General features: G+C 33.2%; 1 long non-coding RNA gene across 1 annotated transcript; it reads right to left on the bottom strand.

Annotated features, from left to right (window-relative positions):
• Nucleotides 1-45,247: 45,247 nt before the first annotated feature.
• On the bottom strand, nucleotides 45,248-55,404 carry LOC104851295. Its single transcript, XR_777169.2, has 3 exons — nucleotides 55,340-55,404; nucleotides 46,019-46,114; nucleotides 45,248-45,441 (listed from the first exon to the last, which is right to left on the bottom strand). It is a non-coding gene; the product is annotated as an uncharacterized LOC104851295 (long non-coding RNA).
• Nucleotides 55,405-72,089: the final 16,685 nt, after the last annotated feature.

The raw sequence follows: 72,089 nt of genomic DNA on the forward strand, positions 1-72,089 counted from the left end.
TATACACAAACATATATACATATATATGCATACACACATATAAATGGTAAAGAAAGTCTTCATAAATAATCAATGTTTTACCATTATAATATTGTATAACTTTTCCTGATAATGAGGGCTGAACCCAGGAACTTTGCACTGAGTTATATATCCACCTCCTTTGTCTTTTTTTTGTTGTTGTTTATTTGTTTTGTTTTTTTCCATTACAGGTTTTTAACTAAGTCAGTAATTTGCCCAGACCAGACTTGAACTTGTGATTCTCCTGCCTCAGCCTCCCAGAGTTCTGGAATTACAGAAATGTGGCACCACTCATGGCTCTTGTCATATATTATCACTCAAACCTTACTTATTTCCATTAAATCTGAAAGCAAGACAAAGATCGAGAATGTCTGCTCTCACCAAAATCGTTAGCATTTTCCTAGCATCCTCAGGTAATGTAGGTTAAGAATACATTCATAGTCTCCCACCTTTCTCCTTCAAATATTCAATAAAGGGCCGGGGATTTAGCTCAGCGGTTTGGAGGCCTGCCTTGCGTGCGCAAGGACCCGAGTTCAATCCCTGGTAAAAAAAAAAAAAATCAATAAATATATAAAAGTACCTTTATAACTGTGCATATACAAATTATTTCTATTCAGGGACAGAGATATAGCTCAGTGGTTCAGTGCCTGCCTAGCAAGCATAAAGTCCTGAGTTTCAATTCCAATACCAAAAAATAAAGCAAACGATATATTGTACAAATATATCATTACCAGTAACAAGGATATTTGGAAAATTCACTTGATGAGAGATTGACCCACAGATGTCAAATTAATCTTCAAATGTTGCAACAAAAAATTAGAAATGAAATTTTTAACTTACAAGTAGATACAAATGATAATAAGTAAAATATGAGGAAAATGTGTAATAATTCTCAATCAAAAAGAGAAAATATTAGGTAAGTTAACAATAACCTCCATTAATGAATAATACATCAGGTACAAGAATTTGGAAGACTCAGTACAGTCCAGATGCCAATGTTCTGTAAATTCCTCTCTCTATTTAATATAATCAGAGTTAAAAAGTCTTCAAATCTATTAAAGAATACAGGGTGCAGGTAAAGAGAATTAGTAGATTGAAGCAATATTGTCTAGAAATTTATTATATACCTCTAAACTTCATATAAAAATTCAAAGGACCTTGGTAATTCATGAAAATCTCAGAGAAAAATAACAAATGTGGATGTCTTACATTAGTAATTTCAAAATGTACTATAACATGGGACTGTGTTATAGCAACAACAGCAGACAAGAATGCCAATAAATCAGTACAAAGTCCCTGAAGAGAAATACGAGTGTAAAACTTGACCCATGAAAATCTCATCACTACAATTCCATGGGAAATAATGAATTCGATTTATTCTTTAATTTTGCCAAATCAACTGATTTTCCTGATTGCAAAACAACAAAACAAAGCAGCTTGAGCCTCTATACCAAAAACCACATAATACATTTTTATCTTTTCAACACAAAAGCTGTAAGAATAAAGCCTAAAATGGATATGGTAGTCCAAGCCTATAATCCCAGCACTCTAGAGGCTGAGGCAGGAGGAACATCAGGAGTTCCAGGCCGGCTTGGGTTGCTACATAGTGAGTGCAAGGCAGCCTGAACTGCATAGTAAGATCCTGTCCCAAACAAAAACAAAACAAACAAAAGAAAGAGGGAGGGAGGGAGAGAGAGAGGAAGAGAGAGAATGAGTATGTTGGAAAACGATCTTTGTGACATTAAGGTAAAGGAAAAAGCTTAATGAAATAGCATTATGGAAAAATAAAGCCTTCAGATTGGATGCTGGTCTCTGGTAATAGACCCTATATATAGGTCTGGATATTCATGGGCCCTCGGGCTTGGACCTCCTGGTGGTATGTTGGATGCTGGCAGAACATTTAGAATATACTTGGGGAGTCTGAGATTTCCCTCTGCAGGTCCCTGTAGGACGCAATCCCTTCCTCACAGTTTGTTCTCGTTTATGATATAAGTGTTCTTGTGCACCACGTGCTTATTCCATGGAGGCATGCCTCGTCACAGGCCAGCGATGACCGCCTCATCAACTAAGCGATTAGGAGCCTCGGTAATAACCTGATCTGGTATTACGGTAACACAGTGCAACTAGAACTACCAAAACCTTCAGCCAAAATGAACCTTTCATCTACATGTTCATCTCCCTAGGTAGTTCATTAAAGTGACAGAAAGCTGCCTAATAAAGAAGGCAGGAAATGAAAGATAAATTCCCACCCAATGCACACTGTATTGGACCCAAGCTCTAAGCACAGAGTACTGTGCTTCCAAAGTGCTAGTAGGAAGAGAAAACAATCATCCTAATCGTACTTTTATTCTATGGCAAAGTCACTTTACCCCAAAGGAACAGGAGAGAAAGAAAGATTTTCTTTGAGGAAGTGACAAATCCAACTCCCCAGATTGATATCTTTTTTTGTTCTATACACTAAGCAGTGAGATGATGATGTTAAAGCTTTACTCTTGATAGGGCTTTTACAGTAAGGTGAAAGTAATTGGATTCTCATTTCTACCTCTGTGCTTACAATAAGATATTCATAATGACACATAACTTTTGGAATTTGGGCGATTTATTTCCAAAATCTTGTATACTCTAAGTTGTTTATAAAACAGATGCCATGTGTTATTGGACTTAATAGTTTCTTTATAATCAAACAGAATGATTAGCAAATCAGAGTAATTATTAAATAAAAGTAGAAATTAAAATTTGACATGTTATCCAAAGTGATAGTATGAGAAAAACTTTGTGGAGTTCATTTTTTGAATAAATTAATAATTTTTCTCCAGTCAACGAATTTAAGAAGACAAATGATGCAAAAATACTATAAAGTTTTCTAGTGCATACAACAACATTTTTTATGTTATTGAGTAGAAGCTTATTTCCTGAGACAGGAAAAGCAAATAACTTTGATAATTGTTTCTTCAGTGCTCAGAGATTTAAGTAACAAAAATGTTTTTAAATCACAGATTTAAAATAATCTCCACAATTTAAATATAATATAAAATATAAAAATATACATCTTTTTTGAAATTTTCCTTCTCTGAATTATCTAATAATTATTTTCTCTTTTGAAAATTTTTGTATTTTGGGTGGGCATATATCTCTTTGATATTTAAAATTCAGTCTCTTCAGAAAAATAATAGCAATCAATCTCTGATTTTAAAAAAGCAATATCTATTTGCAGAAACTGTGCCCTAATCAACTGAGAAGTTTTGCTTCTAAAAATCATAAATGGAAAAAGACTGTTAACAACATTGCTTGCACTTATTAACAATATCAAGACTTTCGTAAACATAAGGGAAAGAAATACAGTCGCTTGTCTGTAAACCTTAGTGTTAAACAGTGCAAGTGTGTCATTCATCAACCGATTTATCCTCTTCGTCCAGCATGTATCTCATTGTACCCTCACAACAGTGGTGCTGGTGCTTCAATAAAGACACTGTGGGCACGATAAACAGGAAGTGGTAAAGAGGTGTAAAAACAAACACAGCAATGTCATTTTCAGTACTCTTTTTCTTCATAGTTATTTCCTTTTGGTGTTTGCAAGCTTGATAACAAAGTGCTCAGGCAGAGAAACACTGTTTTGAGATATCTATTGCAAAATTACTGTTTTAATATAAGGGGAACACCTGCTTTTCGGATGTTGAAGCTTGACTCTGGGAATCAGCATAAGAAAATGCCTAACAGCTTGCATATAATATTGAAATTGCCTTTCAATGTCTTCTGAAGGTCAGCCCTGATATTTATGAGATTCTTAAGCAAGTGATATTAAATTATGAAAACCAGGAGAAAAGGACTGCGTGTACCATGGTTATGATGGTTTTCAAGTACCTGGAATGGTGCCTGGGACAGAAATATTCAATAAATATTTGCTGAATAAAGGAAAGCATGAATGAATGAAGATATTAAGGAATCTGACTTAAGTCTAAGATTGTTAAATATTATATTTACTTGAAGTATACATCTAAATCTAAAGGCAAAAGTATTTTCTGAAGCTAATGAATAGTACAGTAATAAGAAAGAGTGTGAGTATGAAATTGTTACGCCTGGTCTCTCAACATTGTATAGCACATTAAAATTAAAATTAAATAAGCTAACATTCTACTCATTGAAAAAAGAAGAGGAAACAATTTTGCTCTTGTTGAAATAGGAGAAGCATTTATTTAAATGGCCACCTAGCATAAAGATCCCGGGTCAACAAAGGTTTATCAATTAATTTGTTTCTCCAGGAAAGAACAATATCTCTGGGCAGCTATTTTGTTTAAGTATCGGAGGAGATCTCAAGAGGAATATTCTGAAGAAAGATGTGAAATATTTGGAGCTCACAGAACCATAGGGTTACACAAATCTTACCAGTCCATTTTAGCAACCAATCTCATTGGAGAGCAGTTTCTGTTATTTACTATCATTAATAAAGCCCTAAATTGTTACCTCAATGTTCGCTTCTTCTCCTGAGGACCATCCTGTCTATTACAGTGAATCAAAGACCATGCTTTACAGACTAAACTCGATTTTTTTTTCAGTATGAAGAAATCATTTCAGATATGAGGCCAGTTCCAGATCCATGTGTGCCTAAACTTGGAAGCAAATTCTGAAACCTCAAAAAGGATGTAAAATAGGTTTTAGGATGTAGGTATTTCTCTTGTTCACAAACTGTTTAAAGTATGGCTATAATTTTGAAATTTTCCCAATGTAATAAGTTTAACAAATATACCAATCATCTTGATATAATTTCCTCATTATGTTTGAGAAATGTACATAACAGAACAGTTTTCAGACTGAACTACAAACTTCGCCTTGCCATTCCAAGTTTAGATGCATATTCTAGCAAAGGCACAGTACACCTCGCCTAAAATCCAACTGTTCTTTTCTCTAATACATATCTAATAATGTGATGGCTTAGTTTTGATGGGAACTGAAAATATTTACGCAGGTACACCTATCCTCACCTTATCTCATGCCTTCCATGCTGAGGCCTTACCTTCTGCCCTAGGAATTTGTTGTTCGGAACCATTTAGAATCCACTTTGATTCCCAAGCATATGTTGCATGCAATGCACACCATTCTTCTTTCACTACTTACCCGGCAAAGATTATGTAGATTGCATCCGTAGACAAAGAATGATTTATCAGCAAATACGCGAGAAAACAATGGAAAATGGAACGCTTTACAAATAAGAGATTTCAGATAACTTATAAATTGTTGCATACATTAGCAAGAGGAGGTTTGTAAAATCATGACTGATTCTAGACTGAATATTACAAGAAGTAGGGGCAATTTCAAAAATTTTATATTTTATGTTATTTTGTTTTTGTGTTCAGTGCGGGAGGAATAAAACAGAGCAGAGCTAGGCTCACCATGACAGACTAAACTAGAAGAATATTTATTGTAGTTTAAATACATGAGTCCCCCAAAGACTCAATGTATTGAAGGTTTGATCCCCATTGTACCCATAATTACAGGTAATGCCTAGAGCTGTGGCTGCATTGTGAGGATAATTACTGCATCCGTGGATGAAGTCTCTGTCTAAATTGTCTGTGTAGCATGAGGGTGTGGGCCACAGGGCCTGCCTTTGAAGAGTGCATGCGGTCCCCAGCCCCTTCCTGTCTGTCTTTCCCCCTTACTCTGCTTCCTGGCAGATAAGACATGAGCTACTTTCCTCCTCCGTGCCCTTCTGCCATGGTGTCTCTGCCTTGGAGCCTGCTGACCTTAGACTGAAACACCTAAGACCAGGGGTCAAAATACAATGTTCCATTCTGTAAGTTTTTTTTTTCAGGAATTTGGTCACAGAGAGAGTGATGACTAACTAACCCGGTCTTTTTTTTGTTCTTAGGAAACATATTTGCTTTTATCACTCTTTAGACATTCATTAGAATGATCTTTTGGTCTTCTAGTTTCATTAGGGAGAATACTTATCTGAAATTGATGTTGGAGAACAAAATATGTTCAACAAGCAAGAGCCATGAATTGTTTAGGGAAACTGGCCATCAGATGGTATGGCTAGTTTTTTGTTTGTTTGTTTTTTTGTTTGTTTTTTCTTTTGCTTTTTAAATTGGCTTTTGTAAATCAATGAGACACATGATGAAATAAATTTTTTTTTTCACTACCGGAGATTAAATTCTGTATTTACCAGGCAGGATCAGGGCTACTGAGCCTAATCCCCAGCCCTAAACCCATTTTTAAAGGGGTTCATTGCGAGACAAGGTTATTGTTGCTTCTTTTTTTCAGACAATTTGAAAGAGTCAATCATTCCCAATTGCAAGTGATCCTCTTGATAATCTTTTATTTATTTGTGCTAGATCCTGCTCTTACATTTTTCACCAGCAATCATTGGCTAAGGGTTCCATCAGTCTCTACGCTTTCTGATGGAGAAAAAATCATGAACAGGAAATGTTCCAGATGGGATTTGGGGCCTACATTACTCTAAGATCTGAGAAATGTAAGAAATATTCACTCCTCACAAGGAAGGTTGCTATGGCTGCTAAGTACAAGACATCATAAGCACTGAGTTTTGATCTGTAATTAATTGGGATGAAGGGTAGTGGATCAGAAAAAAACAGAATATGCCTCAATTTTCTTGGTTAATTAGAAAGATGGCAATAATAATTATAGCAGTTCTGGAGTTCTTTGGATGTTATTAAATTTATTTGAGTTTTGCAATGAAAAGACAATTGTTTCTGAGAACGCAACTGTTACCTTATGGCAAACTGTGAACCCACAGGGCCTTTATGGCAGATCTTAAGGAGAATCAAATCTCCTGCAGTTACTGTACATCAAACTTACAACCTAAAGCAATGATACCAATGGTTCTAAGTACAGTTTCTGCCTTACAGATTTCCTATGTCAAAGAGAAGGAAAGACTGGGCAGGTAAAACTCAAGATGAGGAGATTTCTTTGGGGTCGAACTCATGCCCTTGCACTTGCAGGGCAGATGGTGGAACCTCTGAGCCAAATCTCTGGGGCTAAGATGTGGAGATTTCTATAGATGAGCCTCAGGATTCATAATGCTCAGATTTTCTGACTCCTCCAAGGTGGGAAAGACAGTTTTCTCTTACCTTCCTGGAAAGATGCATCAATTCTTTCCTGAAGGCTCTTAAAAGAACTCATGCAGAGCAGCATTTTTGGTTTTTTGAGGATGTTTCTTGCTGGTTTCAAAATACTCACCTGAAATCTTCATGTCTCTACATTAAAAATAAAGGCCAGGTCTTATCACAACAAGATGTTATAGCTCTTTCTCCTGGAAGTCATAAGTTATACATTGCAAGAGTTAAGGTAACACAGTGGAGTCTATTGTGTTAGTGTGCTCTGTGTTGCTATGATAAAATAGCTGCAAAAAACAATTTCAAGGAGGAAAGATTTATTCTGGGTCACTGTTTCAGAGGTTTCAATCTATGGTTGGCTGTCTCCATTGTTTGTAGACCAATGGTAAGGCAGAAAGGTCAAAGCAGAAGGAGGTAGGAAGCAGACTCCTCACTTCGGAGTGGCCGGGAAGAAGAGTTATAGGGAAGGAGAAGAGACAAAGGACATGGGTTCCAGATACAGTGCCCAAGATTCACTCCTTTCAGCTAGGTTCCATCTTGAGTTTCTGTCACCTTCCAACAATAGAGTCAAATTTTGACCTCGTCAGTGAATAAAATCATTGATGGAAATATAGCTCAAAAGAGCCAATCATTTTCCCAAATCCACCATCTGAAAACCAAACCTTCAGTTTAGGAGTTTGGGGGAACATTTCAAACCTAAAATCTACCTGGCAGTATTATTCAAGTATTAGTATCTATCCATAGGTAAGAAGGTAATGATGTTGTTGAAATACTATTTGGATAGGAAATATATAAAGAGGATGAATAAAATATCTTTTGACATGAGGGCACTTAACACTGTCTTCAGATACAATTTTTGAAGGACATCTATAGACAATGCTGTTATTTTTCTGGGATAGTTTCTTGAAGTCTGATTCAAAGATTATGGTATACTGTATACCTAAAATGTACCAATAAACTCAATTAAAAAAACAAAGATTATGGTAAATGTTACAGAGATCATGCTTTTTTTGGAATGGCAAGTAAGATCTATGAAACTCAAGCAAATGTGGATATTAAACCTGAATTATTTTGTGTATCCTGAAAATTCATCATATATATTTCTTCAATTAGACAATGGATTATGAGCCCAAGGCATATTCGTCTTTATGGGAAAACAAAGTAATAAGGAATTGGATGCTGCTTGGGATATTCCTGAGAACTGAACTGTATCTCACACAAGTTATACACTGAGGATCTAACCCCTAATGTGACTGTCTAGAGACAGGGCTTTTGGGAGACAATTAATAAATTGTTAGTGTAAGCAGTAATCCAATAGGAAAGGGTCCTTATAGGAAAAGGAAAAAACAGCGGACGTCTCTGTCTCTCTTTCTGTGTCGCTGTCTCTGTCCCAACTCTGTCTCTGTCTGTGTCCCTGTTTCTATCTCTACATATGCACAGAAAAAAGTCACTTGACTTCAGAAAGACAAGGCAGCTTTCTAAAAGCTGGGGGGGCAGAAACCAATAATAATATAGAAGCTATAGCTTCTAGAAATGCGAACAAACGCATCTTTTGATTAAGTAACCCAATCAGTGTTATGTTGTCATGACAACCCTCGTTGACTATTATACCTACATAGATGAGAGCTAACTCTAAGAGGAAGACGTAGAGCTTGCTAATTTGGAATCATAACAGAAGTCTGGCAATGTTCCTCAGGAACAAGAAACAAGCTCTGAACAAACACGATGCCTTGGCCCACAGGATGAGTAATTTCAGCTAACTTTAGTCTCTCTGAGGCAAGATGAATAGGTTGCTAAATGTAAGCCAAATAGATGAATAGCAATAGAAGTAGAACTAATCACATCTTTAAATACTTGGTGTTCATAAGGCTTGCATAAGCTTCTGTAGGAAAAGTCACAATCCTTGGACTAGTTCTACTTTTAGGTCAGTTTATAGCATAAGAGACTAATCAAGGAGAGAAAGGAGGAAGGGACTGTGAAATTTAAATGTAATGTAAATGTTTTGAATCAATTCAGGACACTGAGGCAGCACCAACAGCACAAGTAAGACATTCACAGAGGAAAACTTCCAGAATTGCTTTCCAGCACAGCAAGAATAATGGGATAAGTGTGTTTCAAGCAAGGAAGGGCAGTATTTGAAGGAAATTAACTTTAAGGGAATTACTAGCAATGTTTCTTTAAGTCTAATAAATTACTCAAAATTTAGACATCTATTGCATCAATATATATATGTATATATATACAATTCCTCTGCAAGTAATCACATAGTGATGAAATGGGAAAATGTAATGCCATTTAACATATTTGATAGAACAATCTACATGCAAGTAAGTTTAGTTTCACTATGTTTTGCTTGTATGTGTGTTTAAAATTACACATTATATATACTATTTTCATGGAAAGTGTCAGTGGGCATTTTCTTGTCTTAAATTTCTTTAGTAGTATGTTTTAAAAACAAAAACAGTGGCCAAGCACGGTGGCGCATACCTGTAATCCCAGATTTTTCAGTTGAGCACAGTGAATAATAGCAAGTAACGTCACTTCATGACAATTATGGTTGTTAAAGGTGAACCTATCACATTTTGCTTAACATGCTTTACTTGCCGGAGAAGTTTTAGGTTTACAGCAATATTGAACATGATACTGAGACTTTTCTTTATTTCCTGCCTACTGTATCAGCATTTGTTCCCATTTCTGAACATCTCCCACCACAGTAGGATGTGTGTTACAACTCTGTACCTTCATTACCCATCATCATTACTTAGTCTTTCACCTAAAATAGAGAAGATTCTTGGTGTCGTATATTATTTGGATTTGAGTAAATGTACTTTGATGTGTGTTGTCATTTTCATAGTGTCCAGTGGCCAAAAAAGTCCTCTGTATTCTAACTATCCATCCCTCCTGATGCTTGAACCCTTGTTGCCTTCTTGTTCCAATTTAAAAGTTCACATATTTTGGATAATAGATCTTTATGAGATACGTCTCAAACTAATTTAATCAGTTTATATAGTGTTTTTTAATTCTCTAGGCAGTAGCATTCCTCTATCAGAGGCTTTTAATGTTAATTAAGCCCTGTTTATCCACTCTTCCTTTCATGAATCATGAATTTGGTTCCATATCTAAAAAGTCATCGCCAAACCCAAGGCTGTGTAGTTTTCCCGCATGTTATAGTAGGAGTTTTGGTATTTTAGGTGATTTATGTTAAAGTTATACTGTCGGTTCATTGATTGTTTTTTTCTTTAATGTTTGATGTCCAGTTCTTGCAGCCCCATTCATTACAAAACACTTTGGTCTGTTGCATGGCTATTGCTTCTTCATCAAAGAACAATTGACTATAATTATGTAGATCTGTTTCACAGCTCTTCTACTCATAAATTTGCCTCTTATTTCACCAATGTCACCTGGTCATGTTTATGTCATTGCAGAGTATGTGTTAAAGTCAGGTCGTTCCATTTCCCCAGCTTTGCTCTTCTCTGATATTGTTTTATTAGTGGTGTAGGAAGCTGATGGATACAGACACTTTCTTCATCAAGTTTAGGCAGTTTCAACATTAATTTTGTAATTATGTCGTCCATAGCCACAGAAGAAATTGCTAGATTTTAATGGAGTTTCATTCATTTTATAGATCATTTTGGAAATAAATGACTTATTGAAAATATTCTTATCCATGACCATGAACAGATATTCAGTTTTTTAGATATTCAGTTGTCTCAACAGATATTGTTTTTTAGCTCTCTTTTTCAAAACTGTGTACTTTTCTAATATAGATTGTAGTTCATATTTTGTCACACATTTACACATAAGTATATTATTTTTGAGGTGCTAATATGATATTGTCTTTTTAATTTCAACTGTCATTTGTTTGTTGCTATTATATAGAAAAGTAAATGGCTTTTGTTTATTAACTTCATATGATGAAGCTTACATTATCATAATTTCTAATTAATCCCAGCAGTTTCCATGTAGATCCTCTGGGATTATATCCATAGATGATTACTTTCTCATTGCTTTATCATCACTGGGACAAAATAACCAGCACCCTCAGCATAAAGGAAGAAAGGTTCACTTTAGCTCACATTTAGCTTCACAGTGGCTGGCTCTAAGAGAGAAATGGGCTTCATGCAGAGAATGAGGAAGAAAATGGTGCTCTCCTAAGGCATTCAGGAAGCAGAAAGAAAAAGGAAGACGTCTGAACAATATACCTTTCCAAGCTGGGCATGGCGGCAGATACCTATAATCCCAGCACTCAGGAGGCTGAGTCAGGAGGATTGCTGGGAGTTTCAGGCTAGTCTGTGCTACACAGTGAGCTCAAGGCCGGCCTGAATTACATAGAGAGACTCCGTCTCAACCTGTATCCCCAAAAACAATAGAAATAAACTTTAGTAAAGAGAGAGGAGGAAGGATTGAAGGGAAGGGAGAGGAATGAGGAAAAGAAGAATAAAGATATGTTATGTCCTCCCTGTGATGAATGTGGTCAGTGTGAATGTCAAAGAGTATCAGTAAAATTATTTTTTTTAAAGGCATACACTTTGTTTTTGTTTGTTTGTTTGGTTTTTGTACTGGGCATCAAACTCAGGAATTTGCACTTATGAGGCAGGCTGTGGCACCACTGAGCTAAATCTCTGGCTCTTTGTTCTTAATCTTAGAGGGAAACCTAATAGGTTTTCACAATTAGGCCTGATGAAATCTGTGGGTATTGTGTGGATATTCTCCATCAAATTTAAGGAGTTTCCTTTCATACCTAATTATCTGAGCATGATTTTCAAGTTACTAATTTTATGCAAATATTTTAACAGGTTGTAGTGGTTACCATGGTTATTACTTTCATTTAGCATCCTTGGAGTTTTTTCATGTAATACTAATGATTCATTATTCTATGCGTTTTAAAATAAAAAATTCTAAATTCAAATAATATACCTTAGATAAATACTACTAAAATTTTAATGGGAAAATAAATATGAAAGTAATTAATACTGTTGGAATTATAAATCTTAGATGAATGTGTATCATGTGACATTTATTTAGTTATCTTTTAATAGAGATGTGACATTGGCTCAAAAATATTTTGATCGTATTTTTATTCTAGGTATTAAGTTAATGTTGGCTGCTATACCAGATAAATCTCAAATTTTCAACGTTTTAGAATGATTAATTCATTTCTTGCTCATGGCAAAGTCTAGCATGAATGTTTTTTCTAAGGCGGCTCTTCTGAGTGACTCCGATACAAGCACTAATAAAGAACCAGAGCCATTGCATTTTGGCAGATTCCGATTAGGAATCTTCTTCAGCGCTTGCTTTTGTGGGGTTGGGATTTACATGTGTTGTGCCTAGGAAAAGGAAAACGAAATACAACACAAAAAGGTTCATTGGAGATACATTTGCACTCTCTCAATGTGACTGGTAGTTTCCTGTTATTAATTTGAAATCAGTTACCTAGGGTTGCCAAACTACAAAGGAAGAGATAACGTAATTAGCTTTAGTGATTAGAGAGAAGGTGACATGAATGATCAACTAGTATGCTCTACCGAACAAGATCAGCGGTGATTTATCTGGGTAAACTTGTTAGCTCACTATTCCAGTATGTTTTTATCAATAGTTATATAGTAAGACAATGAAAATGCTCTCCTTCATTTGCAATGCTTGCTCATTTTATTTGTTCTTATTTTATTTTGTCAACTCCAACATCATGTTTCAAGTTGTAACATATCGCAGCTATTCAGTCTCTTTTCTTTCTAAATTAAAATGCATAAAAGTTCTCAATGATGTTTCTTTGCATGTTTTGAACAGATTTAATTTATGAACATTTATTTTTCACTAGTATTTGAGGAATTCTCATTAAAATGTATTTCAAAAACAAGAAAATATGTTTCTTCAATATCAATTATAACAATTTTTTCTAGTGGAATTACACTGGTATTAAGTGAAGCTGCCCAGACTTGGAGCATTTAATAAAGAACGCTACGCTCTGGTTCATTCCACAAGTTTTTTATTAAGGTTGCATGGAGCCCAAATTCCTGTCAGGGAAATGAGAATGAAAACTCTACCCTTAGCCTGCCTAGGTTGATAGTGAGGGGCTTTTTATCCCATTACATAATTTTTTCCTTCAGGCAAACTATCAGATCACCCTTATTATCTCCAATGTTTTAAAATATATGACACAATTGCTGCTCTGCGTTTATCTACTCAGACAGATATATAACATCAGGCCTAAGAATGTACTGAACGTCTGCCTATTATCGTGATCAAATTGTAAACTGCTCCTTGTCTACGCAACTGTATAGTTGTCTCTAGTTTGATTGACTCCAATATTAAAAATCCTCACATTGCTAAACTGAATCTAGCCAATTTGGATATAATACAATGGCATGATACCATAGTAATTATTAAAAGTAAAGATTGATGAAATTAAATCACTTCTTGATTGAAAAATCAGGACACAAACCCAGAAGTCTATTTTATTCTACTCATTTTCTAATTTGCCCTAGTTAATATCACAGTATAGCAGATCTTTGTGATAAAAGTACTGATCAATAATTTCATTTTTTCTTAAATAAAGAAAACCAGGCAATTCATCAGTTTCACTATGAGTATACGGCAGTGAGTTATTCTCAAGAAAAATATATTTAAATTTATTTTTTACATCCATATTAACAGCAGTCCATTATGTCTGTTGATTTTCATTTTTCTAGGATTATGGGCATTAAAATGCATTTAAACAAGATGAAAAAATTTTATAATTTTATAGATTCTGGAAATTGTAAATGATGCTAAGCATAATGATAGTATAAATTTGAAATCTGCCATTTGGTAATATTTTCCACTTTTTGTTTCAATTTTTCTTAACCCCACATTTTTTAAGATCTGTGCTGAGCATTATTGTATTGAATACAGTAGTGATGGTAGCAAAAAAAATTAAGGAAAAATTGGCATATAATCTCAACATTGTCCTTTAAGTTTGAAGTACTTAATGTTGCTGTAAATGGAGTTTTGTATGTGTTTATATGTGTGTGTGTGTGTGTGTGTGTGTGTGAGTGAACAAAATGTTTTTGTTGTATAGGCTAAATTTCTCCTGATGATATTGAAGAATCTTGATAGTTTTCAATTCTGTATGTCCTCCAGTTGTCAGAATATAGCATGATGTTAGAATGTAACATGACACTGTAACTCATTGTTGATATACACATATGCTTTTTTGCTGACATGATAATGAAACCATGGCTTCATTGTGCTAGGTATTCACTATAACACTGAGCAAAATCCTCAGCACCATTAATATACTTTTTAAAGGTTTTTACATAGATCATTTCTACATCTATTCAATTTGTGAAAGTTAGAGCTGTGTTATAGTTTTACTATATGGTCTAATCATTCATAATGTGATGATTGTAGTATAATTGACATTATGCCACTGGAGACAGCCTTCTTTAAATCACAACAGGAAAGTCTTACGTTTTGGTAATACTGATATTCACTCCAACACTACTTGAATATGGTATCCAGTTATTTGACAAAATTATAGAATACTTTTTTATTATCCCCATAATACAAACCAGGGTGGGATTTTCTTGCCTTAGCATAGATTTTAATTTAAAAAATTCTAACAGATTACTTTTGCCTTCCATGAAGAGACATTGCAAGCTGAGAAAACAAATGATTATAAATATACCTTTTAATCTCTACTCATACTTTGATTGTATTGACCGTCAAATATATTGTCTAACTCTATAGAGTCTGAATGTAGGTTACAGGAAATTGATCTTTGATTTTGCAGAATTAAATGAAACATAGTTGAATGAAAGCAGCCAATGTCCACTAAGCCTGTCATAATGTGTTTGTTAAATGAATAGACCACAAATACAGATAAAATTTTATTGCAAATAAATACAAATGATACTTCTAGACAAGCAGAGATCACTCTTTTGTAATAGTACTTCCTTTACAAATCTTTCAACGTGGGAGTCTAAAACAATACAGGTAATTTTCATGGCTAACTCATCTCTGCTGTATACTCAGGTCTTTTAATTTACTTTTTTATTAGTTCACATTTTCAGCACATAATGTTGCCACTCCTTGTATACAGTTGGTACATATACATAGCCTATCTTAACTCCTTTTTCAAATTCCTTTCCTGCCTTTTTCTCCACCCTCCATCTCTTGATCCCCTCTCCCTTTGAGAAACATCTATTTCTCCACTTCCTACTATCCTGCTTTTCATTTTGCTATTTATAATGTGGATTACAAGAGTAAATAAGACTTTACTTCTCAGGAGGAGCCCTCAAAACCTGTCCATATTCGGGACTCTTACTGTGGTGTACAGGAAGAAAAGACAGAGTTCACTCTAGACAAGGAGTGCAAGGAGCAGATGGAAAAGCTCTGCAAGTGAAGAGAAATTGTACATGCGTAAAAGAGAAATAATAGAGATACGTGTGTTTTAATCTTCACGTAAAATTGTCACCTTTGCAAGATGTTGAAGCACTAAAGTATAGATTAAGGGGGCATCCAGGATATACCAGTCACTGTGGCTTTGAGAAAGAAAATTGAGATACTACTTACAATACATACCATCAAAATTATTTTTTTCAACAAAATAAGTCACACATGTGTAAATACTGAATAGTTTCTCTGGTGTGAAAAACTATAATAGTACATAAGATCCTAATGAGATAATTGACCATATGAAATAGGAATAAAAGGGCTAAAGGTGTAGCGAAAATGGGAAGGGTAGGGGAAGTGTAATAAGGGAAAAGAAAAAAAATACAAGAAAATGAAAAAATGGAAATAAAGTGTTTGTAAATGGGGAGGGCAGGAGGGGGTGAAGGGAGGGCAGGGACAAGGGGAAAAAGATGAGAACCAAGACCTGTCATGTAAAGGTACAGGATCCCAATAATGAGTATAATTGTACTGTATACCTAAAATCTACCAATAAATTCAATAAAAGAAAAATATTTTCTTTCATTCTTCCTCTTTTCCTTTCTTCCTAATATTAAGCGTCAGTATATGACGTGCAAACCCATATACTTACAGTCCATCCAAAGGGCATGCGTATAGTTACAATACCACAAGGTCCAAGCTCCCCAGTTAAAATGTCAAATTAAACAAGATGCGCATGTTGCCTTATGAAAATTTAATATATTTTAATATTGGGCTTCTAGAACTTTTGTGCTTACCCTGCACCCAAACAAATCTCAATTCTTAGTGACTCTTATATTTGAAATCACTTAGTCACTGCCAAGTGCAATCATTCATTCTAAAGGAAGATGTTTAAAAACAAGAAACAGAAAATATCTTCTGTCTACTGTGTGATATGAGTGACAGAGTACAACAGGAGGTATTTGGCTGTTGGAGCTGTCACTGGCCCAACTCAGAGATTGGAGAATTTTTCAAAATGTAACAATTTAAAGAATGTGCAATGATTTGTAATTGTTAAAAATTCATTGTCATTGGTTCAATCACTTCAATATCTACACACAGAAAATTTATGCTTGAATTAATTTGAATTTTCTGCACCTTTTATCTTTGTGCTTTCTTTCCATTGGTTTATATAGAAATGTGTGACATTTTCCTTTGTAAACCATGTAAATGTATTCCTTAGTCTTTCATGTAAGAAAGGAGGAATGCCAGGCGAATCTTTTTTCCTCTTCCCAGGAAAGCACACATGGAGTTGCTTACTCAATGACAGAAATTTTATGTGTATTCAGAGAAACCGAGAAAAGAAAAACAAAAACCAGAAATAATAGACTTTGTTTCTATAGAGCTTTGAGACTGTGTTAATTCCAAAATTTTTTGTGTGTCAAATATTTCCCATTTGTAAAGGTAAAATTGAGAGAGTAGAATACTTATTATTCACAATCAGCTAAGTCATTGACATATTTTTTAGAATACATACAAGTAGATAAGCTAATGTAGGAAATGTATACAAATCAATCGGACAGAACTTTATCAAGTGGCCTCCACACTAAATTTATTAACATTTGTTTGGTTTTCCTGACATTGTAGAAGACCCAAAAATATTAAATCTATCTATCAATGTGCAAAGATATGTGGTAAAACATAAAGAAAGGCAAATATGAACTGAACTTTAAAATAATCATTAAATGACTGTTCATATAAATAAATGCTAGTGATAGACATTGGAGATATAAGCATATATACATGTATGTATATAATGAAAAGTAATGTATGAAAATTATTCTGATCGATGTGGTGTTTCTTTCCAAGATACTCTTTCCTGCTATCTGAGTCAAAGCTCCTGTTGAAATACTGGAAATCATACCTTACTAACTCTATAATTTCAGCTTCCCTAATCTTCATCCACAGCACCTGGTTCATTGTCTCAATTTACTTAACCAATTTCAACAAGCTAGAATTACAGCCTTATCTGGCTGCTGGCCAAAAATAAACAAAGAGAAGAATGAATTAGTCACTACATCCAACCTCCCCAACACAACAGTGGATTAAAAAATTATACATTATAGACTTTTAATGTGCTGTTTTATTTTCAATATATTGCATTTGAGGATTTTTTTAACTTTCCATTTCCAAAGAATTATTTTTAAAGATTTGCATTTTGGGATCTGTGAAATTTCATATACAGTGATTTTAATTGATATAAAAAATTCTGCATTTTGAGGTTTTCTAATTGATAAACCCAGATTTTCCTATAGTAGGCATTCTTGCTGGAGTCTTTTGTTGTGTGCAGAAAATCTATCTATCTATAGCTATCTATAGATTAAAAAGATATATGCATCTGTAGAAATTTATGTAGGATGTTTTAGTTATTTGGATCCATATGGAACTTCATTATAAAATATGTAAATCTCTTTGTCATTATTATTGCTAACACCTGTCCAAATCATGTGATACTCATAGAAAGAAAATGTATGTATCAGTTGTAATGTAGATTATTTTTTAATAATTTATATTTTACACCTTTCTCCAGCTTTACTTTTGGGGGCAATTTGAGAGAGAGAGAGAGAGAGAGAGAGAGAGAAAAAAACTTTAATGGTTTTAGGATAGATTTGTGAACAAATATAATTTGATAAATGTAGAAAAACAATCAGATACAAACCATGCTTTTCTGTAAATTGCACATTGAATTTTTAATGTCACTCATTCAACTATTCATTAGTTTCGTGTGTCTCTAGACTCATTACACTTTATGAGATATTTTCTTAAAAATACATCATTTTCATAAGGGTGCCAAATTTATAGATAACATGTAAATGAATAAATAAATTATAAGTATCATTACCCAAAGGAGAGTATAAAGGTGTTTTACTCAGAAGACCAAGAAAATGTAGATTCCAGAAAACAATGTGTTTTCAAGACTGGTATAGTGGAATTGATATGTGCCATGTTTTTAAAAAAATTTTTTGGTGGTGTATTTTTTTGTTTTTGTTTTTGTTTTTTGAGACAGGGTCTCACTATGTAGTTGAGACTAACCTGGAGCTCACTATGTAGCCCAGGCTGGTCTCGAACTCACAGCGATCCTCCTGCCTCAGCCTCCCTTGTGCTGGGATTACAGGCATGCGCCACCACTCCGTGTATATGTGCCATGTTTATTACAGTTGACACATGGTCATAAGCTGCTCCAGCTCCATCTTTTTCTGAGCAGTGTAAAGAAGGCTTGCAAGGGCTCCCTAATCCTTTGAGTATGGAGGGAACTGGTTCTGAGACACAATATTAGAAGTAAAACCTTGACACTCTTGTTCTAGGTTGTGCCTTAGTCCTACCATGAAGCTTCCTCAGTATTTTTAAAATCATTTAAATTAAATCAATTCATTTAATTGATATGAACTTCAGCTTTGTCATATTTAATACCTGGATAAACGAAGAATCTGTCTTACTGCAACATGGAAACGAAGTCACGTACATTAAGTAATTTTGTTGGAGTGTTCCACTCCTCAAGTTGAGGTGTACTTCTTAGTGGTAGCAGTTTTATTAGCTTCATTCTCATTGGTGAATCACTGCCTTTGCTGTCAGCTTCTCTAGGCCCTAAGTGCAGTTCTGTGCCTTTATGGTGTACTTAGCTACGTAGGGCATTGTGAGTATGGTGTATAAACATATAAACACATTTAATAAATCAGTGGTAAACATTAAGCATTGAAGAAAGGCTGGGGATATATTTATGTTCACGCTCATGCTTATGGCAAAATCGTTCATAATAACTGAGCTGTGATCACTGACTCAATTCCCATAAACAGAAAAATGAATGAACAAATAAAATATAGACACACATACACAAAGGAATATTACTCAGTCATAAAGAAACTAAAATCATGTTCTTTGGAGGAAAATTAGAGAAAAGCACGCTAAGTGAAACTACCTAGACTCAGAAAATAAATTTCACATGATTTCTTTTACACAGCAACAGCAAAAATATATAAATTATAAAATAAATAAGTGCAATAAAGAAGAGAGGTCAGAAAAATGAGGAAGATTTCTAAAGCTAGAAAATGGGAAATGAGAGGAAGGAAAACGGAAGAGAGGAGTAAGTAGAAAGAAGTTGATTAAGATGTGTTAAATGCACTTACCAACATTTACAAATAAACATCATCATGCAATATTAATACGCACTAATAAAATATACAAATAAAACTTGGGGAATTGGATCACCGGAAGTCAATCTCGTTACTATTCAGTTTCCTTTTCCTTAAAATCATGTTAACACTCCCTGCCTTCGGAGGTTCTTACTGAAATGCAATCAGACTATATATTAACATAACGTTGTAGAGTGATCAAATTAAAATTAATTACATTGCACATAAACATTGTAGCTAAAAACTTAAAGTAGATTTTTCCCTTTTTGCCACATTTCTGACTGTACATTTGAGATAAACAATGAAATGTGGCATTGTGTACTTGTTTTGATATTTTTTGTTTAATGTACTGACTTCATTGTTCAAACAAAAGCTAGCTTAGAAGTCCACTCTAAAAAAATACAAGAAAAAAAGCTTCTCTATTGAAGAATTGCAGAACGAAAGATCCCTTTGCTGAACTCATTCTCCCCCATCGAAGTGCCCTTGAAGCATCTCACGGAAAACAATCGAAAAACCAGTGATCTGAACCAATCCTCTCATTTCACACAGGGATCCAGAAAGAAGGGACTGACTTTATCACAGTTAGAGAGGAAGTTAAAGACAGGGCAGAAATAAACCCAGGGCCTGGGACGCCCTGGCCACACTGTTCGAAAGTGCAATGAATGAACATGAAGCCAAACCTGCAGGAGACATGATGATGTATGATTCGTATCACGAGGCCTTGGGAGCCAGTGGAATTTATTTTGCTATTGTAAGGGCAATGGACACTTAACGTACAGTTTGTTGGTGCACTCATTTCTTCATGGTTTAAATTTATTAACTGGTTGTCATTTGGTTTTTGTTTTCTGAAGTCAAATTTTAATTCCTATTTTAAATTAACACTAGAATACTCTGCAAATTTAACTGACAGTAAAAGTTTCACTGGTTGCCACTCTAAATAATCACTGAGGCAAATTAATGGAATCTGCTTTTCTAACTCTATTTCTCTGTCTCTTTGAATACGATTTAAAACACTCTCTCATGAAAGATCCAGTTAAATTATTTCATAATGTTTTCTGTAACACTATGTTGACTTTACAAACTTTCTTTGGGATCATAATCAAATAAGAAAGCATTTCTTTTTACTGTTTAATCAATTGGCTCAACTACTGTGTTAGCATGATTTAATATGTGTCTAAAATGTGTTTTCCTCACAAACATTTCAAAAAGGAAATGATATCATAATTATCAAGTTGTTAACTGAGTATTACTCAGCCATAAAGAATGAGAAACTATAAATATATATAGCTAAGTAGATGCACACTGAGGCCATGCTCTTTGGTGAAATTAGTAAGTCACATATGTGTAAATACCAAATAGTCTCTCTTGTGTGAAAAACTAAAAGTGTAAATAAGGGTCAAAATGTATAATTGGTATTGTGTAATAGGAATAAAAGGTCTAAAAGAGTAGAGGAAGTGGGAGACTACAGGAAAGGTAAAAGGGAAGAGAAAAATATGTGAAAAGGAAAACACGGAAACAGTGCCTTTGCAAAAAGGGAAAGGTGGAGGAGGTGAAGGGAGGGCTGGGGAATGGGGAAAAATAAGAACCAAGACCTGTCATGTAGAGGTACAAGGTCCTAATGATGAATGTAACTGTACTGTATACCTAAAATGTACCAATAAACTTAATAAACATTACAAAGAATGACAGGAAAAATAACCTTAAATATTAATGTCTATTTTTATTTTTGACAACAAAAAGAAAAAGTAATTGTGTACTTTGAAATTTGGGGGTAATGAAAATCGGAAGGAAATGAGTCAACATGAAAAGTGTCAAATGTGAGCTTCCTTTAGGATGGAGAGGTAATTATGTGGTATCGGTAGGTAAAGATAGGTGAGGAATTTAGGGAGTTCCGAGTTTGGGCATAAAGACTATATTTTGATTATGTCTATAGAGATGTTGATGGGTCTTTTCTGAAGTTCCCCAAATGAATAATAAAGTCATTTTCTGATTTTATTTTCCTGAGCAAGACTCTCCCAGAATAACGAAGTCATGAGGATGAATAAAATACAATGACAAAAATCACATTAAGACTACAGATGTGGGCATTACCACTTTCAGATAATCGGCATGCAAGAGAGACAGAGGGAGAAAAATAAAATAAAAAGTTGTATACACTTGAAAACTTAAAATATCAAAGAATAAAAATTGTGTGTTTTTTTTTTTTTTTTTTTTTTTTTTTTAGAATTTTCTCTAGGTTTGTTCAGTTGTTCTACTGAATTCTTTGAAAATCTGTGTTTTGGAACCTCAAAATTACTTCTTCAATGGCATTCTCGAGAGACATTTTTCACGGACAATTTACATCATGTTCCTTGAAGTACCCCAGGGTGCCTTTGCCTGCAGCTGAAGTTCCCAGAAAAAGAGCCCACTGAGAAATGTGTCCTTAATCTCAGTAAGTGCTCCATTGCTTGCAAATATTCCGTATCTAATCTTTTCTCCCCTCGACTCATTCTTTCATTCATTTAACACATAGCACATAGTTTCTAGTATGGACAAACTATAACAGGACAATGAATAGGAACCAAGACAAGAGAGAGTAAAACAGTCCAGAAGCCACATAGCCAACTCACTGGAATGAAAGTCAAGGAACAGTTGACATCATAATGTCACTGAATAATCCGGGGGAAGCACAGAAAAGAATCTAAACGAGAAAAGCATAAATCAGAAACGGTTTAGAAAAGATTTCCTGATGCTTAAATTTAAAACTGAGTAAGTGTGCTTTAGACAGGTAACTGGCCATGGAAAGGAAAAGGTACAGAGAATGTTAGACACAGAAAAGCGTGTGCTTAGTCATTAGCTTAACATATTTATTTATACCATATGGTGTCTCAGACATTGTAAAATATAGTCGTTAAAAAGGCAAGACTGCTGTCACAAAATGAGAAAGAGTTTCACCAGGTTTGCAGTTCCAAGACAGGAAGAAACATAATTTGGGATCTGGAAAAGTGTGTCTTGGTTAAGAAACAACATAAGAGAAACAGTTGCAAATAAGGCCACAAAGATTGACAAGTTTAGATTATCCACTCTTTTTCCATGCTTTGGCAAAGAATTCAGACTTTTCTTAAATATCACAGAAAAGCAAATCATTATAAGAATTTTAAGAAAATATAAAGCTGCTTGCTGTGCTAATTATATTTCTGCCTAAAGTGCACTCAAGGCAAAAGCTCCTTGACATTGATATGGGGAATAATTTTGGGCTATAACCCCACAGGCAGCAAACAAAAATTGACAAATGGGTTTATATCAAACTAAAATCTTTTGCACAGGAAAGGAAATGATCAGTAGCAGAGTGCAGAGAAAACCTACAGATTGAGGGAGGGCCTAAATTAAAAAAAATACATCTGATAAGGATTAAAAAACAAATATATAAGCAAGTCAATTCAACAGCAAGAGACCAAATAGTATGATGAAAAATGAGCAAAAGACCTGAACAGATGCTTCTCAAAGACATGCAACTATGAAAAAAATACCCAATATTGTTAAACTTAGGGAGAAGCAAATTATATCTAAAATGGGATATCACACTACATTTATTAGAATAACTACAGTCAAAAGGAACAAAGATAACTAGTGTTGATAAGAATGTAGAGAAAGGAGAACTCTTGTAACTTTGTCTTAGCGATGTAAATTGATTCAGCCACTGCAGAAAACTATGAAGTTTCCTGAAAAAATTAAAATATAACATCTTTATTGTCCTAGCATCTCATTAATCGATTTATATTCAAAGAATATGAGATCAGTGTGTGGGGAAGTGTCTCTTTACTCTCATTTTTGTTGCGGTGTTAGTCACAGTAGTCACAAAAGGGAACCTACTTCTGTAATCATCAGTGGATCAAGAAAGAAAATGTAATGTTTTGTGGAACAGTATTCAGCCTTTAACAATATGCAATCTTGTTCTTCGTAACAATATGTAGATAGGTGGAGGACGTTTTGTTAAGTGCAATATGCTAGGGATAGAAAGACAAACAATGACAAGTTGTACCTATATGTGCAAACTAAAAAGCTGACCTCCGAAAAGCACAGCAAAATGGTATTTGACAAAGTTGAGGACTTGAAAGCTAAGAATATGTTGGTCAAAGGACATAACATTTTGGTCACACTGGAGGGAAAAGTTCAGGAATTCTACTATACATAGTGGTACATATACTGAAAATTCAATATACTTGAATTTTTAAAATATCATTGTTTGGGTATTTAAAATTTTCAAAATAGCACTGATAGTTACACAACCTTATGAGTGCATTTAATGCTTTTGAACTTTACAATTCAAAATTATTAAAGATGTGTATTTTAACACAAAAATATTTTTTAAGAAAAGATTGTTTCAGGGAAAATGTAGTATAGTCAAATACACTCAGCAAGCAAATTGAACAATACTTTTAACATCCAAAATCTGAGCAACTAAATACAAGTTACATTAAATTTTAAAAAATGTGAAAACAATATTACTTGACTCCATAATAATATAAATAAATAATAGAATAAAATAAATGGGGAAGAGACCAATTTTATTACAGAATACTTTTGAAATTATATCTATGTCAATATTCCCTCCAAAAACTAAAATGAATCTTTTTATGGTGACAGGTAAAATCCCTGAGTACACACTAGACAATGCCTAACTGGTAAAATAATGAGACAACAGAAGTCTAGTGAACTTATTGTGTAAATATATCACAATATATACTACCATAAATAAGGTAAGTACATTGAGCATCATCAATGATATCATTTTGATCTTATGCATCTTCTGAGTGGAGTGACAGGAAGGAGAAATCAAAAAATGCTACTCTATAGCATTAGGATCTTATTTACAATTATAGTTTTTCAGTAGAAAGGGTAGGGGAAAGGACATAAGAGAAAAGAACAAAATATGAGAAAATGGAAATAAAGTACTTGTACATAGGGGAGAGAGGAGGGAGTAAAGGGAGAGCAGGGACAAGGGGAAAAAATGAGAACCAAGACCTGTCATGTAGAGGTACAAGATCCCAATGATGAATGTAACTGTACTGTATACCTAAAATGTACCAATAAACTCAATGAGAAAATAAAAGTTACTCTAAAAAGAAAGAAATATGTAAATCCAATATGAGAATTATTTGACAAGTCACTTTTTAATACTATAAAATAGTCTTCAAGCCTCTCAAAGCCATTAAATCAAAAATATGAAAAATTTTCATGGAGAATTGGAGTGTGGGGATACATGATCATTAATAAGATCATACCAAGGAATGCTGTAAAGACCAAATATGAAAAAAATGGTGAAATTCATATAATGCCTGAAGCATAGTTGATAGCAATGAGCCTAAGTTGTTTGCAAGATTTGGTACATAAAATGATGATGTGGGAATCATGAGAGTTATTCAGAAATACTGTATTAACTTTGAAACTTTCCTGAAAATCTAAAGTTATTTTTTGAGACCCAAGGGCTGTTATGCAAAGGTACAAGATCCCAATGATAAATGTAACTGTACTGTATACTTAAAAAGCACCAATAACCTCAATGAAAGAAAAACTTTAAATAATAAATATAATGCATCTTCATACCTGTCAAGGCCTATAGAATAGTATACCTCAGACAAGGTGATATCTTTGCTTAGCTACTACTAAGTGTTCATAAAGAGCTCTTCAAACCCTGCAAATTAATTATATTTTAACAGATGCCAGTTTTAAAAATTTTAGTTGGATTTTTTTCCTCCAGTGGGCCAGGAAACATTTCACAGACAACCTTCAACTTGGATTAATTTTTTTCATCTGTGTAGAATAACTGCCATAAAAATAATAATTTTCAAAAAGTAAATGAAAGTAAGCATGTGGTCAGAGAACCACTAAAGAACAGAGACATTAGAGTTGAAAAATAGATACTAGACATCTAATTTGTTGTAAATAAATCCACAAATATCAGCAATGAATATTATTAAAGATTACAAAGAATTACTTTTACATATGAAAAATATACAAAATAATTTATTCAGTGGTGACTTTTAAGATGCAGTTATTTGGGGAAAGTTTCTAACAATAGGACCAGAACTACACAGCCTAACTATGTGCAACTCTCTTCTAACTTGTTTCTAATTCATTTATTTTTCACTGAGACCTGCATGACACACCGCTTGCAAGGCTCACAAATAAACTGAAAGCTTGTACTATTCCACAGCATGTCTGTTTCGAGAAAGCACTCCTGATTGGACAAAAGTAGCAGGAAAATATAAAATACTGTCAAAGTTTTGCATCCTTTTATTAAACTTCCTGAGCAGAAAGTATTCAAAGCCTCTTCTACTTAGGAGTTCTGCATTATTTTATGCTCATTATAAACAAACTTAGCTTGATGTATTCAGAGACCATTACAGGGACAAAATGTGGCAAGTTCTTTGCCTGTTACTCAGTAGAGGCGTGATTTGTGAAATCTTTTGAGAGAATCAGGGACTTAAATGTCAGTTCTGCTGAAAAACAGCAATTGTTCCCTCGGCCATACACAAGCCAATATGTAACTGAAAGCAGAACAAATCTTGACCTGCATTTTGTAATCTTTGTTATTTTAAAACTTTGGGTCAAATTCTTTCTCAACTTTATGTAGAGGTATATTAATCTTTTGGAGAGTGTTTGCATAAAAATTGGTAAAATGAGTGTTATAAACCTTAAATTATGTAATCTTATCTCCCTGCATATTTAGGACACCAAGCTAATGGACTTATCGGATAATCCATTTGCTCCCAGAAGTCTCCAGTCACTGTTCTAATCCTGGATTCCAAGGAAAACAGAATCTGATATGGCTGAAAACACAACAAAACAGAGATAAATACTTCATGGGAATAGAAGTACCTTTCCAGCCACCAGGAGTCCTTCTATAGGCATTGGATTTCACCTTCAGTCACAAGGATTCAACTTGCTATACAAAACCAGGACTGAGATATTAAAAAATCAAATCTTGGCCCACCTCAGCCAGTGCTTCAAAACTAGCCTGCCTGTATTTGTGGTTGGGCCACTGTGATCCCCTTCACCAGAGTGTGCCTCATCCAGCTACTCAAGCTGAAGTCTTTTGCCTGTCCTCTCTTAATTTACAGTTAAAGGTGTTTTTTTTTTTCCTATAAATTCATGCTTTAGTTTGAATTTTCCACACCAGGCAGCAACAATCTCATTAAGTTGATATTATTTGTAATTTCCCTATATATTTCCAGGGCAACAGAGTGTCTGAATTGTAAGAACAGCAGTGCCTGGCCTTTGCCCTTATTTTAGTCTGTTTAATTTATATGTAACGCTTGATGAATCTGGTCTGAAGTTATCATTTCATGTTCTCTCAATCCTTTTAAAAGATGTTGAATAGCACAACTGTCTCTCAGGACATCTCTGTCTGAAAAGCCAATTTTACAAACCATAAAAAGCCATCTCAAATTCTCTTGTATGACTTGAACTGAATACTCTGTCTAATTCTTTCTTACATTTTTTCCAGGGTGAGACAGAAACCTTCCTCCACAGGGAAGAGGGCTGGCTAGGACTCATTTCTCCACCAATCACCTACTCACCATCGTATCTACAACTGTAAGCCCTGCTACATTAAACTAATTCAAAGGTTCAGTCGGTTTTATTTTATACATTATGCCCAGTACAATGTTTATCATTAAGTAAATCACTACTGTTTTTTATTTGATTTCTTGATAGGATAATACATAAATCAGAAACCCATGTAAACAAACAAAGTTAAATTATAAGAAAAGTGTTTTTCTAATGCTATGATTTTCCACTTAGCGTGATATTGTCGTTATTTTTGTTATAAATTTTAAAATACCTTCATTAGGTATATGTATATATATATATATATGAAAAGACCTGTTCAAGTAGAAGACCCAGGGAGTGCAGTGTAGAAGAGCAGAAGATGAATTTCATAAGTCAAGTAGGCAAGCAAATTTGACCTTTTCCTACTTTTTTCCTATGTAGAGTCCCTCAAAAGGATTTGATGGTGCCCATACTCACCTGTGAAAGTAACATTCTTTACTTAACCTACTGTTGTAAATACTAATCTTTTCCAGAGACACACACAAGGTTAATGCCTTCCTGGCTACTTGGGTATCGTTTAGCCCAGTCATGTTGGCCCAATAAAATGAACCAGCCCAGTTTTAGTCTGGTATCATTTAATTTTGACATTGTTTAATTTGTCTCTTCAACAAAAATAAAAATCTTGCCTGTCCGTGATGTCCCACTGTGAGCATATTCAGTGAGTAGAGCAAAATGCTGACAAAAGTTTTAATTGTTTGAAGTTAAGCAAGCCAGCTATTGACATACTGCCCTTAAGTTTTAGATGGATGATGATTTCAAAGCAGAAATCTGCATCATTGCTGTGCCATTTAACTCTACATCTTTATGTATCTATTCATTATATGATGCATACAAATGTAGTTAATACTAGTTAGAAAATACTAAATTTCAGTTGTTCACAATCTTATTACCCAAAAGACAAAGATATATACCTAATCAGTGAATAATAAATTGTTCTTCAACATTATTACTTACCATAATAGTATTGCCATAATTACCTATGAAATTAAATATTCCATTAAAAGTTTTGCCAAAGTTCATGTACAACACCAGTGCTATTTGGTATTTCTGTATTTTACATGCATATTTGTGCTTACCTCTCATTATCCCTTTTAAAAAAATATTTTGAAATATAACTGTAAGACTCAGTGAACATTTGGAGGTTATATTATGTTGCATTCTCATCAAAGATTTAAGATGATACACTTAACTTTATATTTTTCTGATATACAGTTTCTTCTAGCCCTGAGGTGAAAAGTTGTCTTGTAATGATTTATGATTTATTTTTATGTGTTCTGTTTGTACATTTTCAGTTTGAAATGTTGTTATTTATTAATTATGCAAAGTTCAAGGAGATACCATACTCATCATTGGATTAACTTGTTGATATTTTCATATCTCCTTTAGGCAGTGGTACCTGGTAGGATCTGTAGGTCACTAGGAGTATGGCCTGGAAGTGTACAGTCTTTTTCCCAGCCTTCCCCTCCTGTCTGTGATTTCTGGCTTTCATGAGTTGAATGAATAGCTTTCCACCACCATGGCTTTCCTCATGACATTTTAACCAGAGAGCCAGATAAACTGGCCTGAAACCCAAAATTCATTAAAAAATTAAGCCTCTTTCCCTTTATAATTTTTCTTCCTATTTCAAATTATCTATTAGGGGGAGGGATATGGAAATGAAAAGAGGAGAATGGAATAAATATGAGAAAAGGAAAAAATGGAAACAAAGTTTTTGTGAATTGGGAGGGCTGAAGGGGTTGAGGAAAGGGTAGGAAAAGGGAGAAAAATAAGAATCAAGATATATTATGTAGAGATAAAAATCTCCAATGAGTAATGTCATTATGTTGTATACCTAAAATGTACCAATAAAATTAATTTTAAAAATTAAGCCTCTCTTCCAGTAAGTTGTGGGTGTTGGTTATTTGGTTTGGTATAATATAACAGCTAGAGAGGGCACAGAATCCTGTAAGCAGAGCTTGATGCATAATTGCGGTCAAAGCTCAGAAAACCAGAAGGCTGGTAGGAATGTGAACAGTAAAGGGAGTTTCAGGATGTGTTAATTAAGAACAAGGACTCCACTAGCAGTTGGACTAGAAGCCATATGTGTTACACTCTGGAAGAAAATTTGTCTTCATTTTGTATTTTGTCTATGTCTAAGACTTTGCATCAGACTAAGATTAATGACATGAACTAATTAACCTGGAAGTGGAAATTTCAAGAAAGCCCAACATGCAGGTCATAGCATGGGTTCTACTTGCTGCCTTTTGACAGATTTTAGTGATAATCAAGGCAAAAGTCAAAAGAAAAATTTGAAAATGTTAAATTTTGGGCCAGGAGCCAAGTGTGTAGTTGGGCCCCAAAGATGTATGAGTTCTAAGGATATGAATACCATTAAAAAGGAGCCAAGTAATTTGTATAGGTTCAAAAAGAACAATGAACTGGTGGCATCTCAGAAATCACCAAGACTCCATTCATAACTGGCTCAAAGTTGCAAAAGTGTAAACCTTACATTTGAGAAGAAAGCCCTTGACCAATATATTTGAGAAAGATTGCTTTAAAATTATTCACTTTGTATTCATTTCATTGGAGTCAATCATTTATTTCACTAGTTCCTCAGAAGTTGTTCTAGTGTTGGTCCAACTGGGACAGGATATTGCTTGAGCTTGTGGCAGACCTTGGCATTATCCACATAGTGTGATTTTATAGGCATCAAGACTTCAGAAGTCTGAGGGGTCCAGGCACACGTGCTCCTGAGAAGATAATGAATGAATCTGTGAGTGTGAAGCCAAAGTGTAGAGGAGACCCCCTGAAAGCCAAAGAGGACAAGAAGATAGAGTATTTTCTTTATAATTTTTTTCCTCATTGAGTTTATTGGTACATTTTAGGTAAACAGTACAGTTACATTCATTACTGGGATCTTGTACCTTTACATGACAGGTTTTTGGTTCTCATGTTTTCCCCTTGCCCTTGCCCTCCCTTCAGCCCCTCCAAGATACAGTATTTTCTGAGGTAAGACAGAAATAGTGAACAGACCTAGCCCAAGAGAGCAGCAACCATCAAGGTCATAAGGGCAAGTCTACCCAAGTCCTTTGCAACTCATAGTTCATCAAAATCTGCCCCTTGTGTTGACATGAACATGCAGGATTTAATATTTGCCTGCTGGCTTTCAGTTATGCTTTTGTCTCATTGTTTTCTATTCCACTATTCTATCATTTTGGAATGGGAAAGTTTACCCTTTTGCCATTGCACACTGGAATCATCTTACTAGTTTTGTTTTTTAAATTTTTATATAAACTCTTAGGTAAGAGTTTACCTTGAATCTCAGAGGATACTTGAGTCTTGGACTTTTCAACCATGATGGAATTCTTATATGTGGAGCAAATATATTTTTCTTAATGGAATGGGTGAGAACGATTTGGAGGCCAGGGACAGAATATTATGAGTTAGATCTACAATTTTCACAAAATCCCACATAGTCAGAGATGGGGCTTTTAGAAGTTGGAAGTCAGATAGTTGAGACCACAAATTAAATCGATATATTTTCTTCTACAATTAAACTTTATAGAAAGATTTTTCCACATTCCGTCACCATAGGAAGGATCAGAAATGAAGGATTAGAGAAGACTGGAAAAGAAATAAATGAAAGAACCTTAACCATAATGTAATAATAGAATCTATATAAGTGTCATTAGTTTAATGCTGCCCAATGATGGATACTGCTAAAATGGATGGAGACTTCTAAAATGGGCACCTCTCAACTAATCAAAATATTTACATAATTTTAATCTTTATAAATGTATACACGGTTATCTAATTCCAGGCTTTACACTCACCATTTTTCTTAAAATATTAAGATCTTATATTTCAACATATGATAATTTATATATTTCATCATCATTAAAACAATAGGGTTCTAAATTAGTTTATGGCCCAGAAAATCCTGATAATCTCTGGTGAAAAACAGTTCAATAGCTGTCACTAAGAGATGTGTTCTCCTGTCAGGAATTTGAACTCAATATTTCATTTCATTACAAATTTTAATAAACCAAACCTTGTCATTGTTATATTTCTATCCACAAATGTGAAATTATCTATCATATTACATACATAAAATCCCACTCTTATTTAAAATTAGTAGACTACTAAATCAATTTGCTTTGGCTATTTTTTAATAATTTATTATGTATATGACACCAGACACTGAATTTTACATTATTTCAACTTGAAATATGTTTAATTTTAAAATCTGAATTTTTTGGATTCTGAAAGCTGATAAAACTCTATCAATTTTTTTTCTCTCCATACATGCAGTTATGCTTTAGTCTTAGCAAAAACATGTAAATAAAACAAAGACATAGATAATCAAGATCACATCAATATATTTTATAGAAGAATGATTTTACTAATCAAACATTACATTTATCAAACAAATTTTTATTCAGGACTCGTGTAAATGCTGAATAGTTTCTCTGATGTGAACAACTAAAACTGTAAAAAAAGGATCAAAATGCCTAACTGATAATGCAAAAAAGGAGGAAAACGTCTAACGAAGGGGATGTGGGAGGGGTAGAGGAAAGGAAAGAAGGGAAAAGAAAATATATGAGAAATGGAAAAACATAGAAACAAAACCTTGGTAAATAGAGAAGGGTGCAGGGGTTGAAGGGTAGGCAGGGGAATGGGGAAAAAACAAAAAGCAAGATACATCATGTAGAGGTACAAGATCCTAATGATGACTGTAACTGTATAGTATACCCAAAATGTACCAATAAACTTCATGGAAAAAAAAGAAAATTTTGACGATCACCTATGTATCTTCCTCCCCATCAACTTTTCTATAGTCTCTTTCCTTTCACAAGCATATTTTATTTTCTGTATGGTTGTATTACTCTAATTTTTGTGTCTAAACTTTTAAAATTTAATAATTTTTAATCAGTACATTCCAATGTAGCGATAATTTCTTTGCCTCTTTTAACATGATATTTTATACACTTAGAATGAAAATAAGCATGACATTCAAGATCTAGTTTCAAAAAGACATATATGTGGTTTTCTAATCAGAATATCATGCAACACTGAAAACTGGAGAAAACATTATTTCATTGGCCTGGAATTTAGCAGGTCAATATGTAAGCCTTTAGTATAAATTGTATGGTGTAATGCTTAAGATGGTTTGTTTTTGTAGCTAAGAACAACTTCACTTAAAACTCTGGCAATTTTCTATGTGATTCTAAGAGTTATATTTATTACTAATATAATTTATAGATTTAAAGAAAGATTTTATTTTGATCAGTATATTTTGCTTGCATGTAATTGGACAGAATTAGTTTTTGTTGTTATGAAGGACTCATGCTATATATTGTTATATTGATAAGCTTTCTTACTTAGTTTTGCTAGGCCCCTTCTGAAGTAATTTTTTTCGTGTCTATGCTGCTCTCTGCTTCTTTTCAGTCACCAACTTGAAGTGCAATCCGAAGTCATTACTAATGTCTCATTCATTTGAAGCTCCCCAAGTTTCCTACACGGAAGCTTTGTTTTCTTTCTCCTTCACAAACTGCAGGCCTTTTTCTAAGGGTTATTACCTTAACCTCAGGAGGGTTTAGCTAGGTCTGAGTGACAATGGGCCATCATCTCATCTGGTTTCTCTCTGTCTTTTTTAAAACAACAAATATGAAAAACAAAACAAGAGTAGCTTTCCGAGATATTTGGAGTGATGTTTGCATCCCCCTGGATAATTTCTCTTTTCTGGATTCACTCCTGAACCCTTTTTAGTTGATGTACCAAATCTGTATGCCCATAAAAAGTTTATTGATGTAGTGTTATTTTGTCATTTCTGTTTATTAAAATTTAACATAATATGATACCATCACTCTTTATTTTTAGGTATATTCTCTTTATTTGGTTCCCAGGATAACAGTAACATATTTATTCTTTTTTCTTGGTTTTTGTGTTCCTTTAAAATTCCCTGTAATCCCAGCACTCTGGAGGCTGAGGGAGGAGGATCGCTGTGAGTTTGAGACCAGCCTAAGCTACATAGTGAGTTCCAGGTCATTCTCAATTACATAGTGAGACCCTGTCTCAAAAAAACCCTCCAAAAAAAATTAGAAAAAGAAAATTCTCTTTGTTGTTTATAACACTCTTTTCTCTCTTGATATTTTAGGGTATCACAACTCATTTAATGGCATTGATTGTTATACTCACTATAATCAATAATTTATTGAAATATCATAGCTTGGTGACTTCTAAAAATATTCATATGTTAAATAATTATTAAATGGATATTGTTTTCCTAGATCTCTGTATGAATCTCTAGACTTTGATATCTAATTTTCTTTTGCAAATCTCAATTTCTTTGTCTACAATACCTCTCAGAACTACCATATCCAAATCTAATTTAATATTTCCTGTAAAAAATGTTGCAGTCGTAATATCTACATTTTAATAGATGGCAAATCTATCTTTTTCCTTTATTTTTATTACCTGCTTTCTTATATGGTCATAAGGTAGCATAATTATTTCTCTCTATGTAGAATCAAATTATCTCTTTTTATTCAAATGCTACAGTCCTAGTTTGAATAAAGTCATCTCTCTCCCAGTGTGATCATCCTGATTGGTCATTGTCTTTTATTTGAATCCCTGTTATAGTCTTCTCCCCGCACCCCACTACTGAGGATTGAACTCAAGACCTTCTCCCTGAGAGGCCTGTGAGGCACACTGAGGTATTTATTTCCCCAGCCCTTGCTATAGCCTTCTTATTTCCCTTCCCACTCACAACACTAGCTAATTATAAAATTATTTTATTGATCAATATTTTGCTATTTCAGATACAGTGTGATTTTGCAAGAATAAGAGATTGAATGTGACAGCAGAACTTCAGACAAGAAAAAGCTAAAGTGTTAGTGTCACAGTTTTGGACTTTGCGTTAAATACCACAGTCCATGTTTTGCAATGCAGAGTAAATAATATACAATTAAACTATTTTTATGAACTGTGTGTAGTGCTACTTTTAGACTGCTACTAACTCTACTACCACAATGTTTCTGCTTTTAGTGACTGATACTTGATATATTAGCTATTTTAATGGATGAGAATATTATGCCTCTTGGTTTTTGCTTTTAAAAGACAGTGATATACACTGCATATACAGAGATATAGTATTAAAAGAGGAAAAACAAACAACAGTAAGAGTCCTAGATATTTATCTTAATGGTTTCTAGTAAAATAGACTCATAGGCTTTACTAGCCTAAATCAATCTGAATATTTTGAGATGTGTTATCGGAATCCAAATGTTTAATAAGCTATACATGTGATTCATACTCAGAGATTCAAGCCCCTTCCTATTATTGCTATTTAGAAATATTAACCTATCAGAATCCCTACGCTAATTAAAAATCCCCAAATTAAGCAATCTTTATTTTAATATAATTTATACCATGTATGCTTTAAACATTATGGGTTACTTCGGTACTAAACAATAAATGAGTAAACTATAAAATATGTTTGATAATTAAGATATGTTTGGTAATTTAAAATATTTATAAGCATTGAGCATTAGTATAGTTATTGTAAGCCTGTCAGAAGACAATTAGAGCTATATATAAATATCTCTGAGTGATTATAGATTTTTAAACACTAGTTTGGGATACAGTAATTCAGGTACATATATGAAATAAGGAATCAATAAATATTATCTCTGCCGTACTGGGGGGCTTTACTTACTAGTAGTTAGAGTGTTTTTGTTATGAAATAAAGTCAAAGTCCTTAGATAATTATATGTATTCTTTAAAAAATATATTCCTTTTTCTAATTCTTACTCTGACAATTGTCTGTACCTTACTTTTCAATCACATTCACTGCAACATCCTTCTTACAACTTTGACATAAGGCACCTCTAAAAATGTCAGGTTACACAGTACAGAGGAATTAAATTTGTAGATGTAATTAAGATTTTGAATAAGCTAATCTTAGTGTAAGAATTCATTCTGGGCTATACGAGTGCATTCAAAGAAATTAACAACCTTGTCAGAAAGTGGAAGTTAGGGAGGCAGGAGAAAAAACAAAATGGAAAATAACACTAGATAGTGCTCAAAAGGAAGACAAATATAGAAGAGGCAATGTTGCTCATTGAGAAAAAGAGGAAGGTACAGTGGAAGGGGCCACTAGCCAAGGGAAGAGTGTGACTTCTGAAAGCGGAAGCAGTGAGACAACTGATCCCTGCCTAGATCATTCAGAAAGAACGTATTCAGATGACACTTGGATGGAGTTTAGAATGACACTTTGATGGAGTGCAGAGTTCTCCACAAAATGGTAAGATTTTGTACTGTTTAATTTCCCATGCTTGTGGTAATTTATCATAGCAGCAGTGGAAAACAAATACAACCATGCAATTTCCTTTTGATACAAATGTTTGTCCTAGTTATTTTGGCAAAATTCTTACATATCCATTAAGAACTATTTATAATGTGACTTTCTTCATAGTGCTTTTCCTATTTATTCAAGAATTATTGAGTAAATCCAGTCTAGTAGTATCAAATTCTGCAGAGGAGAATCTGGATGTCCTTCTTCATAATTAAAAAAATTACATTTAATTTATATTTTTAATTTTTAATTACATTTTAAATTAATTTTTTTTACATTTTTGCCTTTCCATCTTCTTTCTGTGCTTCTCAGTAACAAGGCTTATTTTACTTTCTTTGAGAATTAAATAACTAATATTTTAGTTGAAGATCTAGTGACTACTCAACATGAACCATTAATGCATTAATGGTTCAAATTGACCTATTAAAAAAACAATGAAACAAAATATCTTTAATGACAAGTGAAATAATTAATTAAGTTTCCTTATTCTCTTAATAACATTGAGACAAATAGGAAAATAATACTAAGAAAATTAACATAAGGACAAAAAAATGAAACATTTTAAAACTGAAATTTTAAAATCAAACAAAAAATATTTATAACACACACACACACACACACACACACATCAGAATAGTAGCCAGAAAATCCAAAAAACAAAAAAATAAAAAATAATAAAACAAAAAAAAAAAAAAAAAAACCAAACTCAACACTATATAGGCAAGTCAAAGGCAACTGAAATAATTGCTACCCCCTCTAAAATGCCTAGCTAGAACCAGGCTGGTCATATAAAACTACCTTCCATATAGGTGATCCCGATGGTGAAAATTCATATACATCCTGGTCTGCAAATTCATTGCTGGTAGCAGTGAATTTTAGTTTCTCCTTTTCAACCGAATGCCACCAAGAAAAAATTTCTGTACCTAAAGGGTGCTACAAGAGCTGCAATGGGACATTCAAAGTAGATTTTGTGAGGATTGTGACCAATGGATACTGACACACTTTGTGTACATGATAAACACAAATTCAAAACCATAAGTAAACTTGTAAGGAAAAGCTTCAGCAAAATTTGAAGTGTTTTAAACAATGAATTGTTCAATAATCTGTTTTTAGGAAGTATGAAAGATTTGATCATTCATGTGTAATTTTAAAAGGGTATGTTATGAAATATCTGTAACAATCAGAACATGGCACTAATATTTAATTTTAAAACAAAATTCGGATGTGAATTTACATTCAAATAAATCAGCTAAAATACTTAGAATAGGGGACTGAGATGCCACCCACTTTGAATAACTATTAACACTTGCAAAAATATTAATATATATTGAAAAAATTAGAAGTAACCTCTAGAATCTAGGACTTGAGATATAATGGGATTTTAGATTAGGAAAGTTCACTAATTAGATGTATCTATATGAAAGCTTTTGGAATGCCAGGAAAAAAAATATCCTAAATAATTCAGAAGACAAGATTCAGAAGAAAAGCATTTCTCTTAATAATTTTCATTATTTTTCTTCAAGATTTTTTAATCATATAAAATAAAATGTCAATTTACATGATTCTTTTTATCTAAAGTTTGTGTTTCGGCATGGAATTGTATCTATTATTCTAATATATATTTAAGTTATTTTTCCTTTTGATGGTAGGGTATATATTTCTCATTTTTATATATTGCTTTATAGATCATTTCCAGAGAAAAATAAGACTATCAACTTATTTGTAAAGAGTCAATTTACGGATCAATTTATACAATTTATTTAATTTAATTATTGCATTTTTTCCTTCTCAACCTTCCCCATCTGTTGTTGTCAGGTATTATTGATGACTTTCGTTTCAGCACCTCTATTGAATATTCAGTTTATTTGTAGACTTTCTTATTCTTAATTATGTAATGTTAAACTATGTATTTTTTCTTTTTTTCTAACTTATTCATGTCCTATCATTTGTGATATTTTCTGCATCCTTCACATACTTTCATGCAAAACGATAGAGGATAAATAAATGAGTGTGGAAAAACATTAAAAAATATTTGCATTTACTTTATGGAATCAGGCTTAATTCACATGCAGTATAAAATATGTTCTTAATATCACAGTTTACGGTACAAATTTTATTATATATTCATAAAGATTTGATAAGAAGTCTATATGTAGTATGTGTTTATATTTGACAGAACTCACTAGAGTCCTTTGTCAAGATTTCCAAAGAAGTTTAAGTGAATAAGGATAGTGATGTTCAAATAGCGTATTTTATCATTTGGAGCTACTATGAGCAGAGAAACATTTTCTAAGCAGTGTTACAGGACGGAAACCTGATTAATATGCCTGTGTGCTTTTTGTTTGATTGTTTTGGTATCGGGGTCGAACTAGGGACTTTGCTCTTGAGAGGCAGGCGGCAAAACGACTAATACACCTTTTCTGCCACTATGTCCATCTGGCCTCTATTATGGTTTCACTAGAATTATGGCTTTTAGGCATAGTTTCTTTTGGCTTTAACCATAAAGCCTTACGTTCTTATTTTATGGTTTTAATAGTTATATTCCATAAAGTCTTAGTCAATTAGCCAAAAGGAATTAATTTATACAAATTTTGAACTACTTATGTAAACAGAGATCCCTGTGCCTCTTTAAGCTTCTAATGACAAATTTTAATTCTCCTGTATTACATAGTATATACTATCATTATATAGTGCTATGTAAATACAAAGGAAACAACTATCCATCTCTTCAATTCCCTTCATTTCAGATAAGATTGCATCAATTTTCCCACAGATATCTGGGATGTATGCACCTTATTTTAGGGTACATTGATTACAGAAAATATCCTTGCTATGTGTTTCTTTTCCATGATGTTCTCATATTTCTGTATTTCAGTGGAACCGTTACTGCCATACTTTCAGAGTTTTTCCAAAGCTATAGATAATCCAATCAGATTGACCAGAATATTTAATTTCCCATTCTGCTAAAAATACATATACTTGAAAATATTTTTGATTGCATAACAATAGTTAACATATGCTTTTTTTTTTTTTTTTTCAACCAGGGATTGAACTCAGGACCTTGTGCTTGTGAGGCAAGTCTGGTACTGCTAAGCTAAATCCCTGGCCCCATGCTTCTTTTTTTGTTTGTTTGTTTTGTTTTTTTTGATATAGGGTCTCACTATGTAGTTGAGACTGACATGTAACTCACTATGTAGCCCAGGCTGCTTTTGAACTCAGAGCGATCCTCCTGCCTCAGCCTCTTGAGTTCTGGGATTACAGGTGTGTGCCACCACACCTGGCAAATAAACAGCCTATCTTTTTGGGGGGGAGTTAATAGGGTCTCCAACACTGGTCCTTGTGCTTGAGAGGCAAGCAGCAGAACCACTAAGTTAAATCCCCAGCCCATGCTTTCAATTTTTGAAGACTTTTTTTTTTTTTTTTTGCTGAAATTTATAGAGGAGAACAAAAGCAACATAAAAATAGAGAAAGACGACTCTTGCTACTACTCATTTTATTTAAAACTCACAATCTATCACAACACAAAAATTCCTTTATTAAAACACGTGATTTATTCAAACTTTTTTGTTAGTTTGTTTTTCTGCAACAGGGTCTCACTATGTATGAGATTGACCTGGAACTCACTATGTAGCCTGGCTTGTCTTGAACTCATAGCGATCCTCCTGCCACAGCCTCCTGAGTGCTGGGATTACAGGTGTGCTCCACCACACCCAGTACTCAAACATATTTTATAGAGATTTTCAGCATATGGTTAAATATGCAATGCTTTATGTGATAAGCATCCTGTATCTGGCACTATCTTTATCCTTTCAATCCTGACACAGTGCCCAATATAAAGTGGGGTTAAAATGTTGTATTAAATTAATCCAAAAGGGCTCTAATTACTGTTTAGGTAGTTGTTTCTATATTATAATCTATATGTATGCAACATAATTTTTTTCACATTTTATAAGACAGTAATCACTCAGCTAAATGATTTCTGGGGGAAAAAACACAACAAATAGTAGAACTAAGGCAACCATCTCATTTCATTTCAGCAGCACCAGGATCAACAGGTAACCACTTTGTGACACTGTGGCATTGACTGTCTAGGGGGGAAGCACAGGACTGGCTGAAGGTGGTTTAGGAATCTACAAAGGCTCCAGCTACATTAAAAACCACCTCGGTGTAAACTGTCTCACACACAGCAGCTCTAAAATTAAATCAACTTGGAACATTTGTTAAATGAAATGGTTGCAAGTTGGACCATGGATTCTGATGGTCAAAACGTTAATTTTTCAAAGAATTCATTTTCAGATAGGTAGCCACCCTGATTACTTATGTCTTGCTCATGAAATGTTTACTCACAAAGAAAATGTGGAAGATTAAAAAGTAATTTTGCAGTAAAGTATTGAGAGTATTAATTGATAATTTTAGATGATTATGCATATATATAATATATATGTAATTTGGGGTGGTGGTAAGAGGATTGCACTCCCACCAACAATGGAGAAGAGTTCCTTTCTCCCCACAACCACGCCAACAATTGTTATTGGTTGATTTCTTGGTAGCCATTCTTTGTGGGGTGAGGTGAAACCTCAGTGTTGTTTTCATCTGCATCTCTGTAGTGACCAGTGATGTGAAACATTTTTTCATATAGTATGTATATTTTTAAGAAGATTAATTTTATACCTTTTCTAATTTTGTTTTCCAGTTATATTTTCAGTGAACACATACTATACTTCCTGACAGATTAAAATCTGATTAAATACTTAATTGTTGAACTCTTACATGTCTGTAATTTCTGAATCATTATGATTAGAAAATAAAATATTAAACATATCAAAAGTTGTATAAAGAAATATTTACCTATATGTTTACTATAGCTCATAATATCCTAGGTAGTAAAGTGAAGTCTTTGTTTGAAAGATTATTGCTCTGATGTAATTATAATATACATTTGAATATACATGCTTCCTCGATATAGTGTTCTTAAATATACATATAACTATATGTATGTGAATACATATGCAAATTCACATCTTTTGTCTTTACATGTGTGAAAGTTATAATAATTAAATTCCTTAAACTCTAATATGTTCATGTATATTCATTATAATTGGCAATTTAAATGCTATAATTTTAAGTATCTGTTTAATTTTGTCTATGGTGGTACAAAAATTAAAAAGCATATCAGAAATATTATTGGTTAATTTCAAATGTTTAAAGTACACTTAATAATTGATTTTTATTTAAATTTAAAGAAACACTTTGTCTATGTAGACTATTCAATGTAATTTTTCAGTTTAAATTCAAGTATGATTACTTTAAAATTAATTAATAGATAATGGCAGATTATCATTTATTCAAAGTGATAGAATGATAAATAAGTTTTAATATCTATTTTCTTCTTTACATAATAATCATACCTGAAAACAAACAAACAAAAACATTTGGAGAAGTGGCTTCAAAATCTACAGGATTCCATCCAAATTCAAAGAAAGAATATTCACTTGCATCATTTTGGAAAAAATGTGGCATTTAAATCAGGCTGGTTTCCGGGATTTAGCTCAGTGGTCCTGCCGCCTGCCTCACAAACACAAGGACCGGAATTCAATCCCTGGTACCAAAAAAAAAAAAAAAAAAAAAAAAAAAAAAAATCAAGCTGAAAAGTAAGTAAACTTCCGCACAATAACAAGGACTGAGGGATGATATTAAAACAGGGAGGAGGGAAAGCACTTGTGTTCTAGGAATGATGAATGAGTCAGATTGGCTGCATCATTTAACATATATTGAGAGAAAGTGAGAAAATACTAGAATATATAGCTCATAGAGGAAGTTGAATAATCAGAACGCATTTTAAAACATTATTGGCTATAATAGTGGTTAAGAATATCTGAGTTTTAGAATTTCATGAGTATTTACTTGTGTTAGGATTACTGGTCTCAAAGCTATTAGAAAGAACTGGAGAAGAAATTTGCTAAAAGTAAACAAGTTAACAAAATGTCTAAGAGATGGATGTGAGGAGAAGGCGTCCCCTGATGTCATGGTTTGGAACAAAGAAGCATGAAGCACGGAAGACTAAACTACGCTGACTTTGGGAATGAAGACCTGCTGTCCACGAAAATACAAATCAAAAAAATCACTCCCCTGAGAAGCGGCTGCCAATGGGGAGTACACAGTACACGTTTTAACCTGAACTGCAATAAAGCATTGCTTAATGGTTGAAAATAGCCACAGGCAAGGAAGCAGGCACAACATGTATAACTGTAGGACAAGGGCTTAAGAAGTAAATTCTTTTTTCCACATTTTGTTTTCTGTCTGGTAACTAAAAGGAAAAGAAACTCAAAACCTCAAGGGTTGTGTTGATTAAAATTGGGAAAGGGTGCTCTTCATAATTCACTAGATGAATGAGTATCTTCTAAATACTTCAATTACTATGTCTTTGAACCTGTAAGACTTGAGTATGTTACAGTTAGCCTTAGTCTATCTATTAGATTTGAGACCACACACAACTCTAAATATAGCTTTGTTTCAGAAAGAAACAAGAAAATTTCCTTTTTATTTGACAACAAAAGGAATCAAAGCTCATGGGAAATATGTTGACTCAGGCCCTGGGACAGAATTTGTCCAAAATGAGCCTAGAATAACTTACAGTAGCAGAAAGTAAAGGAGTTCTCTTACCAAAAAACAAACAAACAAACAAAACAAAACAAACAAAAAAAAAAACAAAGAGAGAAAGAAAGAAAAAGGGAGTTCTCAACACACACCCCCAGTGTATATGTGTCTCTTTCTGTCTCTGTTTTTCTAAGAATAGTGAAGGAGCACTAAAACAAAATGAAAGAGTTTTGCTCAAACTGCAATCATTTCATCAGCAAGGTAAGGACTGAAAAGTAAAACATTTATGAGTAAATAAATGACTACAACGACAAATCTCTCAGGTAGCCAAATTCTATAACAATATAGGTAGGTACTCCAGCCACACAGAGGTGGAAGATAATTTTGTACTTAAATGTGTGCTTCACATATTAACTTACTTCCAAAGCGTGAGTGATGGATAGACAGAAAAAACTAATTGATGATGGAAAAAATGAACAAACACTATAACATCCAGTTGATAATATAAATATCAATTGTTAAATAAAATTGATAAGATGTATCCTTGATGAGATGGAATGAAATTACACTTTTAAAAAATTCATGTTACCAGTCTACTAAGAAATAAAACACAAATTCAATACCAAGTGAGGTCAAGTCTATAAAATATCAAACTAGTATGTCTCTTAAACTGTCAATATCACAAAATATTAGAGAAAAATAATCCAATAGCAGGGAATTTAGCTCAGTGGTTCCACCCACCATCTGCCAAACAAGTGCAAGGACCTGAGTTCTATCCTCAATACCACACACACACACACACACACACACACACACACACACACACACAAAGGAGTCTAGAAAAGTGGATAACATAACCATAAGGTATGGTGTGGCACAATATTTTATGAAAACGAGCTTCAGGGGAGTAACTGGGCTGGAATCATGAAACAGAAAAAGGACACTAGGAAGAAAAGTGATGGAAATTGAATGAATAATGGTGCAAATTTAACAATATATTAATATTTAATAATGTAACAGGTGGTATTTAAGATATGAATATGTAACTGGATAAATTGGGGTAGCATATGTAAGAACTCCACACATTTTCTGTAAATTTGAAACCATTCTGAAAATTTTATTAATAGTAATAATAATTATGGAAAAATCAGCTACAGAACAGTCAGCAATACAAAGAATTTACAAGAGCATTTATCTAAAAACAATAAGAACTGATCGACATATTTACTTCATCATCATGACAGATTCTTTGAAGACAACACTCTAGCAATCCTTCATGTTTCTATACATCTTTTACATGAGATAATTTCCCTCTTTCTTTGTGGGCTATTTTTTCAAACCTATTTGTTTAGAAAACCTGGAATATATAACACATTTCAAGAACAAACAACCTTTCAGGGTAATATTAAAGGCATGTTTGTTTCCTTCTAATTACAAAAGATACAGATTCCCTCAGCTCGTGTGTTCTCTGATATAGCACATTTTATTAACTATGCACATACACGACATGTGACCTTACAGTTTCCTCATTGGATTACACTGGATCCACTGGAATAATCCAGGATAATCTTCTCACCTCAAAATTCTCTCATCAGCAAAGCTCCTTCGAGGAACATATTATATTAACAGTTTTTTTAATGTGGTAAATATTTTGGAGAGCTATTATATGATCTATCAAATAAATAATAATAATGACAAACTAGGAAAAAGAAGGAAAGATAGACAAAGGAGGAAAGATTGGCTTCACAAAGGTTACTATTTTTGTTAGACTCCAGAGTTGTAATGATTTTCAGTTCTAATAGAAAATGATAGACCCACATTTTTCATAACTTTGCAAAATGGTTAAAATATTTGTTAATCCTAACATAACACTAATAAGGAAGTGTTTATAATATTGTTAAATTTGACTCACATTTGGTTAATATTTACTGAGAAAAAAAGCTTGTTTTATATCATGCATTAGAGGATCAAATTACAAAAATTCTTTAAATCGTCTAAGAATATACATTATCTGGAATGATAAAGAATCCACAGATATAGAAGACATCACCTTAAGATTCAAAAAGAAAGGAATCAGTGTATGTATTCAATTTATTTTGCTTAAGAAGATAATTTTTTCAATGCATTTATGTCCTTGGGAAATTCTCTAAAACTTGTGTGTTCTTTCTCTTTTTTTACCTTTTTTGTCCATTTTAATCAATCCTGTTTCATAAATTCCCATCTGATGATGGCAAAATAAAATGCTATGCTAGGCTGCTTCTTAGTAATAAAAAAATGTTATACTATTCTATTGAAAGTAAATGAAATGAGACAAAAGAAGAATAAAATTGAGTAAATCAACAGAATTTGGAAAAAAATATTGTGCACAAATAACCATTACAGGAAGTGAACAATGAAATAAATGAAATAAAATTAAATCAGCATTGATAGTCAGTAGTAAGTAAATATGAATGTTGACAAAATATTTTGTGAAAATTAAAATTTTTGCATATGTAAACCTGAAATATATTATAAACATTGTTGATAAGTTATGAAAAGAAAGCAATAGTTTTATTCTAATGTTAAATTTTTACAAATTTTTCAGACTATTGAAAAGGCATTTGTATCTCTCAGCAAATGTATCTTTCTCTTTGTCTTTGCACACTGACTTCTCTGTTTCTATGATTAATTTTATCTTGTCACAAAAAATAAAATTGCAGTATCTTTATTCTTGATTGTATTTTTCCATCCACCTATATTCTTAGTTATAGCCTTCTTTACATCATTACACTTTATGCATTTTATAACGTTTGTAACTCTCTAACATTGATGTATGGATAATATGTTAACTCCTTATTGTTACAGTCTCATCACAGTATCCAGCACAGAATAGGAACTCAAAACAATATTATTAAATCATAAATATACACAATTCAGAGTTGGTTATAGTCAGTGAATATTTTAATAAATCTACAGAAAAAAACCCCTCAGACATGTCTGCTAATAGAGTTATTACAAGGGCATGTGGATGTATTAATAGTCTGCACAGTAATAGAACAATAAGAAGATACATATATGATCTTATAAAGGGATTTATTAGATAGACTTACAGGATCAGAAGCAAAGAGTCATGTAGTTATCCACAGAATCACAGAGAGAAGAATGCAGAATAAACTGCGAACTTGCAAAGCGGGGGATCCAGTAGCATTGGATTGAAGATCCGGAAGTTCAATGTACAGGCACTAGTGAAATGCTGTGTCAGAGGGTGAAAAGTCTATACGTAGAGGCTGAGAAGTCTGTGCTGGCATGCCTGAAAAGATGGAGACCAGTGTCCAAAGGCAATCTTGACCACTAGAGCTCAGCCAAATATGGAATACTTCTTTCTCTTTAAATGACATCTAAAGGCTACAAGCCTGTTGATTGATCCCACCCAGAGTTGGAGTGGCTGTTCACTCATTGATTGGCTGGCGTATATGTCAATCACAAGGACACCCTGGCAACTATTAATCTGCTAGCCGGTTCTTGCTCAAGATGACATATCACAATTAACAATCACAGTGGGATATATTACTATGTTTTGGTCCTAAGTTAGCTACTAATATTCAAAAGATTACCAAATTTTCAACTATATCTTGATTTCAATTATTTTGAACATTCACTTGCATTTCATGACAATAAATTTACTGAGAAATGCAAAAATTTTCTGAAACAAATTTCAGGATATCAATACATAATTCAAATAAACAGTCTAATCTTTTGTTTGGGATAGTTAATTACTCTGTTAATAATTTAAATAAAAATTTATCTAATTTACTTGTCAAAACAATTTGGAATACTCTTTATTATTTCCATTTTGCAAATGAAAACATACACACACAGAGCCTTACATTTAGAAGTGGCAGAATTAGAATTCAATCCTGTCTTCAGAGTTCAAAGTTATGCCTTGTCATTCCACAAGTTCATGGTATCTTTCTTCATCAAACCTTTTACGGAGAGTTGGGATACAACTGGAATATTCATTTTCTATACTGATATATTTGATTGATAGTTTATAAACTTGCCAAATATTATGTGTTATAATTCCCCTGTTTCATTTTTCATGGTTTCAGTTACCAGTAGTCATCTTTAGTTTGAACATATTAAGAGGAACACTTCCAGAAATGAACAACTCGTAATTGTAACAACTACTCTGAGAAGCATAATGAAATTTCAGGACAGTTTATTCAATCTATCTTTGCTCATATACATCCCATCATCCTGTCCGGGGCATGGGTTATCTCTTCGTCCAGGGTATCCATCCTGCATGTGCTATACTTGACGGATACTCTAGTCACTTACTGGCCACCCCAGTTATCACTTCTGTTAGAGTATCACAGCGCTTGTGTTGAAGAAGAAAGAGATTTAGCATCAATTCTGTTGATTATATTAACATGAAGTAAAACAATTAGCAAGTAGTGAGTGTTGATACTTAGAATATTTGTTATAAATTAATGTTTCATTATAAGGTTATGCATTTTAAAAATAACAGCTGTTCAACAAATTTTCCCAACTAACAACTTGTTTCTTAAAAACTTAAAACAAGCACTTGTGAGCTAATATGTTAGCTCGGATATACTATAGTCAAATTCTTACGCAGAAGAAAATCAAGCTTTACTTGTATTATTGAAAGACATTGATGTTCTGCTTTTGAATTATCAAGACCTGGAGAAAAGTATCTCATGATTTGTTTTAGAAATTATCAGTAGATGGAGCTGGTATGTGTAGCAAGTCCACAACCCTACTTTTTTAACCAAGATGAAGTAACAATAACTGTATTTATTCCCCTGATTTGAAAAATTTAAAACCTAAATATAATATGATAATGATATCTCTTAAAGCATTAGACAGCAGGCAATGAAAGACAGTGATATGTAAGAAAAAGAAAAAAAAACACAATTAACGGAATCATGCAATTTTTACTGCATGGAAACCTCAATGAATTTTTTTCAGGTCATGAAATAGGGAATTCAAACAGAGTTTGGTCTTTCTTTTAATAGAAGATAGAGTTACGAGTTTATAAGCAAATCCAAACAGCTTAATTTTACAGAACAGAGGTAAGTGGGCTGCACATGAGAGAGAACTTTGGAGAAGTGCACAGTGTTTTTCTAAAGTATTCATTGAATAATCAGTAATCATCAGTGCATTTATGGGGACGTTATTCACAGTCAGAAAAGAATCAGTTGAGAGGACAATGCGGAGTAGTGCCCACTACTCTCACCAGTCCAGAGAAAGAATCATTTCTCATTAGCTAGAGTGGGAACCTCATAACTCACGGAAAAATCATTACACTGAGAATTCTTGCCTCTGGAGTGAGAAAAAATTAGACTACATGCTGTTTAAAATAAAACACCCAAAGGAATAAAGTTGATTATAAGTAACCAGGTTTCCCATGACAAAGCTTCAAAATGTTTACAGGTATATAAAAGAGTCCAGAACCTAACAAGGTAAAACACCATCAAAATTATCAGGCAAAAAGAGATAGGAAATTACAATCCAGGTGATGATGAAAAGTAAAAATCAATCTATATGTTCCACAACCATTACAGATGGTAGAAGTAACAGACAAGCTTGTTATGACTGTATTCTATGTGGGGGAGAATCTACATAAAATAAGTAAAATGCTTAGAGATTTAAAAATATGAGCAAGGGACCTAAATAAAACAAGTAGAAATAAAAACTAAAATGTTAGTGATATAAAATACGCAATATGGAATCAACATAATGTTAGATATTTCTGGAAAAAGGAAACAATCAACCTAAAATAACCAAAGCTCTCTGAAATGAAATTAGAAAAAAAAAAACTTAAAAAATTAGAGGTGTTGGTGAACTGCGCACAAAATGAAGACATTTACATCCATATATTTATCTATATCTGCATTTATCTCTCTATATGTACATATAAATATCACCCATATCTATATATATCTATATCTATATCATTATCTATAGGGAGAGGGAGAAGGAGAGAAAGTTATCAGAAAAGGTCATAAAAATTTGAAGAAATTATGGTTGAAATTGTTTTCAAATTTGATGTTAATTTTAAAAAAGATCCAAAAATTCCATGAATTCCAAGCACAAGAAATCACAGGACTGCACAAAGTCATGAATTAACCAAATTCTTGAAAAAAGTAATAGAGAAAAAAATATTAAAAGTACTTAGAGGAAAGGTCATGTAATTTGCTGAGAAATAAAAGAAAAGAACAATTATCTTTTAAAATAACACAAACCAAATGATATTAGAGCAACAACACTAAAGCATGAAAGGAAAAAGGAAAGTACACTTCCAAACTACATCATTTTCTATTAAAAATAATTCTTAAAAATAGAATAAAACTATTATATACACAAAACTTGGGATCTGCTTAAGCCATTACTACACAACTTATAAGAAATATTACAGGGCATCCTTTAGGTATAAGGAAATTTGTATCATATGGAAATATGGTTTTTCCACAAAACAGTGTCTTCATGGGCAATGGAATGTACCACAGCATTCCTCGTCAGGAATACTTTTAATTTTGTTTTCAATAATGAAAAAGTCCCTTTAACTTAATTCCATGTGGCATGGTCTACTCTGAGTAGATTTTCCAGCAACAGTTGAGTGAGAAATTAGAAGCTACAACCTGAAATTCCTTGGCAATATCAACTTTTATTTCCAGACTTTGATAATTTCGTGAACTATCAGCACTGTGATGGTTTCTAATTCTTACTATTGCTGTGGAATCCATGACAGTTCAAGTAAAATGGCAAAACTTCAAGTAGGTGAGACACAGGAAGTATCTCCACACAAGAATTTCTGTTAAAGTCAGTTCTTTAGTTGAGTTAAAAGGTATAGGATTATATTATTTAAAGAAGTAAATGTAAAAATACATTAATAAGTTATAGCTTTTCCTAAAAAAACAGAAAATGTAGAGACACAATATTATCCATAATTTACAAATGTGTCTTTTATCAAAAAATTGAAACTTCTCTTTTACTTTATATCAAATGGCTAATTTAATTAGAAATATGCTAAGCAAAAATTAGAAGATGAATAAATTAAAGAATATCACAAGGAAACCATTAATAAAATAGTTGAGATATTTGCTTTTTGAGAAAAATATTGCCATTAAAAAAAGCTAAAATAACTAAAATTATGCAGTAGCATTAGAGAAACTGAAGCAAAATGTGGAAGTAGCAAATAAAACTGAGAGGTGGTTTTCAAATTTTATGTAAATTTACTATGAGATGGATGTGAAAGTTTATACTAGTAATATAAAGAATGTTTTTTCATAAGTGCTTAGAACTGATCATAACTTTAGAAAAAGAAGGTATAGCTTCTTATTTCACATTATCAGTTATACAATTTGAACCTTAATTACACTTCTAGTTTTTCACACCAGAGAAACTATTAGGTATTTACACATAATTGATAATACAAAATAGGAAGAAAGGGCTAAAGGAGTAGAGGGAGTGGGAAGGGTAGGTGGAAGGAAAGAAGGGAAAAGAAAAAATATGAGAAAAAGGAAAAAATATAAACAAAGTCTTTGTAAATAGGGAAGGGTGGAGATGGTGAAGGGCAGGGGAATGGGGAAAAAATAAGCAAGACACATCATGTAAAGTTACAAGATCCCAGAGTTGAATGTAACTGTACTATATACCTAAAAAATACCAATAAACTTAATGAGAAAAAAAGAAGATATAGCTTCATTCTACCTCATGCACCAAATAAATAGTAGGCTAATTGATAGTTAGATAAATGGGTTTTACCTATAACAATCAGTAAATGAAAAGCTCCAAATTATGCTTTACATTATGTAAAATGAAAGTTATTTATTTTTACTTTTTTGTTTTACCACTAAATATTCCATCATGGCATTTACACTCAACATTTTGCTAATAACCTAGTTTGAGCTCATTTTTAAGTAGACATAATAATAATAAAAATTTAAATTCCTTGAGGTATGCCTTCTACAACTTTAGAATCTGAAAATTTTCCATAACAGAGGTACCCTGTTTCACATTAATTTCCAACATAAAACATCTGGTTTTCATCAAGTGGCTAAGTGGTGATTTGTGAGTTTTGTCAATTCCATTCATCAAGAATCATGAGGGTTATTTTTTGTTTTGTTTTGTTTTGTTGTTTTTTGAAGCTACCCACACTCTTGGAAGGTTGGTGGGAAGCCTGGTGAAAACCTGCCCTGGGCACTGCTGTTTCTGACACATGACTGCACTTTGTTGGCAAGGAAAACATGGGTCAGGAAGACATACTCCAACTGTGGCTGTTATAGGTATCAGAAAGACAACTGAGGAACCCACTAAAGTGATTCAGCAAACAGAACTACCCATAAGAGGAGCAAAAGAAAACAATCTTAAAGGAAAAGGACCAGTTCAGATGCCCACTAAGACTTAAAGCATTATCACAAGAAACAAACCTTGTAGTGAAGATTCTAAGACATTGGATCCAAGAATTCAGAAGTGACTTATTGAGCTACACAACCTTCCCAGTTTTAAATAAATACCGTTAAGCGGAAAAGATTCACTTGTTATTCCACAATGCCAAATATCAAGCAAGATATTTCAGTACAAAGAAAAAGATGCACCTGATTGTTTGCTATAAAATATGCTATGTTAAAAATATAATTTGAGTAATTGTTAAAAGTACTTTCAAAATGTGTATTGTAACCCACAGAAACTTAAGGAGAATCTGCATTATTAGATAAAAGATAGTTTTAAACAATGAAAATATAAAGATATTGTTAATTCTTCCTGTGTTTCTTTTAAAAAATCTTAAGAAACTAAATTACATCTTTTCTTTGCTTCCCTAAGCCAGGCTTTAATTTTCATAATTATTTTATCCTAGATATGAAATACAATGACAGTAGATATCACATCAAAACATTTTACTTTTAATCTAGAACATCACAAAAAGAACTGTAAGGAAGGAAACAAGCTTTGACATTCTTGTCAAGTCAAAATTGTAGGTAATTATTTAAAAGTAGGTCTTCTTTTTGCTTTAAAAATGAAGGAAGAATAGTAGCCATAATTATTCTGTAAGATAAATTCAAAAATAGTACAGTCAATAATTTCTGGGATTACAAGTGATTTTCTCTGTGATGCAACGAGAAACAAACAAAATGGTTTTGTGAAAAATCTAATTTAATATGGTGAACTAAGTATAATTCAACCTCTTATATAATATTGAAATAATGACACTAATTTGAGTTTTGTGCTATGAGGCATCACAAATATTAGTATTTAATAATATATGTGTACAAAATTAAATATATGGTATATTTAAGGATTTTCATAGGTCTCAGCATAGTAAAAAGCATATTTGTGAGGTTTTGTTAATGCTATCAATGTGATTACAACACAACTCAGAACATAATGGTTTCTACCATGCTTCTAATTAGGGACTACTTCATATGAGAGTAAAATTTAAAAACAAATTATTTTACCCTCCTAAGTTATATAGAAACATGCAAAAAAAAATTTAATGTGCTTTACAAGACCCTAGAAAATAATCCATTAGGATGTTTGAAGCAGTTTAAAGGATGACAGATAAAAGCAGGCTTAATAGATCTTAAGAGAAAATAAAAATCTAGAAATAAAGATATACCAAAAAGAAAACCAATAACAATAAATTGTTCTTTGTTTTACTGAAAGCAGAATAGAATTTCTCTAAGTCTAAAGAATGGACATATTGTTTTATGCATATTTATAAGTTCTTGAATAAGATAATATCACAGTTAAGTATGAAACTATATGATTTTATTACATGTATTAATGTTAAAAACTAACCTACATAGTATCTTTTCTGGTACAAAAGTCTATGTAGACATCTGCACATCTCTAGTAGAGGCATCAGCTTCATTTTATAGAGATTGACAATGAGATAATCTTTTGAATATATTAAAATGTATAAAATGCATACATACATATGTATATGGATATGTAATGTATATATAACTTTGAGATTATATAGATTTAGTTTACAAATTTAACAATAATATATCTTCATAGCAAACATATACTAATAAAACTTTTAAAATGTCTAACATGTCTTTGGGATTTAATTTAGACAAATTCTCTTGTTATGGCTTTATGTATATTAACTCATTTAATATTCAAAAGAACTGAATGAATTGTGACACTTTGAATACAAATTTAGTGAGGAAGAAGCCACAATTGCTCCACCTTACATAGCTAATTAGAGGATAGGTGTGATTCACACACAGCAGTTTGGCTCTGCAGCCTGCAAACTTTGCACTAATACTCAGAGGGCTCTAAAATATTGACACAGAGAGTCTTCCTGGCTTACTAAAAAATTCAAAATCATCTTTTCTAGTAACTCATGAGACTAAGACCAACGTATGTCTCATAGTATATTCCAGTGGCAAATAAATAACTAATCTTTATCTGTGGCTTGTTGCTGTTTTAAAGTTAGGATAGATAGATAGATAGATAGATAGATAGATAGATAGATAGATAGATAGATAGATACTAGCTATATATATTAAATAATAAATACATAATATAAATAATATATATTAAAATGTATAAAATGCATACATACATATGTATATGGATATGTAATGTATATATAACTTTGAGATTATATAGATTTAGTTTACAAATTTAACAATAATATATCTTCATAGCAAACATATACTAATAAAACTTTTAAAATGTCTAACATGTCTTTGGGATTTAATTTAGACAAATTCTCTTGTTATGGCTTTATGTATATTAACTCATTTAATATTCAAAAGAACTGAATGAATTGTGACACTTTGAATACAAATTTAGTGAGGAAGAAGCCACAATTGCTCCACCTTACATAGCTAATTAGAGGATAGGTGTGATTCACACACAGCAGTTTGGCTCTGCAGCCTGCAAACTTTGCACTAATACTCAGAGGGCTCTAAAATATTGACACAGAGAGTCTTCCTGGCTTACTAAAAAATTCAAAATCATCTTTTCTAGTAACTCATGAGACTAACACCAACGTATGTCTCATAGTATATTCCAGTGGCAAATAAATAACTAATCTTTATCTGTGGCTTGTTGCTGTTTTAAAGTTAGGATAGATAGATAGATAGATAGATAGATAGATAGATAGATACATAGATACATAGATAGATAGATACTAGCTATATATATTAAATAATAAATACATAATGAATAAATAATAAAGCTATATATAAATTAATGCTATATATGCATTAATGGAATATTTTTTCTTATAAAAATCAAAATGTTTGAATAAAGTATTCTTTCACTTGGTGAAAAATATTGGGTTCACATAATATATAAAAAGATTATTTCCCTAAGTATACTACATGAGGAGATATGATATAATTCTGATAAACTGTAAGAATTTATAAATAGGTACTCTACACTAATGACTGTTTTTCAGTTGACTTGGAATGCTACCCATATATTTTTATCTCCCAATTCCAACTGCTCTAAATTTTAGTCTTCTTTTCTTTCAATTTTTATTATTTTATGAGTACACACTTGCAGTATGCAATGGTGATGTTCCTCGTGGGGAGTTGATATACATAACACATATATATATTTTTTTTTTGGTGTTTTGAGACAGGGTCTCACTATGAGTTGAGACTGACCTGGAACTCACTATGTAGCCCAGGCTGGTCTCGAACTTGCAGTGATCCTCCTGCCTCAGCCTCCCAAGTGCTGGGATTACAGGCGTGCATCACCATGTCCAGCATAACACATCATAATTCCTTTTTTCATCCCCTTTCCTTCTCCTCCCTCTCTCCTTCTTTTCCTTCTTGATCTCCTTGCCTTTTGTAAAAGATCTATTTTCCTGTGTCCTGTTATCTATCTTTTTCTTGCTCTGTATGGACCGAAAATATAAATAAGGATTAAAATATAATAGACAATGGTGAAAAAGGAAGAAACTCAAAATTTCATCTAGATTTAGTTTCACCTTTTCTAGACTTATCCAGCACTATTAATTTCATTATTTAAGTAGTATTTTATATACATATTTTACATTTGTCTAAAAATAATAATTCTTTTGTAAGAGTTAATTTAAGTAATACAGTGACACTATTCAAAGTATTTCAATATATATAATTATCTAAAATATTTTGATTTAAAAATCTCAGCATTATTCAGAAACTGGCAAGTAGTCACCACAAAAAGAAAGCCTAGTCAAATCTTCAAAGAATGCCCAAACATAGCCAGCTTAGCTCTGTTCACAGGGTGGATATTTACTTATTCATTAGTTTAAAGTATGATCTAGAAAGTGACATCCCTAAAAATAGAAATTATATTCAAGCTTCTAGGAGAGAGCAATTAGGATGATGTTCTTTTTGGTTTGGATAAATGTACTGATTCACTGTTTCACTGAACATACAAACAAACATTCAGGGACACACATTTTTATTCGATTTAAAAGCAGAACTTGTTGTAATGTCAAAATTTCCATCTTTCTTTACCACCACCAGAGTGATCTAGAAATCTTTTAAATGTCTGCATTTTCACTTTGATATTGGGAAAATGGTGGTGAAGTAAGATTATGTGTTTGTACATTTGATGTGGCAACTTGATAGGGCTGTGAGATATTTAGTTCTATTATTAAATATGGAATGCAGCTATAAAGATGTTCCTGAATAATTAGGGTTTTCATACATGGATTCATTTCTCCCTCTCCAATGTTGATGGGGGCCCTTCCATCAGTTGGAAAACTGAACAGAAGTTCCGATTCACCCTCTTCCTCCCTGACTGCTTGGACTAGGACACCAGTTGTCCCCTGCCCTCTGTGCGCTTGTTCTTAGGCCTTGAGAATCAGACTGGAATCTATACTATCAGATCGCAAGCTAAGGCAGCTCGAGAACTGTCCACATGATTTGCTTGGGATCTACTTGAAAGACTGGCGAAGCATAATTTTGACTGTGTCTGGGTGGGTCAAAGAGGAGGAGCGTAGGGTCTATATATCGTCCTCACCCTTCCCTCTCTAGCGCTGTTCTCTTGCTTTGCTTCATCATCCCCAAGAACTAAGCAGCTTTGTTCCACCATTCAATTCCACTGTGATGTTTCTCCCTTGAAACTAGTGGATCATAGACTGAAATCTCTGAAACTGTTAGACTAATAAACCACTTTCTCCTTTACATTGGAAGTGTTGGTTTGAACAACAGGAAATACGTCTAACTTACCAGCTCTCCAGACCTGCTCTCCAGCTTTTGAACTACATTGACTTCCTCAAGTCCTCGACGTGCAGACAGAAAATTGGAACACATTCAAGGATCTATAATCCTATTTTATAATACATTTCTCTACCCCCCTCCTCAGTTCACAAATTTAATTATTTCCGTAATTTTGGTCACAAGTCAAACAGGATAAGACAGAATCAAATTTCCACACAAGGTCAACGTTAAACCTAAGCACTTAATTTTGTTCACTTCTTGTCCAATTCTTTGTAACCAGAACATTGAAATAATCAAATTAGTGAACTATGCAACTATTTATAAATATAATTAGTTATGGTAACAGTAGAAATATATAGAATAGATATTTGTCTATATGTAGATGACTCAAGTGCAATGTACAAAATCACACAATGTTCATATTTTTCAGAAGAGGGTAAAAAATGCTTGTCCCATATTTTTCAGTAAAATTCAATCGGTTCACTTATTGTGTCTTTCCTCAGAAAAAGAGTAGGATAATTAGCACCATGTTCCTGAAACACCTCTTTGATATTACCAAGGCTTTTGCCAAGTCAAGTGGGCACTGAACATGTCCCGACCACTCTGTCCACATAATTCTGTCCCGGAATACTGGGAAATAGGAATAATGATGGTAGTGAGCTGTTGCTTGAAATGCTGGTTGTTCAAGGGGATAAAGCCAAGCTCATACTGCCACTGCTTCTGTCAAATGCAAGCTCTTTCTTCTTGCTGTAACCATATCCACAAGAGAGTAATGTGGAATGTCATCCTCCATCTGGCTGCTACTGGACATTGTGAGAAGAGATCACTGTAGAGAAATAAGTGCAAAGAGTCCAAAGGCCACCACTCAACCCTTTTAGTACTTTCTAACATTTGTTCACCTGTCACTACTAGTTCTGCAAAGCAATGCTGCCGTTGGCTGTGGTAGACTAAGTTGCTAGCCTGTCCTAAGTAAAAACCAAACAGCCTCCATGTTGACCCTCTGGTCACCCCATCACCACAGACGCGTCGTTACCCATGACAACGGGTTTGCGTAAAGAAGTGATCTAAGTCATTGCCTAGTAACATTGTGTCATGCTATTGTTACATTCTCCTCCCAAAGTTTATGGCTAACTACTTCCTCTTACAGTTTTGCGGTTTTTGCCTTTATAAACTGCCTGCATCTGCAAATAAATGAGACCTTGACAACTCTTTGCTTGGTCTCCTTCTTTCCGCGCCCCCCTTGTCTCATTTCCAGGTACTTCCCCTTCTCGAGCTCTGCCAATTACTGACCCCGCAGGCCGGGGCAGTTGGCTATGCACCTCCCATGGAATTCCGTACATGGTTTTAGTTGATCTTTCCCTTTTAGTAAATGCCAATTCACCTCACCATTCCTGACAGCAATCTTAACACATCTCCTCCAAGTGTTTGATTGGGGCTTTTGGAAACCTACTCCAGAGCTTGAGCACAACTGGGCTATGGCACTTACACAAATGATTTGATAAGAAATTTATAAATGAAATAAATATGCAATTCTTATTCATTAAGCAGTAACCAATTCAAAGACATTTTCTCTTATAGTCTGAACAGGTGACGTTCTTCAGGGATTGTATTCTTGACTCAGACCATTCTGTGATCACTACTAATTTCACAAACTAGTCAGTAAGCAATGGCCTAGAAGATGAATGAAAATGCTTCATCCATTAAATGACTTCCATTTAATGACTTCCATTGTTTTTTTATAGTGAAGAGAATGCATAGATAATATTTAAGAGGATTTGAATTTAGCTTTCAGCATAGTGGTAGCTAACTCACAATTGATATTATGTATCAATGTCTTTTCTATTTTTTGCTCTGATATATTTAGCTCCTATAAAAGTCATCTCTAGAAGTTATTTGTGAGATAGTTATTTATTCAAAATCCAACAGAACTGACATATCAAAATTTTATATTTTTTCCTCTAAGGTTAATGAATATTTACAAAGTTAATCAAGAATTGATATAATAATTCAGGAAAATCTGGCATACATTTATTTTTTACTTTGAATAATCAAGTTTTTTGCTAACATTCATCAAATTTAAAAAGTAATCACTGCACTATTTATTCCTCACAGTAGAACATGAGGGATTTAAAAATTAACGGAGCACTTTGAGAAAATTCCACAATTGTGTGACCATCATCCGTCAATATTAAAGAAAAAAAAGAAATTTCTACCCTAGAGATGATGCAGCCTTCTTCACAAATCATCATTTCAATAAGGATACTCAGCATGTAGCCCAGTATGGCAACGTGAAGGGTAGAAACAGAAATCACTCAAGCCTCAAGGTGTCCTCAAGGAGCAGGATGTGCAGTCCACCAATCCAAGCAGTACAAATCCGTTACGAACACTATGAACATTAACTTCTCTGTTCCAAGAGAAGAAATAATCAATGACTTTGGTTTCAGATAAATCTTCAACTTATTTCTAATTTAAAAAACAGTCAAGAATTTTTAAAACATCTCCCATATTTTAAGGGCTTTTCAAGTTTCATCCAAGACAAATGTTTCAAGCAATTGATATTTATGACACTTTTAATTTCAAATCTTATGTCACTGTTAGTAGAAAGTCATTAAGAATATTCTTATAGTTTAGTGTAAAAAAGTCGCTAAGAACTTCAGAGGTCATAGGTGAGGGTTTCGGAAGGTGATTGGATGACGGTGGATTATGGTGGATACGGGGTCCTATGAAGAGGCATTCACTGGGGAAGTGGCCCAGAACCATGTAGCATCTTCCCCAGCTCCCTCTCCAAGCTCTTTGATGCCTGGGTACCACAAGCATCCACTCCTCTGCATACCTCTGTGCCATGGAACCCTGCCTTGGAGCCAGGTGCCTGAATATGAGCCAAAATCAACCTTCCCTACTTTCATTTGAGACTGTTGGGTCCATGTGGAAAGTAAAGAAGAGAAATACTAATGGCTTAGAGCTATGATCTAGTTGTTTCTTGCCAAGGTACATTTTAAATGAGTGATTTAGTGAGTTGTATTGTAATTCATAATTATCCTTTTACTAAGATCATGTAACCATATGCTTGTTTTGATGGACAGAATTTAGCCAGTGAGATAAAGAAAAGTCTGACATAGCTTGACACTGAAAACCAGTTTCTGTGAGTAATGAAGGGCAAAGGTAATAAGCGAAAAGAAAAAAAATGAGAAAATGAAAAAATGGAAATGAAGTGTTTGTAAACGGGGAAAGGAGGAGAGGATGGAGGGAGGGGAGGGACAAGGGGAAAAAATGAGAACCAAGACCTGTCATGTAAAGGTACAAGATACCAAGGATGAATGTAACTGTACTGTATACCTAGAATGTATCAATAAACTCAATTAAAGAAAAAGAAAAGCTGAAGGCTAGACTTAATTTACCGAAAAATATCTAGAAAAGTAGTTTTGTAAATATTACCAAACATGCCTGCTGTTTTGAGCCCCAGAAAACTGCCAATTAATGAAGTTTTTATTTACTAATTACTGAATTTTTAGTATAATAATCAACTATATTTTTAATTGAAGAAAAATTGAGGAAAGGAAAATTCTATAGACCTGTGTTCTTAACATTGTCTAATATTTTATTTTCCTATACACATAATGTGTAAAAATAAGTAAAATTTTAATTAAAAGTTAATTTCTCTCTCCTTCCCTCCCTCCATACGTCAATTTTTCTTTTCTTTTCTTTCAATATTGCTATGAAAAATATTAGGCTGTCTTGTTCCTCTCAGAATGAAGAAACTTTCCCTGAAATATTGAATTGCTCAAAGATATAATCATAAATGGAATGCCAGGGTTTGTTCGTGCTGCTAAATTTTGAAACAGAGAAGGAAACATCAAAATATTCTGAAAGTTTAAAAGGCAAGCCCTGTAGTTTGTAGCGGAGTACTTGAAAAAATTTGTTTTCTCCATAAAGATATATGAGAGATCTCTTGTAGATTGTCTTCTGAGTAGAATAGAAGCACAGTGGTAGGACATCAGTTCTCTAACAGGGAGATGTACTCAGTCAGGACAGGGATGAGGAGAATAATACAGTCTCAAGCTGTATCCTCTACTCTGTTATAAGGAACATTTCTTTGTTGTGCCGGGCTGCCTGAAGTATTTAGTGCACAAAATCTTATTTGTTTTCTGATAGTGATGGAGGAAAACAAGGTATATTTAAAAATAAGAGAGGAGCAGGCTATTTACACAGTTGGCTATACATACAGAGAGAAATGGAGAAAAACAGAGAGGTTAGCAGGAAACACCACTTTAGGAAGAATGTTTAGTTCTTTGGAAAGCTTATGACATGGTAAAGTGGGAGATAAAACAATTCTAACTAAATCATAGAGGGCAATGTGTCCCTTTGAAGACACAGAGTTCCTGCGTAACATTAGAGATCTCTTCAAATGTCCTGCACATGAAAATCCACCCTCAACATGCATTTTATTTATATTCATGACTAGACTGAGGCTTATTTATTTTGTTTTCTCATCTGCTTCTTTGTTTCCACGAATGCTTCTAAAATTTATTAAAAACGCTCAAGGATCATGATTTTATTTATTTATTATTATTATTTATTATTATTATTATTATTATTTTCTTTTGGTACCGGGGATTGAGCTCGGGTCCTGGCACTTGCAAGGCAGGCCACCGAACCGCTGAGCTAAATCCCAGGCCCTAGGATCATGATTTTTAAAAGCATTAGGTTACACTATTCTGTGGATATATGTTGTTCAACTACTACTTGTGCACAGCATTAATCATTTATTTTGAATACTTTCTGCAAATAAAGTTTTTGTTTAAATATTTCCTTATGAATTAGCACATTTCTCTAAAATATTTTATGCCTACCACAAAACCTATAAAATGTAAATCCATTTAGCTCTTACAATGTAATATAAATGTCACAGATTATAAACTTGCACTTGTGATATTTTAATTTAATCTCTTTAAGATTACCCATGACTAAAGAAGGTAGATATTCAAGATAGAACTCTTAGTGAAATAGCAAAAATTTATATTATAAGGCTATTAGCATTTAAGTGACACTAGCATTTTGGTTTTTTGTTGTTGTTGTTGTTGTTTTGTACCAGGGATTTAACTCGGGTCCTTGTGCTTGCAAGGCAGGCCACTGCACCGCTGAGCTAAATCCCCGGCCCGACACTAGCATTTTTTACATAAGATTATAGAAAATGTTTATGGCATTTTATAAGTTTGATTAAATTAGAATTAACATTTTTCTTTTGAGTTTGAACATATCAGTTATGTGACTTAATGGCTTTACAGTTTTTATATTCTTCACAACTTAAAAACAATACGTATAAGCAAATTAAATTTTGAGACTACTTGTGTACAACCTTCAACTAGTTAAAAGATTGCTTCAGAAAACTGGTTGAACAGTATTTTTTAGTGAGTACTTCGAGTGTGTCCAGAAATTTACCATACCTTAAGATTGTTTTAAAAACGGTATTTCTTTTGAGAGATAAAACCAACTGCCTGAAACTCATTGAATCATTATCAGAGAATTCAAATATCAGATATTCTAGTAAAAACACATCATTGATCACTTATTTAAAATACAAAAATAAATTGTAATTTTCTTAAACACCCACATTTTATTTCAGTTTTAGTCATGTAAATGCAAACAAGGAATTTGAGGCTATTTTGAAATATTTCAGAGTATTTCTGTGAAAATATATCAAATAATGGGTATTAGAAACTTTGTACAATTCAAAACATTGAAAACAGAACACCCCTAAAAGATTGTGTCAACCATGATCCAATATTTAATATCAGAGAAATTAAAACCAATGAAGCAGAGAATGGTATCTTAAAATGTAGTGACTTTTTCTCTGATGTCATGTGAACTTTTCTATATTAGAATTAAAGAACTCTCAGTGAAAGAAGTCTAAGTTTCTTGGGCCCACACACCTTGAGTCTGTGGTACGGGTAATAAAAATGCCTGCCACATTATGTTATGGTGGACTTTGTTGGTTTACATGTAACACAGATCCGTGAGGAGAAAGTTCAGTTCTTTATGAAACAAATAACGGGGTTTGGGGTGTGTGGGGTTGTTTGTTTCTATCCTTGTCACAGATATACAAGGGGATCATCTGAGCGATTAACAAATGCATATGAAGAAGGAGGGCTACTTATAGTGAGCCTTTCCCAGATACGGAAGGACGGGGGATTACTGAACCACTACTGTTTTTTAGGAGCAAAGGCCTCAGGTAAAGTTCGTAAGAAGGAGGGCTACTTATAGTGAGCCTTTCCCAGATACGGAAGGACGGGGGATTACTGAACCAACCACTACTGTTTTTTAGGAGCAAAGGCCTCAGGTAAAGTTCATTGTTGTCAGTTATCACTGCTTTTATTTTTGTCTCTGAAATGTCAAAGACTTGACTCAAAAGGCACCGGTAAAATGCGAATTGTAAAGGGCTTGAGACTAGCAAGACAAAAATAATACACACGGAAAGGGGCAGAGCTTTTCCACTGCTCTGAAGTGATCATAATTGCAGGGCTCCCTCTAGAGACAGCGATGGAGAACAGGTTTCATTCCAAACCAAGATAAAAATCTTAACCATTACAGAAGCCTGGCATATTAACTACTCAAATGAAAAAAAAAAAAAAAAAGTGTGTGAGTGTGTGTATGTGTGTGTGTGTGTTTGTAAGTCACAACTTACTTTATTTTATTTTGCCTAAGTTTTATCTAGTAATAGAGGGAGACCCTGCCATTTGGAGCACATACAAAGTGTCTTGACAGATGAAATAAAGTTGCTCTATGATTACCCATAAACCATACTTCCCTTAGGTAACAGTTATAGACTTAGGTTTGCATATATTTTGGGTATTTTCAGCATTTTCAATATTGGAAACTATAGCGATAGGATGAGGTACATGTGAGTAATTGAATATAGAAATACTATAGAGGATTTTTAAGTAATGATAGTGAATCAGCCAGTGACGAGGGAGAAAATAGGGCATTGTTGGGCAAGAAGAGGAAGGTACTAAGCTTCAGTTGTAGTAAAAAGATTCTTTGCATTACTCCCCAACCTGGCAGGCTAGGAGAAAGTTTCTTATTTGATTTTGAAGATAGAGCCTCTGAGGGGAGAGGCCTGCTAGCCATACCCATAACAGATTCCAACAAAGAGGAGCATAACTGAAGTGGACGATTAGAGAAATTAACTATGTAACCTTCTTATCCTGCTCTGATTCAGTCAATTGTCATACTTTCCGTCGCATAACCTAACCAGGAGCCAGGCATCGGCGTGCATATCAGTGAAGCCATTTAATGGCACACAGCAACATGAATAATGGTAAGAATGAATCCGGATATTCAAATAGACCTCCTGTTTTTGGAGGACAAGGTACAGGGTTAGAAATGATGGCTGGTTTTTCCTTGTTAAATGAGTCACATGACTTTTGGTCAAGTACGCAGTTTGACTTTAACACAACACCTCCACACCGTTTCACCTTTCACATGAAGACACAAAGCTTACACACGAATGCCAAAATCTGTGAGGACCCCACCACCACATACACCCATAAAGCTCATGGCAATGGAGTGAAATTGGAAAACCTATCTTGGATATCAACTATTCTGAAAATAGAAAAGTGAAAAAGAAGGAAGTTTCTCTGCTCTTATTTAAAGGCTGTATTAATTATGGTCCTCTCTAACATATATTATTTTTAATAGAATATTGCTGTATACCTTAATCTAACATTTCCTTGTCACATCCCTAAAGCAGTTCCCAGGAAGACAGCAAATGTGCAGGCTGTAGTTAGGTGAGGAATCGTTGAACAGAGAGTACCTGACCGGGCAAGCACAGGGAATAATGCTTGTGAGCATACTAACCTAGGAACTATTGATATGTTTTTCCACAGGAAGAGGATTTGACAATTACATAGAACATTAACATACAGGCATAGAGAAATCTATCTATGATGTTTGATTTAGATGTATTTGATTTCAGTGGAGGAATAGTCATAAAGGAAAAATAAGAAATTAATGCTTCTGAAGCAATTTTGTATGAGTCTATTTTTAATAATTTTAATAGATCACAGCTTCTGTACTTTTATTTTCTCTTTTTAACATAGTTTTAATTGACAGAAATTATATTCTTATGTACCACATGATGTTTGAGGTATATTTAGTAAAGTGATTTTATAATACCTTAAATATTAATTAATCTTTGAAAGAAAAATACAAGTTGTAAACAAATGATATTAAACACATTGATAGTTTAATAATGTATCTACTATAATGGAATTAAGTCAAATTAACACCAAAAGGTAGAAAGTAAAACTAATATAAGGACCGGAAAATATTCAAAATATGTACTTTATGTTATATAAAATAGCAATATTTAAAGTGAATTAAATATTTATATACTTTATCATCATTAAAGAATATAAGCAAACAAATATTAGAATCCTAACTAAACGTGAAAGTAGAAAATCTTTAGTAAAGAGAAGAAACATCAGGCTGTGGATTTAGCTCAGTGATTCTGCCACCTGCCTCGCAAGTACAAGGATTGGAGTTTGCTATCCGGTACAAAAAAAAAAAAAGAGAGAGAGAGAGAAGAAGCATTATTTATAAACCTTTAAAGAAGGGACAAAGCAACCCATAAATAACTTGTTATAAATTAAAAATAAGTGAAATAATCAATAACTTCAGAATTAGAACAATCGAAAATATGCAAGGAAAACAAGAGATATAGATATTATAAAAATCAATTAGCTTATGTAAATATTAAAATCTCACAATGAAACTAATATTTTGTTTTTGGTAAACAAAAAATAAAGCCAAACTTAAAAAAGTAAAATTGATAAATTAACAATGAAAGAATATTTATCTATATTTGAAAATCTTATGAATGAAAAACTGTATTCTTTTCAATAACATGATCTTGTAAATTACAACATTGTATTTTATGAATTTTATTTCTTAATTATATATTACATTTTGCTGTTTTCTATATAATTATATTTTGTTATATTGAAATTATATGTAAGTTATAATTTTCCTTGTTTCTTTAAAATTTAGAAAAAAATTAAAATGTTGTAAAATAAATACCCTTCAGAGAATATACAAAGCAGCACATTTTCACATGTAATTTCTTTTTAAAAATTTAGAAAGACATTCATAAACTTTTCTAAACTCAGGATGAATGAACCACTCTCTTCATTCTCTTCAGTTGATTTTGGTCATGTTATAGTTTTTTTATTAGCTTTAATTTATTTTCTGCTTTTCAGTAGAGTTCTTCCTGTAGTTGCAATTTTTGCCCCATAAAAGTATAATCAGATGCACACAAAGGCTACCAAAGCCAGGTGCTCTTTTTGGCTGCAAAAAGAAACAACTCTATTTCTTCTCCACCATTTGTCTGAAATGAATTTGTATTTGAGTTGAGTCATTCACTTCATTCTCTGTCTGACAATGTTGCCATTGAAATTGTTACAGATTTCCTCCTATTACCTTTGGTTTTGTCATGACTTACCCATTTTTAATTTGTGTACCACATGGCAATTGTGCTGATATTAGATTATTAGCTCCATGGAAGCTCCATTTTCCTTCCCTTTATGGTTAGCAAATTAATTTTCCTAACAACTATTTTCAGATTCTTTATGAGTAGTATTTCCCACTTCCTGTAGAGGGAAATACAAAGTTGTATAAGTTCTATTTTAAACTTGTCTTTTAAACTTTATTTTCAGCAATCATCTTTAAAACACCAACCTTCAAGAAAATGTCAGGAACTCACTGTATGTATCTTCATATCCATTCCTTTGTTATGCTTGCTTTTATTCTTTCCTAGTGCTTCCTTTTTTAACTTTCCTCAGCTGCTAAAGTGTTTGCTTCTGAAATCCTTGTTTAATCTAACTTTGTGTCTAAGGTCTTTGCAGATAGAAGCTCCATTTTGGAAAGCAAATATTAGCAAACAAATACCTCTTACGTACTTACTGCACAAAGAGGATTGTATCCACCATTACGTTAATTCAGTTAGTACTCCAGATTTGTTGTTGTTATTGTTGCATTTTTGCCGCTCTACGAAGGACAAAGAACCTGCTCAATCTTTATTTGTATTCTTTCAGTTACTACTTTCACAATATTATCCTAGCAAAATCATCCATACCCATAGAATAAACAGCAAATATTTGTTAAAGAAATGAATAAAATAATTAATTGAATGCTGAGCTCATTGGGAACTTGAGACTATTCCAAAAGTGATATGTTAAGTCACTGGGGACAAACTACATTTTAATGTTGCCAATATTTTCTTTCTGTGCAGCAAACATGGCATTTGGCTGTGCTTCAACAGGCCACTTGCCTGTGCAGATGCAAGTCTCAAATGTTGTTGTGAAGTAAAGCTCTCAAGTGCTGTGTATGGTCATGTAAAATATTGTTTTTGAGGGGAGCTGAGATTCTGGGGGAAAACCTCTGAGGTCATGGGGTAGAATAAAAAATGAAGGAGATATATATTTTTTCTTTTACTGTTCTGTGGAAGGGGTAGGAATTGGTCACCTAGACTGAAGGAGAATTGAACACAAAAATGCTCCTACCCATGAGACATAAATTGTGTCCTGAATATCGTAGAAGCAAGAATAAAGATAATTGGTTAGGAACTGTAGAGTATAAGTCCTGGCCAAAGGAATGCATGAGCAGTGGCATCTGTCAAATTATTTTATTTTCTCCCTTTACTAAGATTAAGCCCAAAATATATAAAGCAAAAGAATATGCCATTATTTATGAGATTTAAAATTTCTTTTCATTGACAATTGAGAGGTATGATAACACCTCTCAACTCAGAAAACTGTAGGGTCTCTGATGATGTTCTTGTATGTTTTCTACTACCAGAAAAATAACAATTTGTTCATCCATTGCATGTCAGTTTTTGGCTTTGGCTACTGGTGTCTCACAAATAACTTCTTTTCTTGCCATATTATCTCAGAATCTCTCATTGAACTAATTGTTTTCTTGCCAAATTTTTTTCTGATACAGAATTCCCTAAGTATTAAATCAGTGAGATTTGGTATTAAATCAGTTGCTAACAGGAAGGCAAGAAGTAGGTTGTAAATAAAATTATATGTCTGTGTAATGCATGAATGTTTCTTTACATGTGTCATTTATTTTAGATTTTAAGGTTATTCAATGCAGTCATAATACACAATAATGACTAGAAATTATCTTTAAACATTTAATTACTAGAAACTTGTCTAACTTTCTTTCTTTCTTTCAGTCATTGTGCCAAATTTATTGCTATGGAATGAAAATGTATCCTGAGTATGTCTAGTAGTTCTCTTTCTAATTATTTTCTCCCCAGTTTAGGGTTCTATCAACTCACATTTAGATTATTTTAAGATTTCCCTGAGATATCTTCTCTTTAGCTAGCTATTATCCTCATGGTAACCAGATATTTATATTTAAAGTACATGCTATAATATGAGTAGTTAAAATCAGTTCATACAACACACTTTCTTCAGACCATGTATATTTCACATTGAACTTTCTATCAAATTTTAACTCTTAGATCTTAGTGTTTTCTCTTCTATTCTACTGCTTGACTGAATAATATGGGCAGGGCCATTTATAAAATGTTATCAATTGAAGGTCATGGATCTAGAAGGCCCAAGGGAAAAGGCACATCTGGTGAGGGTTTCCCTGTTTAAGAAAAATCTATGCAGCTTCCTAATGCACCATAGGATATCATATAGGTCAAAGGGCACATAAACGACCTTAATGAAATTGGCCTTTATGACAGATTCACCTCCCAGATCACTTATTAACCTATTGAGCCATGCACTGATTAATCAATGCATGAGGTCAGATCTCACATGACCTAATCACCTACTAAAATCCTCTTTTTCTTCCCCCTTTATACATCACCATGGAGATTAAATTTCAAAGTCATTTTTAGAGAGGACAAAACAGCTCTTGGCAGTCATTTGGTTCATGTGTATATTTTTCTGGTGTGTCTGCCACTTTTCTTTTACTTATCCTATAATAGTCTGACAACCCACGTATTTTGCTTTCTTTTTCATTTTTTCTCTGAAGTTGATTTCTATTTTGTAATGTGTCCCCCTTATTTTCCCCTAGATTATTCTATATCTTCATATGTATATTAATACATAGCCTTCTAAAAAGCTTCCTTGATTATCACACATAAACTTGGCCACCAAACCACTTTCTTTGCTACCATCCAAAATTAAAATCATTCTCAGTATTTTATTTAAGCATCTGTCTCCAATCTATGTCTGTTCTTTCATTCATTTACTCATGTCTTTAATTATTAAACCCGTCTAGAATGCAAGTTCAATGAAAGAAGAAATCTTATCTTTCTTTGCATTGTTACTTCCTTCTTATATATGGATGCCTGGTTCTTATATTAGTTAGGATTCTCCAACAAAATAGAGCAAATTAAATATGATTTAATGTAAGGATTTGGGTCATATGATTATAAAGTCTCCTAAGTCTCAAGATCTAATGTTAATCACAAAGCTGGAGACTCGGGAGAGCTAACTCTGTAGTTCCAGTCTATTGTAAAGGCCTCAAAACTAGAAAAGCAGGTTGTACAGTCTCAATCTGAAGGTCAGTAGACACAAGACTAAGGAAAATACTTTATTCCAGTTTATTTACAGAAGCAGGAAAAAGCTGACCTCACAATTCAAAGGTCATTAGGCAAGAATGATTATTAGAATTCTAAAAAGTTAGGGAGTGCCAGCTTTTCTTCTCAGGCAGTCAACTGGTCAGATAAGGATCATCCACATAATTTAAACCTATCTGTCTTACTCGGGTCTTCAAATATGATCATATTTCTGAGTTCCCTGTGATACAGTCAAGTTACCACATAAAAGTAATGATTACTGGGCAGGGGATTTAGCTCAGTGGTTCTGCCTCCTACCTAGCAAGCGCAAGGTCCCAAGTTTGATGATCCCTGGTATCCAAAAAAAAAAAGAAGAAGAAGAAATGATGACTAAATTTAATAAATAAATATGAAATATGCAACTGTTCAACATGACAGTCAGTTATGTCATTTAGTACTTTGCATAAATTATCTCAGTAAATTTTATCAGATCATTGAATGGTGCTTGTAGGAGGGAACAGCTTTAATGAGATGTAGTGATTTTATGCATAGCTCTGTCTGTAGTGATACACACATACATGGTCATTGATTTTCTTTTGAAAAGTTATGACAACAAAAAACCTGAATGCTTAAATTTATAAAAAGTAAAACACATTGCTAGAATTCCCCGTCAGAATACATCTCATGGCTTCAAACATGTTTATCCCATCATTCTTTCGACTTTCCGGAGCGGTTCTGGAAGTCCTTTTTCATGAGTGTCTTTACTTGCATTGTCATGGCTGCCATGAGGGCCTGATGTGATTCAAAACATTTCCCTTCAGAGGTCATTTTGACTTTTGGGATTATCATAAATCACGCAGTACCAAATCTGATGGATAAGGTTGAATGTTTTTATTTGAAATATATTTTCATATGTACTTCAAATTGATTTAGGATATCAAGGCACCCATAAAAATAGTCATGTAAAGAACATCCAGGGCCGGGGGATTTAGCTCAGCGATTTGGCGACCTGCCTTCCAAGTGCAAGGACCTGAGTTCAATTCCCAGTGAAAAAAACAAAACAAAACAAAACAAAAAAACCAAAAAAAAAAAACCATCCAGAAATGCTCCAGAAAGTGGCAAGAATGGCAGGATCAGTGTATATGAAGTGAGAGGGAGTATTTTTAGGGGGATTCATGTCAATGTGTCCTTCACAGTGATAAGTTTTTAAACTTCTTAAATTTAAGCATTCACTGGAAATTTTCAATCACACCTTCTACATCACTTCCACAAATATAGACCTATTCAATAATTTATTTTAGTCTATTTTATGATGCATTAGTTAGTAGCACATTTTAATTATCTACTCTGACCTACATTTTTCCTTTGCTCTCTTTTTGCCCTCTATTTCAAATAAACATGGTACTCTACTACTATACAGTGTCTTATATATTTAATGAGTCCTCTAATTAAAATACTTGTGAGTATTTTTATAAGTTTCTTAATTTGCAAGTCGATAGTATTTATGGTATAATTCCAAATTTTATTTTTTTAACATTCCCCTGAGACCCATTTATTTGAAAATCTATGAGTCTAATAACACATTATTTGAATGTCTGTTACAGTCTCTCCTATGAAGATTATATTTTTATTTTCTAGGGCCTACTGTGTAGGACTTTGAGTTGATTCCAAATTTTGTTTTACAAGAAATGCTATATTGCATACTTTCATCCCTAACTCTTATGCACTTATCAGAGAGCCTCTAGGCACTTCAGAAATTCTCATATAGTCTATATACTGAAAAGAAAATACATGAAAATATGTAAATATTATAGGTATGTTTCATCTGAGTTTTTCTGAGAAATTACTGTATGAATTTTGTTAAAATTTCAGTGATATGCGGACTCCAATATCTCAAAATATGACTGCTTGATTTTGGCTTCTCACAATTATGAGTTATTGTCAATGTTTCTACTTTTCCTGTTCATTTGCATTACTTCTGGATAGGTCATGCCTCCATAAACTTACTATTGATTTCATTTTGTGACCAGTGTAAAAAAGAGTTTCTTGTTATTTTCATTTGTTCCTTGCTACTTACTTATAGAACATTCAAAGTATTTTATCATGTACACATTTATCAGATGGTATTATTACCATTTACCTGAAATTATCAGAAATCATCTATTTTTGTTTTAACTTTGCATAAATGGTCCCAATATGTCATTTCTCTCTTAATCTATGCCCTTTATAGTGATCTCCCAGTGTGAGTAGGAAGTCGTTTCCACCAGTGAGTATTTTGTGAGGTGCCTACAGAAGGGATAGCTGTGGGAGCCACCTGGCATTTGACATTGGAAAAGTAACTTCTACCATTGAGGCATTGACACAATCTATGGCTCTATTTGGCTTTTCTGAAACAAGGGTCTCAGCTATACAGATGAGATTGACCTGAAACTCACTGTATAATCCAGACCAGATTACGGGTCTTGACCTGGAGCTCACTGTGTAATCCAGACTGGTTTTATGGGATTATGGGAGTTCACCACCACACCCAGCTCAAGGACTTTGTTAAATTTGACCTTGTGATGGGAGGAACTCAGATAGCCAAAGATCTGATCTCCTCCCTAATAGTTGCTTGGTGCTTCCTGTTGGCCTGCCTTTAAAAGGAGCTGTTTCTGTGAAATAAATCGGAACTCTTGTCTCCACACTATTGAGTGTGCTGTCCTTTCTCAATCCTCACTCCCCAACTCAGGTACGTTCGTGTTGTGACGGCTGGACTGCCACAGATAGCAGCAGTAATGATGACAGTTCTAGATCTAAGTTTCAGAAGGCATAGTGCTGCTTACCTTTCTATGCCGGTACCATCATCTTCTTTGGAAAGGTGCTCAAGCTGGCTTCTCCATTCTAGACAGCCTTGAGTGACTCTTCTAGCCCACCTGCAGAAGCCAGAGAAATTCCAGAAAGCAGAGAGAGCTAAGGAGAGATCTGCAAGCTCACAGCCTCCACTCCTGTGATAGGAGCATATGTTGCTATTTGGTTAAGACACTGAGATTATCTGTGTTTTGTCAGAAAAGTGAAAAGCTGCACATTGTGTATCCAAAAAGGTGATTCATTTTAGAAAATAATATTAAAATAAATTTGATGATTTAAAAAAAATTTGAATAGTAACGTGTTATAGCTAGTTTATGCCTGAGTAAAAATTGTGATCCTTAATTTTATATAAGGCTTATAATATTTAGAAGTTATGATCTAAATTATATTTTAAGTATGATGAGGCTGAAGAATATCAACTGTAGAATATCTATAAGTAACTAAGCATAATTTTCAAACATACACACACCCCAAATACGTGAAAAAATACAATGACTTAATGTCAGAGAACAAACCTCGTGGTGAAATACAAGCTAATTTGTTAAGGATATTCATCCTGTGTATGAGAACAATCTTGATTTCTTTTATATGTGCATTCCAATGAAATGACATTAAATAATGCATAATTTGAAAAGTAAAAGAAAATTAATTTTGAAAGAAATTTAAGTTTTAGTAAATCTCTTTAACAGTTTCTTCTTTCTTTTGCTTTGATTATAATGTTCATTTATTATCCCATATGCCTTGAGAATTTTGGCATAATTGTTATAATAATGTAATAGTTATTGACTATATAATTGATAAAATTGTTAATGTAGCCAATTCTCTCTTATTTTTATAAAATATGAAAATATTGATTATATAATATTTAAACATGTGAGAAGTTAACTTCCTGGTATTGAATATTCCTAAAATAATTAAACATATGCTTTTATCCTCTACATAAATTAAAAAGGAATTGTACAATATATTAATATTCTAATAATTTTCATTTTCTTGAAAAATTAGTTGGACACATAACAGAGAATACATATCACTTGTGACATTAACTTTAAAAAGGTAAATTTAAAAAAGAAAATAAAAGTAATGAGATTTTCGAAGTATAATTATTAATTAGTTTTTTATTTATAGTACTGAGAAGTTCATTTGATCTATATTCACTAATTCAAGAGTATTGACTTGTAAGTAAGTGTATAACCTTAAGATACTGGTTTAGATACTACTCTTTAGTGGGAATGCATAGGTAAGGAAAAGAACATTTTTCTTTCTGCAAAATTCTTATAATTTTCAGAAAAATGGAAGCCAATAATTATTGTAAGAGAATAGCGAATGTTCAAA

The sequence above is a fragment of the Fukomys damarensis genome, unplaced genomic scaffold (genome assembly GCF_012274545.1).
Source record: "Fukomys damarensis isolate Sample0158 unplaced genomic scaffold, DMR_v1.0_HiC HiC_scaffold_35, whole genome shotgun sequence".
Classification (NCBI taxonomy): domain Eukaryota; kingdom Metazoa; phylum Chordata; class Mammalia; order Rodentia; family Bathyergidae; genus Fukomys; species Fukomys damarensis.